At 44.3% G+C, this 71574-nt stretch overlaps 3 protein-coding genes and 1 long non-coding RNA gene across 4 annotated transcripts in view; 1 reads left to right on the top strand and 3 right to left on the bottom strand.

Moving 5' to 3' along the window:
• The window catches only part of TRIM25 (tripartite motif containing 25), an 18528-nt gene extending 7228 nt beyond the window's left edge, over positions 1–11300 (top strand). Inside the window, exons 6-9 of the mRNA XM_081850040.1 lie at positions 248–358; positions 4489–4515; positions 6286–6393; positions 7249–11300. Of these exons, the coding sequence (XP_081706166.1) occupies positions 248–358; positions 4489–4515; positions 6286–6393; positions 7249–7778 (776 nt within the window). The 3' untranslated portion in view covers positions 7779–11300. The remainder of the gene's footprint in view (positions 1–247; positions 359–4488; positions 4516–6285; positions 6394–7248) is intronic.
• Positions 11301–20612: 9312 nt separating this feature from the next.
• On the bottom strand, positions 20613–31014 carry LOC309334978 (meteorin-like protein). Its single transcript, XM_081849817.1, is given in 5 exon segments — positions 20613–21714; positions 25076–25135; positions 26392–26801; positions 29895–30059; positions 30061–31014. Coding segments are annotated over 5 exon segments (1344 nt in total). The 5' UTR covers positions 30453–31014; the 3' UTR covers positions 20613–21397.
• Positions 31015–42350: 11336 nt separating this feature from the next.
• On the bottom strand, positions 42351–45284 carry LOC309335101. Its single transcript, XR_014153342.1, has 2 exons — positions 44338–45284; positions 42351–44305 (listed from the first exon to the last, which is right to left on the bottom strand). It is a non-coding gene; the product is annotated as an uncharacterized lncRNA (long non-coding RNA).
• Positions 45285–46435: 1151 nt separating this feature from the next.
• On the bottom strand, positions 46436–70000 carry DGKE (diacylglycerol kinase epsilon). The gene is made up of 12 exons (XM_081849719.1): positions 69897–70000; positions 67531–68742; positions 60611–60770; positions 59774–59893; positions 58381–58524; positions 56539–56696; positions 54221–54272; positions 53004–53117; positions 52777–52848; positions 51669–51796; positions 51153–51264; positions 46436–50055 (listed from the first exon to the last, which is right to left on the bottom strand). Exons 2-12 carry the CDS (start codon positions 67989–67991, stop codon positions 49861–49863), a joined length of 1716 nt encoding a protein of 571 aa, XP_081705845.1. The 5' UTR covers positions 67992–68742; positions 69897–70000; the 3' UTR covers positions 46436–49860.
• Positions 70001–71574: the final 1574 nt, after the last annotated feature.

Raw genomic sequence — 71574 nt, 5'->3', positions numbered from 1 at the left:
AAGTAAAAATGCATGTGACCCCCCCTGCTGCTTGCTAAATTCTTTTTGCACTAGCAAATACGCATCTTAACTCCAGCCTTGGTTGCTAAGTGGGTGGAAGGTCCTACGATAGACGCATCGCTTCCGGTCATGAGCATGCCCATTCCTCCTTTTGCCTGGCTGTCTTTTAAGATATGCAGCAAGATTCTTGCTTGCTGCAGAAGACCAATATGGCCACCCTTCTAACTAGTGTTTTCTTTTTTCAAAGGTGCACCAAAGAGAGACGACCCCCCATCAACATCTTCACAGGAGAAGAAGACAGAAGAGGATGCTGCTGCCGCTGCTGCTGCTGCCGCTGCTGCCACTGCTGCTGCCACTAGTGAGTGTTGAGGACACAAATTATTATTGATAATTTCCAGAGTGTGTCTGTCTGTCTGTCTGTCTGTCTCTCTCTCTCTCTCTCTCTCTCTCTCTCTCCCTCTCTCCCTCTCTCGCCTCTTGTGTGAGAAAGCAGAGCTATTGAGATAAGAGGTTACAGGAAGCCAGGGGCTCCTCCCAAGTTTTCTTACGCATGCAGCCTAAGTTGCTAATCTTTGAGAAGGTGGATATTTATTGTCTTTGGGCAGACAGCTATAATTGTTGGCCTTCCCAAAGAGAAACGCTGTGGCGTAGCGGTTAGGACACTGGATTAAGGGTAAAGGTAAAGGGGACCCCTGACCATTAGGTCCAGTCGTGGCCGACTCTGGGGTTGCGGCGCTCATCTCGCTTTACTGGCCAAGGGAGCCGGCGTACAGCTTCCGGGTCATGTGGCCAGCATAACTAAGCCGCTTGTGGTGAACCAGAGCAGCACACAGAAACGACGTTTACCTTCCCGCCGGAGCGGTACCTATTTATCTACTTGCACTTCGACGTGCTTTCAAACTGCTAGGTTGACAGGAGCAGGGACCGAGCAACGGGAGCTCACCCTGTTGCAGGGATTCGAACCGCCGACCTTCTGATCGGCAAGTCCTAGGCTCTGTGGTTTAACCCACAGCGCCACCTGCGTCCCAGAGGACACTGGATTAGAAGTAGCCCAATTCAAACCCTCATTCTGCCGTGAAATTCATAGAATAACCTTGGGCAGGCTAGACGTTCTTGGCCTAACCTACTTTGAAAGGTTGTTAGGAGCATTAAATGGGAGAGATTTGTGTATGCCACCTTGAGCTCCTTGGGGGAAAGGCGGAACAATAAAAACGAATCATTCTGGAAATAATAATAATAATAATAATAATAATAATAATAATAATAATAAAAAATACCTTGCTCATGTGGCTGGGTTGTCCCAGCCACTGGGCGGCTTCCAACACATATAAAAATGCAGATTTTGGATTCTAAGGTAACAGTAAAGGGCCTGCACACTTTAAAGCCTGTTTGTTGCAAGTCTAACTCTGGAAATGTCCCTAGATTTGAAGATGCTTCTCCCTCCCTGCTCAAGCAATAAGGCTTGAGACCCTCCATGTTATTTTTAAAAAAATCTTATTTATTGCTTTTTCACCAAAAAACTTTACAAATTTTAACATAAACCATGTGCTGCTTTGCCCATTGATTTCCCATCCTCCCTTTCCACAATTTTCATATTATTTACCCTTAAATGCTGCACATTTCACCTATTGAATTCAAGACATCCATTTTAACCCACTTACCTTAATAATTCATACAGTCCTACCTTGGAAACCGAATGCCTTGGCTCCCGGTCAGGTCGGTTCCCGAACGATCGAAACCCGGAAGTGAGGGTTCTGGTTTTCGAACGATTTTTGGAAGCTGAACATCCGGCGCAGCTTCTGTGGCTTCTGATTGGCTGCAAGACACTCCTGCAGCCAATCGGAAGCCACACTTTGGTTTCCGAACGGCTCTGGAATGCATTCTGTTTGAAAACCAAGGTACCACTGTATTTCAAATCCTACTCGCGTCTGTTTTTCTCGCTGTAAAGGTAAAGGGTAAAGGGACCCCTGACCATTAGGTCCAGTCGTGATCGACTTTAGGGCGCTCATCTCGCTTTATTGGCCAAGGGAGCCGGCGTACAGCTTCCGGGTCACGTGGCCAGCATGACTAAGCCGCATGACTAAGCCCTAGGCTCTGTGGTTTAACCCACAGCGCCACCCGCATCCCTTTTCTCACTGTAGGGAACTCTTTAAATATGTCCCGAGTCCTCAAGGAAGAGACCCTCTTATGTTACTGCTCCCTCTCTTCTCCCTAGCTTCCTCTAGGCGGCGCTGTTATAAATATAAGCTCCTTGGCGCAGGCAGCATCTCTTGTGCTGTTCTGCATACCTGATGGTAAAAGGGCGTTTCGGTTGCCAAAGTCCAAAGGTGATGGTGGCTCCCTTGTTCCCTTGTGTACAGCAGGCCTTATTTGCCAGGTGATGACCTGGGCTGTGCCCTTTGTTTGACATTCGCTGCCTCCACCCATTATGTTTGCTCAGAAAAAAAGCATACCTGGTTACTGCAGTGAATAAGGCGTGAGGTTTCTGGAGATCGGTTGGCGGGCCCTTTTCCCTGCCCATTTTTCACGATGATACTGTTGAATTGCAGGCAATTTCTTCCCCAACTCTGCTTGCTTTTAAGAAGGAAGATTCTTTCCAAAATGAAGTGTGTGTCTGCTGATGTAAGCTCTGCCGCTTCTTTTCTGATTAAAAACAAGGCTATAATAACAACAATTTTTAAGTTATTACAGCGGTACCTCAGGTTAAGTACTTAATTTGTTCCGGAGGTCTGTTCTTAACCTGAAACTGTTCTTAACCTGAAGCACCACTTTACCTAATGGGGCCTCCTGCTGCTGTCGCGCCGCCGGAGCGCAATTTCTGTTCTCATCCTGAAGCAAACCCGAGGTACTATTTCTGGGTTAGTGGAGTCTGTAACCTGAAGCGTATGTAACCCGAGGTACCACTGTACTTATACCTCGCCCATCTGGCTGGGTTTCCCCAGCCACTCTGGGCGGCTTCCAACAGGAGATTAAAAATACATTAGAACATCAGTCATAAAAAAACTTCCCTAAACAGGGCTGCCTTCAGATATCTTCTAAAAATAATAATAATAATTTATTACTATATGTAATACAGTGATACCTCGGGGTACATACGCTTCCACTAACCCAGAAATAGTGCTTCAGGTTAAGAACTTTGCTTCAGGATGAGAACAGAAATTGTGGTCCGGTGGTGTGGCGGCAGCAGGAGGCCCCATTAGCTAAAGTGGTGCTTCAGGTTAAGAACAGTTTCAGGTTAAGAATGGACCTCCGGAACGAATTAAGTACTTAACCCGAGGTACCACGGTATTATTATTATTCATTTATATGCTGCCATTTGACTGGGTTGTCCCAGCCACTCTGGGCGGCTCCCGACAGAATGTTAAAACACAATAAAAATCAGACATTAAAAACTTCCCTGTGCACGAGTCCTTTGTGAGCATCAGCAATGGGTGTCATCTTACATCACCCCCATTTCCTTTTTGTTTTGCTTCCCGTGTTGTTGGCGGAACACCTGCCCTACTGACTGGCCAGTCCCCCCCCCCAACCTATTATTAGCCAAACCACCAGAATCAGGTCACAAGTTCACTAGTATTTCTTTTGAAGAATACCACCCACAAGGTAACACATGGTAGCTTATAACGAGTGTGAAGTTTGAAGAGGTTTTTCCTTTTTTTAATGTATAAAAATGGGTGATCAAAGGCAGATAAATTTAGATAACCAGGAGAGACTGAGGAAGATGGCAGAATGGAACATGGTTCAATAAAAACACGGAGGGCGCAGCTAAAAGAACAAGAAGTTTACATTTTAGAGTTGACAAGAAAACAATTAGATTTGTTTGGGGCCTGCCTTACATCTGTTGCAGAATGAGATCTCTGAGGTAGACTGGACTTCAGCTGGATAAATTCAACTCTTGAATGAAAATAAGTTTCAGTGACTCTTCCAGATGGCAAAGCTCTAGTCGCAAGGCACAGGTCTTTAGCATATGCTGAAGTTGCTTGTTTAAAAATATACCGTATTTTTCACACCATAGGGTGCACCGGACCATAGGGCGCACCCAGTTTTTAGGGGGGGAAATCAAGGAAAAAAATATTTCCCCTTCCCAGCCCCAAAGAGCAGCGTACAGGCTGCACACAACCTCTCCCTGCCAGAGGGGTTGCACGCAGCTATGGAAGAAGGCAAGGCAGCGAGCGGGATGGATCCCGCTCACTGCTTTGGCTTCTCCTTTAGCCCCGTGCAGCCTCTCCTTGCCGGGAGACGCTGTGCAGCAGGGTTAAAGAAGCCATAGCCCCGTACAGCCTCTCGCTGCCAGAGGGGCTGCGCACGGCTATGGAAGAAGCCTGCATTCGCTCCATAGGATGCACACACATTTCCCCTCAATTTTTGGAGGGGAAAAACTGCGTCCAATAGAGCAAAAAATACGGTATATTGTTTCATTACGTTCCCCAGTAACCACAACTGTTTCATTTCCTCAGTAACCACAACTGTTTCGTTTCTCCTTTTTTTCAGAGCAGAGAAGGCGACCTGCTAAACGATGTAAGTTCACTCCTGCAAAAATTGTATTGCCTTAAAATTTGAGGAATAGCCAACCTGTCTTTTGAGCCTGGTGTCACAAGAGTGCTCTTCATGCACCTACCCAGATGTGTGGGGCACCTTGGCTCACGGCCCTATCCATAAAATATCCCTGCCAACATCCCGTTTTATGTGGTTCTAAGCTAACAACGTCCTAAGCATATAACTCAGCTGGTAAAGCGGCTCATCTTCAGCATATGACAAAAAGTTGTACAATGAGGATGACGGTTGCACTTCTGTGGGGAAGGAATTCTACAGTTCGGAGGGTTGTAAGCTAATTCTACGTTCTAAACTACAGTCGTACCTTGGATCCCAAACGCCTTGGTATTAGAATGTTTTGCCCTCAAATGCCACAAACCCGGAAGTGACTGTTGCAGTTTTCGAACACTCTTTTGGAACCTGAACGTCTGATGGGTCTTCCGTGGCTTCCGATTGGCTGCAGGAACTTCCTGCAGGAACTTCCTGCAGCCAATCAGAAGCTGCGCTTTGGTTTCTGAATGTTTTGGAAGTCGAACGGACTTCCGGAACGGATTCCGTTCGACTTCCAAGGTACGACTGTATTGGTTTTAAATTATATTATTGTTTTGCTGTAAGTTGCTTGTGGTTGGTTAGGAACCTTGCAAATGAAAAAATGTTTCTAATGTTAATTCCTACTAAAGTTTCTGCAAACCAAATCACATTTCAGATGGGATCAAGCCACCAGAGGGAGTATTAGAGGCATGTAGCGGTCAGGTGAAGCAGACTTGAGAGTCTGCATGAATTCCTTGCTAGGAAAGCATCCTGGCTATGCTACCATGTGCAGTGAACGAAGTGGCCTCTTTCGGAGCCAAGATCCATTTGCTTGCATTATGTACTATCTTTCCAACCAAAAGCATTTTTGTAAAACAGAATAAAGAGATGAAGACTCGGCTTTCTTCTTCTAAAAGTTAACTGTGTTGTCTTGCCTTGGACAAGAGGGTTCAGCCTCAGGAGCATCTAGATTTCAGGAAACAGATCTACTGCAAAACTGGGGAGAGATCTTCCAGTAAATTCTGATCTTCTTTCTGCCCACCCTTCTCCTAGAAGACTCAGAGGTGTAGGGAAAATAAGGATGTTTTAAAATGCCTCTGCTGCCTTGCTTAGATCTCCAGTGGTCCCAGAGTGGGAGGGAAGGAGCTCTGAAGTGCTACTGAACACAAGGACCAGGGAATAGAAGTGTTTTAAGTGATTGAAAAAGGACCTTGGGCTTTTCCTCACCTGGGTTAAATGGTATTCAGCGGCTCCTGGCTCTTGGGATTATTATTATTATTATTATTATTATTATTATTATTATTATTATTATTATTATTTATACCCCGCCCATTTGGCTGGGTTTCCTCAGCCACTCAGCTGCTCCCAACAGAATATTAATAAAAATAAAAAAGCGCTAAAACATCAAATATTAAAAACATCCCTAAGATTATCAAAGTTTCCTGCTTTCCAGTTCAACAGCTGTCCCTGTATCAATTGTTGGAATAGCGTGCAATCTTAAACCCAGTTGTATGGCGAAAAGACCCTTCAGAATCAAGGCGACTTAACTTTTGAATGAATGTGGCTAGAATTAGGCTGTAAGATCCTGTTTGAGCAACCTGTGTGGTAGAGTTGAACAAAACCTTGCAGAAATTAAGTTGCCCTGTTTTGGTGATGGTTGTTTAAAATGTGTGTATTGTAAAAAATAATAATGATCACACGACTCCATTTACCTCCCTTCCCCAGCACAAAGTCCCAGCCAGAGAGCACGAAGTTCTAGCAGGCCTCAAGCAGGGATTCCGTCGATAACTCTGGAAAGCTTTTTAAGTAAATCCCGAGAAGAGCTTTTGGAATGTAAGTCACCTGATTCTGTGTATGCAAATTCAGTTCCCGGAATTCCATCACGCTCTCAACATTCTGTCACATTGATTTGGACTGGAAAGGTCCAGTGTATTTTTTTAAAGTATACACTATTGGCCAAAATTGTGGAAACCTTTTGGGAAAAGTGTCTTTCCGAGGTTTGATGGCTCATAACACCTGATTGGCTCTCTAAACACTCTTGCTCATTGGCTACATTCAACCTAAACAAGTTGTGCTTCCTTTTTCTGAATAAAAATAAAAATTTAAAAAAACCTGTCCAGTAGCACATTAGAGACCATCTAGGTTTCGTTCTGGGTATAAGCTTTCATATGCATGCACTCTAAAACAGAAGTCACCAGACCCTTATATATAGTGGGAGGGTGGGGTGGGGTATTTCTCAGAAGGGTAGTAGGAGATGGGTGATTGGCTCAATGGGCATGGTAAATTCCTTTTCCTGGTTATTTGGTTATAATGTTTGACAGAATTCAGATAATTGAACAAACCTTGCTGCATTACATTCTTCATTAGTTTATATTTCCATTGATGTATAATTTTATGGTATTTCTCCAAAAATAGTGGTGTTATGAGCCATGAAACCTCAGAAATTTCCCAAAAGGTTTCCACAATACTAGTGTATTAATGTATGGTAATGTAACAGTATTGGGTCCCGTCCCCGTTCTCACACACTTTGTTTCTTTTTCCTCACACTATCTTCGTATAAATGAAATTCTCTTAATAGCAAAGACTATTCTGCTCTTCTTCCCCAACCTTCCTCAATTTCCCCTCTTGCTCTGTAAAATTTCAAGTGGCCGTTCTTCTCACTTCTCCCCTGAACTTCCTTCTCCGCAGTTGCGACAAAATTCACTCTGGATTTCAACACCGCCCACAAGAAAGTGCTGCTCTCCGAGAGGAACACCAAGATATCCGTGTCGGAAACGCCTCAGAATTACGCCCACCACCCTCAGCGCTTCACCTACTGCTCCCAGGTGGTGGCCTTCCAGTGTTTCAAGCGAGGCATCCATTACTGGGAAGTGGAGCTGGAGCACAACACCTTCTGTGGGGTCGGCGTCTGCTATGGGAGCATGGCAAGGCAGGGGGCAGAGAGCCGCCTGGGGCGTAATGGCAGCTCGTGGTGCATTGAGTGGTTCAACTCCAGGATCTCGGCCTGGCACAACGACGTCGAGAAATGCCTGCCCAACACCAAGCTGAAGAAGATTGGCGTCTTGCTGAATTACGACGGCGGCTTCGTCATTTTCTTCGGCGTCGGCGAGAAACTCATCCTGCTCTACAAATTCCGGGCGCAGTTCACGGAAGCGCTCTATCCAGCGTTCTGGGTGTTCTCCAGCGGGACCACTATCTCGCTCTGCCAGCTGAAGTGAAGAACGGAACCGCCACCATTTGCTTTGCTCACATAGGGCCTGTCTGTACATTAACTCCTCTCTGTATCTCTCTGTCTGTCTCTGTCTGTCTGTCTGTCTGTCTGTCTGTCTGTCTGTCTCTCAGAATCCTTGGCTTCAAAGCAAGAGTTCACCCTTTTGAAACTTGACATTGCTTTCTGGGAATCTGAAGGCTACTAAATCAAAGCCACAATCCACTAAGAATGCTGTCTTGAAGAAGCCTCTCTGAGAGTGTCCTTAGGAAACTTTCAGAGGTGTTTTCCTGTTGCGCTTTCAGTGGACTGTATTCCTCAGGCACCCAGAACTCCTGGCACGCGTTGTACATGCAAGTCTGGGGCATGTCTGAGCAGACGCTTGCTTTGCTCTGCTTCTGCCTCGATCCCTAATACGCTGCCAGGAGTTCCGAGCACAGGATATCTAAGGTGTATCCCCACTGCTGTGTCCCTGCTGGAAGAATTCAGTTCTTGCCGTATGGGCAGTGGCACACGCCCAATCACACTGTCTCAGGCAGATCAGGCTTCAAACAGATTTCTCTTTGAAATAGTCTGTTGTGATGCTTAGGGCAGTAACTTCCGCTGGGAGTTGCGTTTTGATAAACAAGAACAGCGCAGGGCTGTGGAGGTGGTTGGGCATTCCTGTATCAGATATTGCTAATTCTGCTCTTGAAGAAGAGCAGGGGCAATAAGTTTGCTATCGCTGCATGGAGGAGGGATGCAAAACAGTCTCTTCAGACTAACTACCCATGATGTTATGAAAGGAACCCACCCACCCCCCTTCAATTGCTTGGAACGTCCATGAAGATGCAGATAAGCCCCTCTTAGCTCAATTTGTATCTTTGGAGTCATGGGAACTTAAGGAGCTGATTCTTTTGGAGGCTTTGAACCATATTCAGCATGCCAGGACAGGAAGTGCTCATGTTATGGTTGCACTTCCTGGTCAGAGACCCTTGCTGAAGGGGAACAGCTTCCTTTAGAACAACAACAAGACATCACCAGCAGCAGTCCATGCTGAACACCTTCTGTCTTGTTGACCACTTGGAATAAAGCACTTCACTTCTCACCCTGATCCTTGAAAATCTTAGCTGCTGCATTTTTTCTGATTTTTGAGGTATTGGGAAGAGGCTGTGGGTGAAATGTGAGATCTTTCAGGCTAGTCTGGTAGATGGAATCTTCTGCTCTTCACTGTTGGAGGAGATTTTGATCCCTCTTGTTGGACACATGCAGTTCTCCAAGGGCAGACTTTGATAGTGTTTTGACATAAAGATCACTAGTGTGAAGAACTAGCATGCCCAACATGGATCATGTCTCTGAGTGATCCCTCCTAGTGGGCATTTCAGACTTATTGTGTGATCTGCCAGTCAGCAAACTAGGAGGAACCTGAGGAAGCTGGAAATCTAAGATTTTCTAGTCAACATTCCTATGTCTTAGATTTCTTTATTTGATACCTGCTTTCATGCCTTTCCGACAGTTACACATCATAAGCAATTGAAGAGAAGTTTGCAACACTCTTTATTAAAGAGGAACAAGCTGGAGGCACTGCTAAGGTCTTAAGAAAATGTGTGTTTTGTACTGTTGCTAGTAGGCAACACGTTTGGCCTTTCTAGGGCCAGAACACGCATACTTTGCAAAGATGCTTTTAACCACATCTCTTGCCTTGAAGCTCTCCAGTTTAGAAGCCTCACATGCCAGGGGTCTTCTGGCAGAGGTGAAATGAAAACTGAGAAGCATCAATGCTAGGCATGAGCTGAGACCTCTGGAGAAAGCCTGAGATAAAAGCAAAGTGCTACAGCAGGTTGGCCCACATCTTTAAGAATCAAGCCATGGGTTTCTTCCCGTAGTCAAAGGATCGAGGGATAACACACTGTTGGGAAATAATTCCTTTCCAAATATTCCAAGCAGTGACATCTCTGCATCCCTACTGCTAGCTGGGCTTTTGCACCAAACGACTCTTCAGAATAGTCCAGGAATCTGAGGCACAAGTTACTGAGACCTTCTGTGGAGCTTATGAAAATGTAGTAGATCGTTGGTCCTCTTCCAAAAAACCCCAAGGAAGTTCAAGAAAGCCAGGAAAGAGTGATGAATGAGCTGAAAACAAAGTAGGGTGTGAGGCAGACAAGGGGAACACTACCGTGTTAAGCCGTAGTGTGACTTTGAAATAAAATACAGAATAAACTTGAGGTAACGGAAGAATTGCTAGGGTGGAAGAATTGCTGGAATAGAGATCTGATTATTCTTCTCCAGTCTAGCAAAACCTTGGTGTTCAGGAGCTCTGGGACCACATTTCCCCCTAATGATCCATGCCTATGTATTGTAGGATTTGAGGACATCATCTCCCTCCATAGAGAGAATTTTGGGTGTGTATCCTTTTTCTCATAAGGCCTACTAACTTCTTTTTTGGTAGAAGTGCCCTTGAGGACTACTTTCTCAAATGAGTTGGGTGTTTTACTTTAGGTATTCTTCCTACAAATGCTCGTGGGCTCTTGACACACTTTTCCATGTGTTTAAAGAACCCACAAGATATAAGGCACAGTAGAACCAGTTCCCCCTATCCAAACTTTGTGTGATTTGGGATGTTTCATACAGTGACTTGGTTGATGCCCAGCTGCCCTTCTGCTCTCATTACGATCTGTCTTCTTTGACCTTTGCTGAAGTCTTCTGATTATATTGCAGTGGGTTTTGAGATGGGAATCTCGCTACTTTTAGTCTTTTGCCTGGCACAAATATTGACCACTGGCTAAAAGTTGATCACTGTTTTTGATTGTTGAGATAAAAATGAAAGGTAATCTGTTTCTTCTTAGGTTAAGGCTTGTTTCCTAGCCTAGAATACCATGGGGATGTTATGGCAAGACAGGCAGTAGAATAATACTAATGGATCCAGTCAAGCAAAAATTAAACGTATTATGTCCTATTGGTTTTGAGTGGAAGGATGCTGAGCCTCATCTTTCAACTCTGCCTTGATAATCAGTGATACAATGTGATTTTCTGCTGTTGTTTTCCCAGCCCAGATGAAACCCTTCACCAAAAAGCAATGTTTGCCTAGCAGTGTGGCTGTGTTTACATGGATACATGGTTGGCTCAATTATAATAATCTAGTATCTAAGCTACCAATTTCTGCCCAGCTTTTCTGTGTAGTAAATGAAATGAAAGCTTCTCTTGTCTGCAACACTGCTGGGAAATAACTTCAGCATGCTTGGAAACTTGTATAGAAGCACAGAACATAAAAATAAAAATCTAGCTAATGTTTCTTCTAGTTCAGATTGTGAACCATGTTGATCTGTGGGATGGTTTTAGGAAGCAGAGGTTAAAAATGAGAGAGTGAATGTTTTTGGCATTCCTCCATTTTTTTGCCACTGGGCTGCCTTTGTGATTAGCCTGTTGCAATCTCAGACAAGACTATGTCAAATGTAATGTTGCAATGTATACAAGACTGCACAGCCTTTGTCTTGCAGTGTGCCTTGATGTTCATTAAGCGAAAATTCAATAAAGTTTGATTTTATGATCGTTACCGCCGAGTGATGATTGTTGGAAAAGACAACCTGCTGCTTCTGCCGGGGAATGAACATGGGTTTAACGTTAATCCTGAAAACTTAATTCACTTGTAGGGAATCTCAATTGAAAGCGCCAGGACCTTCGTCAAATAAATGCCAGTGAAACTTGCATAGGATTGCAGCGTCCACCTACACCATGGGTAGGCAAACTAAGGCCTGGGTGCTAGATCCAGCCCAATTGCCTTCTAAATCCGGCCCACAAACAGTCCAGCAATCAGTGTGTTTTTACATGAGTAGAATGTGTGCTTTTATTTAAAATGTATCTCTGGGTTCTTTTTTGGGCATCGGAATTCATTCATTTTTTAAAAAATAAATATAGTCCAACCCCCCACAAGGTCTGAGGGACAGTGGACCGGCCCCCTGCTGAAAATGTTTGCTGACCTCTGACCTACACTGTGAACCAGGAAGTCTTTGGTCCAGATCTCACCAGGAGATGCACCTATCTCACCCATTGGGGGCATTCTTCACTTGTGTGCTTCTTCCTTTGGTGCATGAGCTTACCCTCTCAATGTTGACAGTGCTCTAGTTATCTCCCGCTTGGACTACTGCAATGCGCTCCAGGTGGGGCTACCTTTGAAGGTGACCTGGAAACTACAATTAATCCAGAATGTGGCAGCTAGACTGGTGACTGGGAGTGGCCACTGCAACCATATACGGTAACACCAGTCCTGAAAGACCTACATTGGCTCCCAGTATGTTTCCAAGCAGAATTCAGTGTGTTGGTGCTGACCTTTAAAGCCCTAAACGGCTTTGGCCCAGTATACCTGAAGGAGCATCACCATCCCCATCATCCAGCCCGGACACTGAGGTCCAGCACCGAGGGCCTTCTGGCGGTTCTCTCCCTGCAAGAAGTGAGGTTACAGGGAACCAGGCAGAGGACCTTCTTGGTAGTGGCACCCGCCCTGTGGAACGCCCTCCCATCAGAGGTCAAGGAAATAAACCACTACCTGACTTTTAGAAGACATCTGAAGGCAGCCCTGCGTAGGGGAGTTTTTAATGTTTAATGTTTGATCGTGTTTTTAATATACGGTTGGGACTGCCCAGAGTGGCTGGGCAGGTTATACATAATAAATTATTATTATTATTATTATTATTATTATTATTATTATTAGGCATAGCCATAGATTTGCAGTGATTTCAAAACTGACCACAGTTCCTCATTGAGAGGATCTGTTTGCTGATTCAGAAATACAGTGGTACCTCGAGTTACATATGCTTCAGGTTACATACGCTTCAGGTTACAGACTCTGCTAACCCAGAAATAGTACCTTGGGTTAAGAACTTTGCTTCAGGATGAGAATAGAAATTGCGTGGCGGCTGCAGGGGCCCCCATTAGCTAAAGTTGTGCTTCAGGTTAAGAACAGTTTCAGGTTAAGAACAGACCTCCAGAACAAATTAAATACGTAACCAGAGGTACCACTTTACCTGTTTTGGACCAGAGATGCAGCCACAAGTTGGAAGCAAGCAAGTTTTTCTGTGAAACTTTACTGAATTGTTTGAACCTTGCTTTGGGGCACTTACTATTTTTTCTTTCTGAATTAAAAAATTGTTCCTCTACATTTTGAGCAGAATGTGCAACTTTTTAAGAAACCGCATAGCTCCCCACCCCGACCCACTGCTTCCACCCCCCACCCCAGCCCTCCCCTCCCCTTCTCCTCTGTCTTCAATTGAGTGACTGCTACTTCTCAAATAATCAATATGTCAGTTAAAAACATGTCACGGTGTGGTCATTGTATGGTTCCCATTCAAAGTCCATGTCATTTAGACTTTCATTGGCAGCTATTTTGTCCCATTAAAAAGTTCAAGACAGCAATTTGTGAATCCTGCTCAGCCAAGTAGAACTGTGAAAAAAGGAGTTATTTTAAAAGTCAATTAATTGTGGTCTATTGGAGCCCTCCTCATTCACTTTTTTTTCAGGCCTTGTCACGGGCGAGCATCTGTCAGGTCTGTGTTTCCCAGGCTGCTATCAGATGCCGTTACATTGTAAATAATGGGTTCATTCAGGCTCTTTATTGGACTTTGTGTGGTAGACACATTTGTATATCATTTTACGGTGTAACAATTCCATTTACATAAAATATAGGCAATTATGTGAGCAAGTCCAAAAAGCTGTGGGAGGGAGGGAGGACCCCCCATTAAAATAATAATAAGCTAATTGAAAAGAAGGAGATAATTTAGGAGAAAATGCCAGCACTTCGAATTCATGGTTCCATGATGATTCGGGAATAGAGTGTGTATGTTTAAAGATAATATCAGAAATACTCTGAATGATACCGTTTAATGCTACATATAACGCGTATTCATTGTTGGATAAATAAAACTACTCTTTTTTTCCCTTCAGTGATAATTTATTAAGTTTCAACACTTTTATCATACACAATCGAAACACAATTTCATCTTTGTCAACTTCCTTCCCTGTTTTCCATGTTGTTTCTCCCCTTTTGCTGCATCCTATCTTCTGTCTATTAAATCACAACCATGATATTATAATCTAATTACTTCTGTTGCTCATAGCTCATATCCAACCTCTTTTTCCCCTTACCTTCTGTTGAAATAGGTAGTAAAACTCCCACTAGTTTTGCATATCACAGGGCTCTGCCCATACTTTTCTTTTTAGCACCGTAGTTTGGTTAAAACGGCTGAGCTAGTGATTGCAGATGAAACTGATTTATATTTCTGCTGAGTTTCCGTTCTTCCCACCATAGATTGCTCAGTCAAATGAATAAAGCAAATACGTTTATTTCCAAGACGCCAACAGTTGGTTTGGCTCCTTTGTGTGGATCTAAAATTCTTAGATCACTTAATTTACAAGAGAATCCTTGTGTGTTTGTTTGCTATTTTTATTTCCATGTGTGTGCAGATACATAAGGGGAAACTATTAAGACCTCACTCCAGTTCAGGAAATTTTGAAGAAAGGAAAAAAGCTTTTTCTAAAAGAAGAAGCACTTTTTGTTTCTAGTCAATTTTCCTCTTGCACAGATGGTGTGCCTCTTTTTAAGGCAACGCTTGCTGTCCCTAAGCAGTTGCATGAAATATTTTTCTACACACACAAAAATCTGCCAGAATAACAAGCAGCATTTCTTGTAGTCTCTTAATTAATCAACAAACATTAATATATACTTGGCAGCCCCAAAAACTATGCAGAAGAGCTCTGATAATCCTGAAAGCTTGGCATTGTCTTTTACCAACAGATGTTGTCTTTGGGGTTTGTTGCACCCAACATGTTTGACAAAGGCTGCGGTCAGGTGGTTAATGTGGATCCTTAAGTTCACCAAGGAAAGTCAATGACTATTGAGAACTACTTAACTAGATGAGATAGTGTGGCACATTCATGTGTTTTGAATTCAGATCTCAACCCGTTGGAAGGGAGGTTGGTGGGTAGGCCTTCCTTACGTGGCAAAAGGCAGTTTTGAGCAGAATATGAGTAAAAGCTATGGTTTTCCCAGTAGTGATGTATGGAAGTGAAAGCTGGACCATAAAGAAGGCTGAATGCCAAAGAATTGATGCTGGAGGCGACTCTTGAGAGTCCCATGGACTGCAAGAAGATCAAACTTCTCCATTCTGAAGGAAATCAGCCCTGAGTGCTCACTGGAAGGACAGGTCGTGAAGCTGAGGCTCCAATACTTTGGCCACCTCATAAGAAGAGAAGACTCCCTGGAAAAGACCTTGATGCTGGGAAAGATGGACGGAACAAGGAGAAGGGGACGACAGAGGACGAGATGGTTGGATAGTGTTCTCGAAGCTACCAGCATGAGTTTGACCAAACTGCGGGAGGCAGTGGAAGACAGAAGTGCCTGGCGTGCTCTGGTCCATGGGGTCACGGAGAGTCGGACACGACTAAACGACTAAACAACAACAACAGGCAAATTTGAGGGGGGTGGGCATCGGCCGAACTCCCTTCCCAGGCCCGACCTCCATCCCTTCCAGTTGGAATTCAGGTTTCATAGTCAGTCCAGCCCACAGGCTTCTTGTATATTGCAATTACAGTCATACCTTGGGTTACAGCTGCTTCCGGTTGCATTTTTGGGGTTGCAGACTGCCAAAAGCCGGACGTACCGGAGCGGGTCACTTCCGGGTTTTGGCGGTCATACATGCGCAGGAGCGCTAAATCGCAACCTGCACGTGCGCAGACGCGGGTTGCGAACACTGCAGGTGCATCTTGCATGGATCACGTTCGCAACCCGAGCGTCCACTGTATTTATATCCCGTCTTCTGGCATACAGATCCTCCTGTACAAGCACCAATTAAAATAAATTGCAAGACCACAATGAAAACGAACTTCTGTTTTGGTGTCAAGATGCTCCACATCGTCATGGGAGACGAGATTGTGGGAAGGAGGACAATCTGGGCTGGAGCTAAGCACTCAGGGGCACTGTTGCCTGTCTTTCTCTCTTGGTATCCTCCTCGTGGGTCTGTCAGTGGTAGATGGCGATGTGGATTTTACCACTGTGTGGTAAACATGGGTCTCCATCTCGTGCGTACAGCAAGGAGGGGCGGCCACTACTTTATTTTATGCAGATGAGATGTGGCGCTGATCTAGCCTCCACACAAGGGGTAGGAAGATAATAATAATAATAATAATAATAATAATAATAATAATAATAATAATAATAATAATAATTTTTTATTTATACCCTGCCCTCCCTCGCCAGAGCCGGGCTCAGGGCGGCTAACACTGGTAAAATCACAATAAAAACATAATAGGGGAGGGGGGGAAAACCAATTTAAAATATGGGTTAAAATCCAGTTTGAAAAGCAGCCTCATTTTAATAGTAGCCCATAGTTCAAAACCATAAGGGGAGGGAAACATAAGACTCAGACTGAGTCCAAACCAAAGGCCAGGTGGAACAGCTGCATCTTGCAGGCCCTGCAGAAAGTTGTCAAGTCCCGCAGGGCCCTAGTCTCTTGTGATAGAGCGTTCTACCAAGTCGGGGCCAGTACTGAAAAGGCCCTGGCCCTAGTTGAGACCAATCTAACCTCCTTTCGACTTGGGACCTCCAAAGTGTGGCCATTTGTGGACCTTAAGGTGCTCCATGGGGCATACCAGGAGAGGCATTCCCGTAGGTAGACTCTTGTATGAAGCATTTAGGGATGCCATGGTGAAAAAAAGGTAAAGGACCCCCGGATGGTTAAGTCCAAAGGCGACTATGGGGTTGTGGCGCTTGGCTCGCTTTTCAGGCCCAGGGAACCGGCGTTTGCCCACAGACAGCTTTCTGGGTCATGTGACCAGCATAACTAAACTGCTTCTGGCCCAACGGGACACCGTGACAGAAACCAGAGCGCATGGAAAAACCGCTTACCTTCCGCTGCAGCGGTATGTATTTATCTACTGGCACTGTGCTTTCGAACTGCTAGGTTGGCAGGAGCTGGGACAGAGCAACAGGAGCTCACCCCGTTTCTGGGATTCGAACCGCTGACCTTCTGATCAGCAAGCCCAAGAGGCTCAGTGATTTAGATCACAGCGTCACCTGCATCCCTTCAGGATGCCATGAATAGCCACTGATGTCGCATGCAGCCACTTTCTTGAGTCTTTACTTTGATATGCGAGGTGCATTGTGTATTTTCTGATTCTTTTATTTATCTATAGCTCAATTCTATGCCAGCGTATGGCGCTCAGCTATAAGCAGCACTCGGGATGTTATTTTTAGCCTTTCAAGTTAAAAAACAACACAGTTGGCCCATGCTGAAAATGGATAAAGCACCCCACTGGCCTTTAAAAAAACACCCCCCCCAAAAAACACCAATTTGGGCAAAACGTTATTGGTTGGATCTAGCACTTGTAAGTCCCACATCTTGCATGTTTGGTCAGAGTTGGGAAACCTGTGACTTGCCAGATGTTAGGTCAGGAGTGATGTAAGTTTTGTTGTTGTTGTTTAGTCGTTTAGTCGTGTCCGACTCTTCGTGACCCCCTGGACCAGAGCACGCCAGGCACTCCTGTCTTCCACTGCCTCCCGCAGTTTGGTCAGACTCATGTTTGTAGCTTCGAGAACACTGTCCAACCATCTCGTCCTCTGTCGTCCCCTTCTCCTTGTGCCCTCCATCTTTCCCAACATCAGAGTCTTTTCCAGGGAGTCTTCTCTTCTCATGAGGTGGCCAAAGTATTGGAGCCTCAGCTTCACGATCTGTCCTTCCAGTGAGCGTGATGTAAGTTATAGTCCAATAAATATTGGGGGTGGGTACATTCCTCATCACATTGCAAGGTTGTGTTTCCACATACCCCATTTGCTTAATGCACAGCAGCATTAAGCTGATGTTATATCTTTTTGAATTTAGCGGTCAGGTTGCTCACTGGAGCAAGACGGTTTGAGTATATTACACCAATCCTGGTCCAACTGCACTGGCTACCAATTAGTTTCTGGGCCCAAATCAAAGTGCTGGTTTTGACCTATGAAGCCTTAAGCAGCTCAGGACCACAATACCTGAAGGACCACCTCTTTCCATATGAACCTACCCGGACCCTAAGATCACCTTCTGAGGCCCTTCTTTGTGTGCCGCCTCCTCAAGTTGTTTGGAGGGTGGCAACACGAGAACGGGGCCTTCTCTGCAGTGGCTCCCCATCTGTGGAATGCTCTCCCCAGGGAAGTTCGCCTGGCGCCTTCATTATACACCTTTAGGCGCCTGGCAAAAACATTCCTTTTTAACCAGGCCTTTGGTTGACCTGATTGACATCCTATACCCTTTTAAAATGTGGCTCTTTTCTGGGTTTTTTCTTTATTGGGTTGCTGTTTTTATTCTGATTATATATGTTGTGATCTTTTCTGTGAACTGCCCTGAGACCTCCGGGGATTGGGTAGTACTCAATAAATAATAATAATAATAACTTTTAGCTAGCAAGAGTATGCATAGTGCATATGTGTAAAAGATATCTGTAACGGCCAAGTATAACCTGGAGTTCATACCTTGGAATGTATTTTGCCGCTATCGCAATAGCATAGAAAGCCAGTGTGGTCTAGGGGCTAATGTCAGACTAGGACTCGGGAGACCAGAGTTCAAATCCACACTTGGGTGGTGGTGGTGATGATGATGGTGAATAATAATAATAATAATAATAATAATAATAATAATAATTTATACCCCGCCCATCTGGCTGGGTTTCTCCAGCCACTCTGGGAGGCTGCCAACAGATTAAAAACAGAATAAAACATCACACATTAAAAACTTCCCTAAACTTTGTGACTTTGGGCCAGCTACTGCATCTTAGTGCAACTTACCTCACAGTGTTGATGTGGGCATTAAATAAGGAGGGGGAGAACCAAATACAGCACCTTGAGCTTGGAGAAAAGGTAGGCTACAAACAGGGGTGCCAACCTGAATAAAACATTGGGGGGCCAGTAAGCCCCACCTGCATAAAATTGATCACATGATGTGGCACACACACATCATTTGAATTGCAATGCCCATCAACTTTGGATGTGGGGGTGGCCTGGCCCCTTCAAATATTTCATGGGGGGGGGCAGACACAAAGAGACCTTGATCCCTAGGAGTTGGCTCTGGTGGCTACAGATGAAATAAGGAAATAAATAGGATGGAGATGAAAATCAACTTGCATGAGTTAGATGTTGGGCTGGACAGATCTACTTTTAAATAGCGACAGTGGGTTCAGCGAAATTAAGAAATGACCGCATCTCTTCAGAAGGAAAATGTCAAATGGTGTTTTACAATATGCTGACTGCTGTACTTTTTTTTTTTCCCTAACAAAAGAGTAGCTTTAAATGGAAGGGTCTCGTTTCAGCGCAGCTTAAGTGAGACTCCTTTCACAGGAGCAGAGCAGAATAAGCTGCACGGACTTCTATTCACACAGCCTGCCGTTTATAGGGGTGGTCCCAGTCACTCAAAAGCTCATTAAAGAGTTTTCTCTCACTTGGACTTCATGATAGTGTGTCGGGGGGGGGGGAGAGTGAGTACCTTTGCAGCCTGCAACCACTGCCTGGACTAAAAGAGGCGCAGCCTCTGTCAAAAAGAGCAGGCCTGTGCAGACAGCAGATATGAGCGACTCCTGCACCTTTGATAACCTGTAAACCTGTTAGAATTCCTGCTCTATGATTGCAGTCATGGGATTTTTATTTTTCACATGACGGTATATGTTTTGACTCCACAGAGTGGGAAGTGACGGAGACAAGATGTTTGTGTTACTGTGTTCCGTGAAGTGGGACTATTGTCCTTTGTTCTTTTTCTCTTTGCTGTCTGATGCTAGAGAGAGAGGGAGCCATGTTGCAGTGCTCCGTGTGTGTTTATATGTAAATAAAGTCGATTAGCCAAAATGCAGAGTTGCTGAGGTCTGTCACGCATGATGCGCAAACTCTGCGGATCCCTCAGTGTGCCGTTGTCGGTTGGCATCGGTCGCTGTGATGTTCGGGTAGAAGAAAGCTTTTGAAGCTCCCAAACGAAAGACCAGGAGGGAGAGAACATGGCACTCGGGCATGTGTCTCTGCCAGGGTCCTACTTGAGTGTAGGCTGAGCTCCTGACAACCCACCTTGATCTCCCCAGCAAGCCAGGCAAGGCACATTACTATGTCTGGCCAAAAACCTCTGAAGAGAATGCCTGATGGGGTGTAGACAATCCCAAGGCCATTCTAGAGTATGGACTACATCCCTGAGGTTCCTTGCACCACACTGGACACAGGTGTGGCAGTGGAACATGGAACTTTTCTCAGATAGTACCAACATCTCCTTGTCTCAGTCCCCGTGGCGGTGTGCCAAGTTGGCTACTCTGCCGGGCTAAACAAAGCCTCTGTAGCTGGTTAGTGGATGTGACGTTTGCCCTCCTAGGTGTGTGACATCATACTGGGTTCATAAGGAAAGGGTTAATTAATTGTAACCAATAGGATTGTAACCATTGAATTATGGTGCTGGAGGAGACTCTTGAGAGTCCTATGGACTGCAAGCAGATCAAACCTCTCCATTCCTAAGGAAATCAGCCCTGAGTGCTCACTGGGAAGGACAGATCCTGAAGCTGAGGCTCCAATACTTTGGCCACCTCATGAGAAGAGAAGACTCCCTGGAAAAGACCCTGATGTTGGGAAAGGTGGAGGGCCCAAGGAGAAGGGGACGACAGAGGATGAGATGGTTGGACAGTGTTCTCGAAGCTACAAACATGAGTCTGACCAAACTGCGGGAGGCAGTGGAAGACGAGTGCCTGGCGTACTCTGGTCCATGGGGTCACGAAGAGTTGGACACAACTAGATGACTAAACAACAACAAAAAAATAATGGGAACCCAATGGGCAGAGTTAACTGTGTATAAGGTTTAAGCACAGAGGGTTTGGGGGGGAGTTAGAGTTAGGGTGGTTGAGAAGACAGTCTGGAGTTAGAAGAGACAGAGAAGATAAGTCTGTGGGCTGGGCTAGTCTGGTGTGAGAGAGGGAGAGAATTTGTTAAGAGGAGTCAGTCAAACAGTTGAGATAATCAGTCAGAAGGTATTAGGAAGGTATAGGCCAGTAAAGAAACTAAAGTTAAGATACTGACAGGAATTTTGTCTGAGAAACCATAAACTTGTTAATGTTTGTAAAATAAACTCTCTTTTTTGGTTCACTTTTAACAACTGACTGGACTCAGTGTTTTACCAGAGAGTAACTGGTTGGTGGCAGCGGGGAAGTGATCACAGTGGTGGCACAGGTATCAATAGACCGTTAAACATCCGAGGACCCTGTGTGATCGCCACAGTGGAGTTCAGAACACATCTGATATTGGAGACAATACAATTCCGACTCATCCTTCCTCTGTTCTTTTTTTTTATTAGCAAAGTGCTTTATATTCTTTATTGTTTGCCCTCACAACAACCCTGTGAGGTAGGCCACTACAACTTCCCCCTTTTCCCAGTCAGGAACTGGGTTGACTTAACTTGCCCACGACTGCACGACGAGTCCATTGCAGAGAAGAGACTTGTTAGCTAACCTGTTGCTATTCTCCAGCTCCCTTTCCCTTAAAAAAAAAACGCACACTTCTCTTTTGACGCTCCACCTCTGCCAAACAACACGAGTGCCATGCTTCTCCCTTATACACAAAGCTGTCCTGAAAATGGTCCTTTGGATCATCACGACAGGCATGGCGACTCCTTAGTCAAATGGAAACTCGCAGGGATTTGCCCCCCTCTCAATAGCTTTTTGATAGACGGCACCAAAGTCTTTAAATCGCGGGGCACAGCCCAGCCAAGCTTCCCCAAAGTGCTCATTGCCTGTGAAGAGGAAATCGCCGGTTCCTTTCTTCACCTTACACTGCAGCAAGGTCTTGACGGGTCCTCGCCATTCGCCGCTCACTTTATCTTGCTGAAAGATCTGGTTTTTCTGCCTGTAGACCCGCCGCGCACCGACTTCCACCTGGGACATGTGGTTCTCCGCATCGTGGGTGACGTTGTGGATCGACCCTCTCACCACTAGGTGTAAATTTTGTGTGTTTATTTATAAGGGAACTATGAATCACCCTTCCTCCAAATGGGCACAGGGCAATCCGAAACAAACATAATTTTAAAAACAGGTGAGAGCATTTTAAAACAACAAATCGTCGAAACGCTGACTCATGTAATGCTGCTAAGAATTAAATATTGCATTATCAAGCCTGGGCAAAGAAAACTGTTTCTTAGTTGACACCTGAAAACCAACAACGTGGAAGACAGGTGTAACTCTAGGGGTGAAGATTCCATCTGAGCCTGTGGGTCAAACTTGCCCCACCAGTGGGTCTAATTTGGCCCATGATTCCATTTCCCCCAAACCATGCCCATCAGCTGAAATCACTTAGCCATCCAGGGGTCCTTTACCTTTTTTTACCTTTCACTTTATACAGTAATGGTTTGGCTTCCCCCAAATAACTATGGGGTGTGTAGTTTGTTAAGGTTACTGAGAGTTTTCAGTGGACCCCCTTTCCCCTCACAGAGCTACCGTCCTTAGAGTGGCTTAACAGTGAGTCCCTCTTTCCAGAAAACTCTGTGAATTGTAGCTCAGTGAGGGTGATAGGGGTCTCCTGATGCTTTCCATGATTCTTTGGGGGAAACTGTGACGTTTCTAAAGTGGTATCACGGTGCTTTAAATGTCATGTGCGGATGTGCCCAACGTCTACTACTCTGCTTAAGCCGGTAGATCATTTCCCTCCTTCTCTTGCTCAGCTAAAGCAATGAGCCCCACTGTTTTTCAGTTGATTAAGTTACCGGCAGGGCCGGATTTAGGTCTGATGAGGCCCTACGCTACTGAAGGTAATGGGGCCCTTCATATGTCCAGCTGTCCTTTGTCAACAACAAATTGTCGCTGTTTTTTGTGTTGAATATACGCTATATGGTAATTTATGGACCTAATAGCTATCTAAAGCCATTGGCACATGTTGCCATGCAACCGGTCCATGCAGAATGTAGGCATCCTATATATAGAAATGAGCAAACCAGTGATGTTTTAGGGAGCAGGCTAGCTTGTGGGGCCCATTACTTACATCATAGGAGCCTACACAACACAAAACACTGTTGCTGTATGTAGGTTTTATTTTATTTGTTTTTTTATCTTATATTTTGAAAATGTACATCCAGTCCCCCCCCCCTTTAATATTTTTTGGATCCCCAAGAGAGTGTGACCCTAAGCTATAGCTTGTTTAGCTTTTGCGTAAATCCAGCACTGGTTACCGGGGTCTCAAGTGAGGAAGTTCCTCCTTGCTGGGCCTGCAAAACACACACACACACACACACACACACACACACACACGGACAGATGTTGTGCTGAAGGCCACATGGTGGGGGGCATTTAGACTTAAAGCAGCCACAGAGCAGACGAAAGAGCCCTTTGAACTGACACTATTTATGGCTTCACTTCCTTGTCCTGAGTTTAGCAGTTGCCACCACCAGGTTTGTGTGTGTGTGTGTGTGTGTGTGTGTGTGTGGATTAGATCAAATAACTGGTCGTGAAAGTGCAATTGACCCCCAAAGCACACTTAGCTTTATGGTTCATAAGAGCGGAGGCCCTCAGACCTCAGGAGCAACTTGGAACAGGAGGAACAAGAGCATTATAGTTTGTCAATAGACTTGACTGAAGCTGAGTGCGGGAGGTGGGGGGGGAGAGAAGGGGAACAGAACAGGGGGACATCTGTTATGCTAAAAGGCTAGTGGCTCCAGGAAATTGGATTAACTAAGGAAGTTCTCGAAATCTTCCTAAGTAAGTTCTTTGTGCCCATGACATGAGTGAGATAATTATCCCCCAAAAGGGGAAGATTTCAAATGCTGCTTTCCTTTGCAGACAAATTCCATAATTGATTAGTTGGTTTGGGGTGCCTTATTTTCGATCACAAGTAGAAATTGTTGTCTGAGAGCTATAGGTGTGGAAATGGGCTTGTGACCAAATTAGGGACGATTTATTCACCCACAGGCCTTAAAAATATAGATATTTAATGAGGAGGGGTGTTTTGTCAGGCAGAATTCAGGGCGCACTCAAGGCAGTGGCCGTCTAAATGCTATCCTGAGGACCCAGATTTCAACGTAGAACATCACCACGAATACAGTGGAGCCAGATGTATGTGACGGATCATTCTGAAGTTCGCAATCGGTCTGGGATGGCGACAAAAATAAAAGTCGCCATGGTTCAAAAAGATGCCCACCCCCCAACCCTCCCCAAATAGTGATGTGAATTGGCTTTGAGTAGACTTTTACACAATGAGCCACTTCATACGACTTGCAGCACAATATAAGTTCACTGGATCTTACTCCCAGGAAAGTGGTTACAGAAGACAGAATGGCCACCACTAGGCATGATTGGAGTGGCACAAAAGTTCTATCTGTGACGACCCATTTGTTCATGAAAATCATTGCTTGACGTTTCAGTGATGTGAACCTTAAAGACCATTAGCAGCGTGGAACCATTGTAGGGCTCTACTCAGTGGTTCATACCAGATCCTGCCAGAACTAGTTAGTCCTGCAGGAGACAAATTTTCGACAATCAAACCTCAGTTGTCGAACGTACAGTAATCCATTCTGGAAGACTGTTCGACTTCCAAAACGTTCGACAACCGATGCGCGGCTTCCGATTGATTGCAAAAGCTTCTTGAACTCAAGCAGAAGCAGCGTCGGACATTCACATTCCAAGGAAAACCAGAGCATTTACTTCCAGGTTTTTGGCTTCCAGGAACCAAAATATTCAAAAATGGAACCATTCTTTGAGAAGAGAGAGAGAGAGAGTGAGACTAGGGGAGTGTGACTCTGTTGATCTTCCTCGATTTCTCAACACTTTCAATATTTCAATACCATAGACCATGATATCCTTCTGGAGCAACTTTGTGTTTGGGATTGAGGAGACTGCATTGCAGTCATTCCCTTCCCTTCCTACTTGTGGACGACCACACACTCCAAAACTCTCTATGATCCTGCTCAGCAGTTTCATACAGATGTTAAAGAACATGGACCAACCCTCATGGGACCCCATACTAGAGAACCCATGGAGCTAAGCAGTGTTCCCCCAAGAAGTCATTATTGCGTTGTTGCAATAATGGACTGGATGAGGGCCAGGAAAACAAAGTTCAGTTCAGACAAGACTGAGATGCTGTTGCTAGGCAGTTCCTCACCAGTTAGGATACTCAGTGCTCAGAGGCACTAGGCTATGCTCCAACTTAACAGCTGATCAGCAAGAGGCCTTTCATTCAGGCTGCAGTCCTACCTGCGCACTTACCTGATGGGACACAGTGGGATTTACTTCTGACTCTAAATATGCACAGGACTGCACTGTTTGCACCTCTCCAAAACACGATGTTCTCCTGCCAAGCTCACTTACCAAAATCACTGCTGCAAATAGCCATGAGAAGTTCCATGTTGTCACAGGGGCGGCACATAGCTGGGGAAGGAAAATGCAAAGTCAATAAGGAGGGTTGCTAGAGGGCTCTTAAACGAGTCCCAAACGGTGAGCCTGGTACAACGACCTCATTGGCATCTGGATCAGGTTTTGCCTTCATTCTGAGCATCTGAGAGCATTTGTATGATTTTCTGTAACATGGGGTGGGGGAGTGGAATCTGGGGTCCTGCAGACGTTGATGGACCAGAGCTCCGTTCACCCCAGCTCTTGGCCCTGCTGCCTGCAGCCCAACAACATATGAAGAGTCACAGGTTCCTCACCTCTGACCCTGAGGGGTCTTGTGATAATCCGCTCAGGAGCATCTGTTTCCAAAGCAGTACATACCGGTAATTTCTGTCGACTGCTCAGGCCTGTAGAGGTCAGCTTCTTACCCTCCAATATTTCTCCAGTGATAATAGGGACATTTGACAAATAAATGAGCTGCGAGATCTTTTTAAGACAAGCACTCTCTGGAATTAGATATCTTGGATGGTTCACTAGGAATGTGTGCTCATAGCATTCAACATGTTTCTTCTTATATTATTTTAATTCTTTTATAGTTTAACTGGTGGGGATGCAAGAGGGGGCCTTCTTGGTGGATTGTAATTATTTGTATGTTTTAAACAGATTATATATATGTACAGTTGTACCTTGGAAGTCAAATGGAATCCATTCCGGAAGGCCGTTTGGCTTCCAAAATGTTCGGAAGCTGCAGAAGCCTCATCAGGTGTTTGGTTTCCAAAAATAGTTCACAAACGGAAACAGTCACTTCAGAACAGTCCATTCGGGAGCCAAAACGTTCGAGAACTAACTTGTTCAAAAACCAAGGTACAGAGCTTTAATACTACCAATGTTTAGCTATTTTTTAATGTTTGTTTTCCCTATATTTCCCTATGTTTTTATCTGTAAGCTGCCTTTAGGGGAAAAGGCAAAGTATAAATATATACTAATTAATAAATAATAATAATAATAGCAGAAAAATGGGTAAAAGTTTTATTTTGCTCTTCAGGGCTTCTGGTATAGCTGATTGATTGGCTGGCTTTGCTTTCATTTTATCTTTTGACCTGGTTGCAGCTGCTGATGTGAATAGCTTGCTTTTTCTTATATATATATATGTTTGATATTTTATTGATCTAATTGTTTTATGAGCAGCTTTTGGGGTAGGATGGGGTTATTTCATGTGAACTTGAAGATCCCCGTCCCCACATGAGGTTCGAACACCAAACTGGGGGAAATGAGACCCACACGTAATCGTTTACCTTCCACGAGCGCCATTTTCTGGAAGTCTGGGCCTGTGACAGTCTTGTTGCTCAGCAACTCATACTGGAAGCTGGCTGTCCTGCGGCTGATGTCCCTCTGAGGACTGGCTTGCAGGAAAAGCGCCACCCTCTGGGGCGTGCGGGTGCTGAAGCAGGAGACTTGGTGCAGGCGGGGCTCCTCAGCGTCACTCAGCAGCAGGTGGAGCTGCCCGTCCCTCTCCACGTAGATGTTGGCACCTTGGAAAGTGTTGGACGGCTTGATGCAGACGGCGGTGTGCTGAGCGCTGGACAGGTTGGGCTCCAAGATTACGCGGAGGGCTCGGGTCGGGTACATCCATTCCAGGAAGCCCTCGGTACAGCGCAGGTGGACCTGCTCCACCGCACGGGAGCGGGGCTCCCAGCTCAAGCCGCTGGAAAACAGAGGGATGGACAACTATGACAACCAAATCTCTCTGTCTGGCCCTTGGGACTCTATCCAGGCCACACCTCCTTCTATAACCAAACCCCTTGACATAGGACACACCCCTTCCCAGCTCTGCTTCACCTCCTCCATGAGTGTTTTTGTCCGGATGGAATTATTATTATTACTATTATTAAAAGGTAAAGGTAAAGGGACCCCTGACCATTGGGGAAGGCTGAAACAAACAGCAGTTCAGAAGGGATGGGAATTCTTGTTTCTCTATTATGGGGGTCTTAAAAGGTAAAGGGACCCCTGACCATTAGGTCCAGTCGTGATGGACTCTAGGGTTGCAATGCTCATCTCGTTTTATTGGCCGAGGGAGCCGGCGTACAGCTTCTGGGTCATGTGGCCAGCATGACTAAGCCGCTTCTGGCGAACCAGAGCAGCACACAGAAACGCCATTTACCTTCCCGCCAGAGCAGTACCTATTTATCTACTTGCACTTTGACGTGCTTTCAAACTGCTAGGTTGGCAGGAGCAGGGACCGAGCAATGAGAGCTCACCCCGTCGCGGGGATTCGAACCACCGACCTTCCGATAATAAGTCCTAGGCTCTTTGTTTTAACCCACAGCACCACCCGCGTCCCATATTACTATTGTTGTTGTTGTTGTTATTTGGTATACAATTATTATTATTATTATTATTATTATTATTATTATTATTATTATTATTTGTATACCACCCCTATACCTGCAGGTCTCAGTGTGGTTCACAATATAACACCACAATATAAAAACACAAAATAAAACCCCAAACTAGCCAATAAACCATCCCTCTCAAGATTGGGGCATCGGGCCAGATCTCTCAAGTGTGGCACTGAATGAATTTCCTCAACGCTGGCAGAGGAAACCACCCATTGAGGAGAAGAGAGCCTTCATCAGAGCTAACCCCACTGTTGAGATGGACATGGTACTTTGCTCTGACTGATAAACTTACACAACGCTTTAGAATGATGCGTGGAGCAACAACAACAACAACAAAAGGATCCCTTTGATGCTGATTTTGCTTCAGATATATTTCTGTTATCAACTGTTACCTAAAGGTAAAGGTAAAGGACCCCTGGACGATTAAGTCCAGTCAAGGGTGACTATGGGGTTGCGGCTCTCATTTCGCTTTCAGGCCAAGGGAGCCAGCGTTTGTCCACAGACAGCTTTCCTGGTCATGTGGCCAGCATGACTAAATTGCTTCTGGCGCAACAGGACACCGTGATGGAAACCAGAGCGCACGGAAATGCCATTTACCTTCCCGCCACAGTGGTACCTATTTATCTACTTGCACTGGTGTGCTTTCGAACTGCTAGGTTGGCAGGAGCTGGGACAGAGCAATGGGAGCTCACTCCATCGCAGGGATTTGAACCGCCGACTTTCTGATCGGCAAGCCCAAGAGGCTCAGTGGTTTAGACCACAGCACCACCGGCATCCAACTATTACCTAAAGGAACCTCATCCCCCCTCCCTGTAACTGATACATATTTTTGGCTTGGTTATTAACTTAACTCTGGGTAGCTCTGTTGGTTAGAGCATGGTGCTGATAACACCAAGGTCACAGGTTCAATTCGCATGTGGGATAGCTGCATATTCCTCCATTTCAGTGGGTTGGAAGAGATTGTTATCAGGATCCCTTCCAAGCCTACCATTCTAAGGTTCTGATTGAATGCTGCTACTATTTTCTGCCTTATACACAGAACCTGCATTTTGCTTTGCACCTAGTTACCAATACACATTATTTTGTTGTTTTTATGTGTTGTTTCATCTTATTCTTAATATAAAAAAAAACCACACACAAAAATTCATACATATAAAACTAACCATTTTGGCCTTCTGAGTGGTGTGTATGTTTCAGCTCATATGAATTTATCTCTGGACTGGAGTCACATTCACTAATAGCAATTTTGGGACAGATATTTAGGAAGTCAGTCTTTGAGCCAGAGCAGGCCAGAGGCTAAAGGGGAAATCTTCTACTCAGTCAAATATCAAATCTAACAATGTGATTTACGGATGCCAGTTCAGCTTTCAGCACCTATATGCTTCAGATTACAGAGCAGAACATGGCTGCTTTTAGGTAGCCAATTGACGCATTCTGTACGTTGTCGAGACAAACAAGTTTTAGCTTTTTTAAATAAGTAAAAATGTAATTATACAGGGATCATTTCAGAACAAGCAGTCCATATTTAAGAACTGCAGAAAGTTAAAGCTTGATGGGGAGGTGGTGCGGAGCCTTGTGTAGCGTGATTCTATACATTCAGAAATAAGCCTCATTGCATTCAGGAGAACAATATTTTATGCAGTTGGAGGAGTGTACATTGCCCCAGCCTTAAAATCCCTTTGAGTTCAGTGGGAGAGCGAAGTTGAAATTGCTTCCCTTGAACTCAATGGGACTTAAACCTATCAGACTGTTTGCCAGGACAATGTGCTTAAATCTGCCAGGTATTTAAAATTACGCTATTATGCTATGTGAATTATGCTGTTAATGTTGTGCACTCCCCTGGGATCTTCGGATATAGAAATTGAATTAATAATAATAATAATAATAATAATAATAATAATATCCAATTTCTGGGGCGGATGTTGTGCACTGCCCTGGGATCTTCGGATATAGAAATTGAATTAATAATAATAATAATAATAATAATAATATCCATTTTCTGGGGCGGATGTTGTGCACTGCCCTGGGATCTTCGGATATAGAAATTGAATTAATAATAATAATAATAATAATATCCAATTTCTGGGGCGGATGTTGTGCACTGCCCTGGGATCTTCGGATATAGAAATTGAATTAATAATAATAATAATAATAATATCCAATTTCTGGGGCGGATGTTGTGCACTGCCCTGGGATCTTCGGATACAGAAATTAAGTTAATAATAATAATAATAATAATGATAATAATAATAATAATATCCATTTCCTCGGGCAGACGTTTTGTACTGTCCTGGGATCTTCGGATATAGAAATTGAATTAATAATAATAATAATATCAATTTTCCTCTGGCGCGTAAATTCCGCGTCGCTTTGCTTCGCCCTCTCCGCCCGCGGCTTACCTGCCCTTCCAGCTGCAGTAGTCGGCGGCGCACGGCTGCAGCCACAGGCGGAACAGTAGCGGGAGCAGCATCCGCATCCGCGGCGTCCCTGCGCGCTTGCTCCGCGCCTCCCTCTCCGGGGACATCAAGAGGCGGCTTGGGGGCAGCTGGGAGCCGGGCCAGCGCGAAGGGAAGGAGAGGGGAAAAGGGTGCTTCGTTTTCCCTTCTCTCTACGCGGGAGGCAGAAGGAAAGCGGCCTCGTTGGAGAGCGCGGGATGGAGACTGGAGAGAGACAGAGGCGCGCGCTGTGCGCAACAGGACGAAGCGAATGAAACGGGAGAGTCTGCGACCCTCCCTACCCGCGTCCCATGCCTGTATTTCAACGAGGTCTAATCTGCGGTTGAGTTGACAGATGTCCCTGGTTTTCCAGAACTCCCACTTCTCCCCCCAGCATCGCCAAACACAGGGGCTGCGCTTTGTTGCAAAGAGGCGCCCCCCCCAAACCAAATTATACATACATAAGGGAGCAAGGAGCGTCCTCGCCATTATTGAATGCCCAGTTAGTGTGCGCGCGTGCATTTAGTTGTTCATGTATGGGCTGTGGGTCGGGAAGGTGGTATAGGAAAGAATAACAGCAACTTATTATCATTATTAATATTTTATTATTATTTCCATCTCATTATTACATCTCTCTCCTGCAGGCTTCACCACTAACGCTAGGATCAACAATGGGTCAATACAGACCGCATAAGAGATGATGTCGATATGGCAAAATTAACTGGGAAGCTCAGAAATCAAGAAGACAAGAACCTTAAGAAAACCACACTTGTAAAGTAATGGAGACTATGGATAATTTAGAAGGACAAGAATTTGGATATGCAGTTGTAAATATTATCATTATCATCCATGGAAAGGATGGGGGGGTGGAGGAGTAAGGAAATTCAGAGTAATATCAATATTTGCATTTGGAATTGTTTTTTGTTACATGTTTATACTTTAAAAAAAATCAAATACAAAAATTATTTTTAAAAAAACACAATACAGTGGTACCTCGGGTTACATACGCTTCAGGTTACAGACTCCACAAACCCAGAAATATTACCTCGGGTTAAGAACTTTGCTTCAGGGTGAGAACAGAAATCGCACAGCAGCGGCGCAGCGGCAGCAGGAGGCCCCATTAGCTAAAGTGGTACCTGAGGTTAAGAACAGCTTCAGGTTAAGAACAGACCTCCGGAACGAATTAAGTTCTTAACCTGAGGTACCACTGTACAGGCCACATAAGCAAAAGGCAGCAGGTTTAAACTACTTAATATGAGTAGGAAAAGAGCAGGAAAAACATTTCTGACAGTAAGAGCTGCTTGACAGTGGAACAGACTCCTGCGAGAAGTGGTGGACTCTCCTTCCTTGGAGGTTTTTAAGCAGAGGTTGGGTGGCCATCTATCACGGGTTGGACTAGGTGACTCTTGCGACCCCTTCCAACTCTACAATTCCATGATCCTAAAAAATGGCTTAAAAGGGTCAGCTCCCACTTTATAATTTTTTGTGCAACTCTAACCTCTAAGCCTTCTTCAGCAAGCACCCTTGTATAAATGCTACTGCAGTTGTCCAGATGATTGTTATACAGTGGTACCTCAGGTTACATACACTTCAGGTTACATACGCTTCAGGTTACAGACTCCGCTAACCCAGAAATAGTGCTTCAGGTTAAGAACTTTGCTTCAGGATGAGAACAGAAATCATGCTTCGGTGGTGCGGCGGCAGCAGGAGGCCCCATTAGCTAAAGTGGTGCTTCAGGTTAAGAACAGTTTCAGGTTAAGAACGGACCTCTGGAACGAATTAAGTACTTAACCCGAGGTACCACTGTAATCTGGTATGCCAGTTGCACATGTGTGTTGATGCATTTAGAAGAGGAGTTTGGATTTGATATCCCGCTTTATCACTACCCTAATGAGTCTCCAAGCGGCTAACATTCTCCTTTCCCTTCCTCCCCCAAAACAAACACTCTGTGAGGTGAGTGGGGCTGAGAGACTTCAGAGAAGTGTGACTAGCCCAAGGTCACCCAGCAGCTGCATGTGGAGGAGCGGGGAAGCGAACCCGGTTCCCCAGATTACGAGTCCACTGCTCTTAACCACTACACCACACTGGCTCTTAATACTTCACCTGCTGTTTGTACGCTTTTGCTAAGTGCGCAACGTGGACCTGAGGTTTTCTTCACAGCTGTATGGGGCTTCGGTTTTTGTTTGTATGTTATCCATTCCCCCGCATCCTGCAATAAACTCACAAGAATGCACCTTCGATTTTAAACAGCCTCTCCATTGGGTTTTGGAGTACAGTAACGGTTGAGAAAGGCTCAAAAGTAATGACAGTGCCAAAGAGGAAAACAATCTCTGTCTTACTTGGCTCTTGAGCAGTGCATTTTTAAAAAGCCAGTCACCTTTGGGGAGTGCACTGGTGTTTCTAAGCGTTGCCAGGTTGCCACCCGGGGAAGGCTCTTTTGTTATTTTTAAACCTGCTGCTGTTTATTCCTTCCTCTTTTGTCTCTGCCAGCTGTAGTGAGCAGGACTCTAATGTGCTTCACAGCAGGCAGAGAAGAGGTGAATTAAAAGGCCAAGAAGGAAAACCAGCAGGAAGCCCCAAGGCTTTTCCCATCCCCTGTTAAAGAAAAAAAAAAGGGTTGTGGGTTTTTTTTTGCCAAATTTTCAGGTTCTGTGCAGGCAACCTGACTGGTATTTCATATTCAATGTACAAACATACCTAGTAACTAAATCTGAAAAAGCGTTGCATGGAAATGCATTTCATTAAGATGATTTTTCTAACTTGCTTTTTTTTTCTTAATGGAGGAAGCCACCAGTATAATTGCCAGCTGCCGTTATAATTGAACCCCACCCCCACCGCCGATTCATTTTCTGTGAAACAAAAGTGCCTGTTTTCCTTTGGCCAAATGCTGGTGGTTATGAAATGGTTTTAATGATTTGAGTACAAGGGACTGTGAAATGGCTACTGCTGGAGAGCAATTGGACCAAGGTGAAGCAACGTGGCTTTGTGATAACCTTCTGGGAAGTTTTAAATTCTCCTTGTCTAACGTCAGGAATCTGAAGAATATCTGAAGGAGCGTCTCCACCCCCATCGTTCTACCCGGAGGTCCTGCGCCGAGGGCCTTCTGGCAGTTCCCTCACTGAGAGAAGTCAAGTTACAGGGAACCAGGCGGAGGGCCTTCTCAGTAGTGGCTCCCGCCCTGTGGAACACCCTCCCATCAGATGTCAAGGAGAAAAACAACTACCAGACTTTTAGATGACATCTGAAGGCAGGCCTGTTTAGGGAAGCTTTTAAGATTTAATGCATTATTGTATTTTAATATTGTGTTGGAAGCTGCCCAGACTGGCTGGGGAAACCCAGCCAGATGAGCAGGGTATATATGTATGTATGTATAAAAATAATAATAATATAATATAATATAATATAATATAATATAATATAATATAATATAATATAATATAATATAATATAATATAATATAATAATATAATATAATAATATCATATCCACTCAAAGTCAAGCATAGCTGCATCCCACTGATTTCAAGAGGAGTTCCCAATACCAAACCGGGAAAAAAACACTGAAGAATTGTGAACCTTTTCAGAGGCATGAAGTGATTTTTTTTTTTTTTTTTTTTTTTGTAGGGGAACAGTTATGGCTGGAGGCACCAGCTTGTGAGTGATCACGTGAGCATCTTGTGCCTCCATCCCTAAGACAGACAGAAGAAGCTTCACGGGTTTGGGGAAGGAGATGCCAGGCCTTCTGGCAAGATGCTGGAGTCCTCCTGCCTCCTCCCCAGGTGGGCTTTGGGAAGGTGGCGGAAGGGCTCTTGGATCCATCCGAGCATCGCACCTCCCTCCCTATGCTGGGCAGAAGCTTCCTGGGCTTTGGGAAGGAGCTGCCAGCGGGAAAATTTAGGAGGAGGAGGAGGAGGAGGAGGAGGAGGAGGAGTAGTTTGGCTTTGATATCCCGCTTTATCACTACCCTAAGGAGTCTCAAAGTGGCTAACAATCTCCTTTTCCTTTCCTCCTCCACAACAAACACTCTGTGAGGTGAGTGAGGCTGAGAGACTTCAGAGAAGTGTGACTAGCCCAAGGTCACCCAGCAGCTGCATGTGGAGGAGCAGGGAAGCGAACCTGGTTCACCAGATTACGGATCCACCACTCTTAACCACAACACCAGTTCCCCTGGTCCACTGACCACACACCACTGCACTTCTTGGCTTTTTAAAAAATGGGAATGCAGCTATGATGTGTTATAGCAAGTCAAACCACTGGGTCCACTTCTTTGGCGATCACTCGTAGCAGAGTAAGATTGTCTTCCATGAACACGATCTTAACAGTGAGTCCGTAAGTTACTGTGGAGGCCAATTCTGGATCCACACATCCTTCCACAGTGGGGACATAGGTTTCCAGGCAGGAGCTTATCATGGTGAGGGTTTGCAAAGCGTGCCTTCCTCTTAGCACGTTTCTCCCTTGCGTCCTGAGTTTGAGCGTCTTCAAAGTCCATGACACCTTTAGTAAAGGCTGTTCTCTAATTGGAGCTCTCACAGGCCAGTGTTTCCCAGTTGTCGGTGTTTATACTACATTTTTTTTAGATTTGCCTTGAGAGAGTCTTTAAACCTCTTTTGTTGACCACCAGCATTACGCTTTCCATTTTTAAGTTCGGAATAGAGTACAGTGGTACCTCAGGTTAAGCACTTAATTCGTTCCGGAGGTCTGTTCTTAACCTGAAACTGTTCTTAACCTGAAGCACCACTTTAGCTAATGGGGCCTCCTGCTGCTGTCGCGCCGCCGGAGCGCGATTTCTGTTCTCATCCTGAAGCAAAGTTCTTAACCCGAGGTAATATTTCTGGGTTAGTGGAGTCTGTAACCTGAAGCGTATGTAACCTGAAGCGTATGTAACCCGAGGTACCACTGTAGTTGCTTTGGAGGACGATCATCAGGCATCCACACATGACCAGCCCAAACTTAAGCCAGTATAGCCTACACCAGGCATAGGCAACCTCGCCCTCCCGATGTTTTGGGACTACAACTCCCATCATCCCTAGCTAACAGGACCAGTGGTCAGGGATGATGGGAATTATAGTCCCAAAACATCTGAAGGGCAGAGTTTGCCTGTGCCTGGTCTACACTAACAGGCAGCTGCATACCAGGGTTGCAGGCAGAAGTTTCCTCCAGTTCCACCTGGGACTGCATGCAAAGCATCTTATCAGTCACCACTAAGACCTCTGGGGAACGAGTGGTGAGGAATCTCTGCTGCTGGATCTCACTGTCGGCCTGGCTTGCACATCTGGCAGTTCGTTGCACCGTCAGGCCGATGTGCGCACCAAGTCGACCCTCTGGCTTTGAAAGCACAGCACGGTTTCAAAACCGGCAGCACCCTGTTGGTGAGCAGTGAAAAAGTCCGCCCAAATGCACAGTTACCCCAAACCCCTTCTGTTCCACAAAGCGCTCATTCTCAGCCCTTCTGGCTCCGGCTGACGGTTAATGAGGAGACCAACCTCCTTTTGTCTTTGGAAAGAAAAAAAAATATATATCTTAAAGTGATTAATAAGAGTTTCTCACTGCACTTTTAAGAGCCAACAAAACAGAATCTTGTCAGCGCAATCAAAGCAAACATTGAATGATTGATGGAAATTCAATGGCTTTAACTTTGGCTTTCAGGATTGCCTTTCAGGGGTCCCTGAACAAGAAAGCCCCGGGGGTCCCTGCGATTATCATGCTAAAAGCCTGCTCTGTGCCTGCCAATAATTAGATTTCTATATGCATTGCCTTTCCTGGGCTTCAATGTGCAACATGGGGAGCTGCTCTTTTGCGGGTCTCGAGGAGTGAGGCTCCCTTTCGGTCTCCCTTAAGCGTGGAATCGGGATTTCGCGCCCAGGCGCGGACAATGGCTCTGTGTGCTGTTGTGTGGCACATGCTCAGCTCTGTGCGCTATTGTTTTCCCCACCCCCTCTCAATAAGGCAAGGCTCACGGGCAGCAACTTTTAAGGCCATCTGTTACCTCGTTGCCAACAGAACGTTCTCACATTGTCCGCAGCTGCCCAGAGCGAGGGGAGTGGCAGCTCAGAGAGCCATGGCTCTGGACAGCTCCCCGAGAAGCGTTTTGTGCTCTGCGCAGCCAGTCACTGTGAGGAAAGAGGCTCTTTTTAAGGCCAGCCCATGCGTGGGTCAAGGTGGAGTTCCTGCGGTCCCTCCTCGCATCCTGGGCAGTTTTGTTGTTGTTGTCTAGTTGTTTAGTTGTGTCCGACTCTTCGTGACCCCATGGACCAGAGCATGCCAGGCACTCCTGTCTTCCACTGCCTCCTGCAGTTTGGTCAAACTCATGTTTGTAGCTTCGAGAGCACTGTCCAACCGTCTTGTCCACTGTCGTCCCCTTCTCCTTGTGCCCTCCATCTTTCCCAACAACAGGGTCTTTTCCAGGGAGTCTTCTCTTCTCATGAGGTGGCCAAATTATTGGAGCCTCAGCTTCACGATCTGCCCTTCCAGTGAGCACTCAGGGTTTGATTTCCTTCAGAATGGAGAGGTTTGATCTTCTTGCAGTCCATGGGACTCTCAAGAGTCTCCTCCAGCACCATAATTCAGAAGCATCAATTCTTCGGCGGTCCAGCTCTCTTTATGGTCCTGGGCAGTAGAAACAGCTATACAGTGGTACCTTGGGTTGCATACGCTTCAGGTTATAGACTCCGCTAACCCAGAAATAGTACCTTGGGTTCAGAACTTTGCTTCAGGATGAGAACAGAAATCATGTTCTGGCGGCGCATGATTCTTTCCACATGCTAGAGAATCAAACAATACTCTCTCCCATGCAAGTAGTAGATGAGATGTGTTAACTGTCATTACTGATCAAATATACAGTGGTACCTCAGGTTAAGTATTTAATTCGTTCCAGAGGTCCGTTCTTAACCTGAAACTGTTCTTAACCTGAAGCACCACTTTAGCTAATGGTGCCTCCTGCTGCTGCTGTGCCGCCAGAGCATGATTTCTGTTCTCATCCTGAAGCAAAGTTATTAACCTGAGGTAATATTTCTGGCTTAGCGGAGTCTGTAACCTGAAGCGTATGTAACCCGAGGTACCACTGTACTTAACCCAAGGTACCACTGTACACTTGTGGAGAAAAGTGCTCTAAAAATGAGACAGCATAAATCAGCCTTTGCGAGCCCAGATTTAAACTTGTAACTAGCTTTTATTAAGTTAAAACAGTAAAATCATACAAACTCATTCAAGTACATTGATCACCCAAACACATACAATATATAAAAAAAGACTAGATAACCACCACTGAATAAATCAGGCAATTTTAGTGATCTTGGCTAAGCACCCCGAAACAATCTTGGTAGTTTCTGGAGTATAATCCCTCAACAAATACTGAATTACAGACTCTTTGCAAATCGATAATCTGAGCTGTAAGGGAGTCACAAGGAGATCTCTGCAATGGGTGTTGAGAAAACGGCAATCCAAAATTATGTGATGCATTGTCTCTTGTGAGCCCTAATGTTGCTGAACAACTCCCATCATCCTCGGCCATTCGCCATGGTCAAAAACATCAGGAGGGTGCACTGTTGGGGAAGGCTGAAACAAACAGCAGTTCAGAAGGGATGGGAATTCTTGTTTCTCTATTATGGGGGTCTTAAAAGGTAAAGGGACCCCTGACCATTAGGTCCAGTCGTGACGGACTCTAGGGTTGCAATGCTCATCTCGCTTTATTGGCCGAGGGAGCCGGCGTACAGCTTCTGGGTCATGTGGCCAGCATGACTAAGCCGCTTCTGGCGAACCAGAGCAGCGCACGGAAACGCCATTTACCTTCCTGCCGGAGCAGTACCTATTTATCTACTTGCACTTTGACGTGCTTTCGAACTTCTAGGTTGGAAGGAGCAGGGACCGAGCAATGGGAGCTCACCCCGTCGCGGGGATTTGAACCGCCGACCTTCTGATCAGCAAGTCCTAGGCTCTGTGGTTTAACCCACAGCGCCACCCACGTCCCACTATGGGGGACTTAGGTTACTGTAATTTTAATATGTCGCACAAAAATAATTTTGCGATTGCCAGCCTTAGGAGGAAGGAGGGAGCTGGCATTAAGATCTTGAGCTAACAAAGGCAGCATAGTGATCTCTGAAGCTCGGTTCGAGACAATTATGCCGTCGCTCAGAGCAAAAAGTCGGCTGAATGTATCTGACCCGACCTCATTTTGGAATCAAAAGCTACATGCAAATAGTCTTTTAAAAGGTCTGATCGCAGGCACAATATCGGGAGTCGAAATGCCAAAGCTCCTCCTTTGTTCCGAATCAGTCAGGGAAGCAGAAAGGAAAGGATGTTGGGAGGATGCTGACACCATGATGAAGTGACCCCCCGGGAGGGTTCATTCAGCCCCAATGTACTCCGCACTCAAAACCAGCCCATCTGCTGCCATTAGAAGCCATTGAGGCACTTGATCTCTGAACTGCTCTTTCTACCACCAGCAAACTCACAGCCCATTCCCCCCTTCCCCAGTGGACATCCACATCCACAGCTAGTTGGGTTTGTCGGTGGGCCGTTTTCCCCAACTGCAGGTCTACTGAAAAGGGGAAATGGCGGAGCCCACTTCAAGAGGGCAGGAAGACCCCAGTGCGGGTTTATATTTTACGAACATCTGAAAACGCCACAACAACCTGAAAATGATTTATAGATGGTATTTAACTTTGTGTAGACTTGCTAACAGGGATGCGGGTGGCGCTGTGGGTTAAACCACAGAGCCTAGGACTTGCCGATCAGAAGGTCGGCGGTTCGAATCCCCACGACGGGGTGAGCTCCCGTTGCTCGGTCCCTGCTCCTGCCCACCTAGCAGTTCGAAAACACATCAAAGTGCAAGCAGACAAATAGGTACCACTCTGGCGGGAAGGTAAATGGCATTTCCGTGCACTGCTCTGGTTCGCCAGAAGCAGCTTGGTCATGCTGGCCACATGACCCGGAAGCTGTACGCCGGCTCCCTCGGCCAATAAAGTGAGATGAGTGCCGCAACCCCAGAGTCCGCCACAACTCGACCTAATGGTCAGGGGTCCTTTTACCTTTTTTTAAGACTTGCTAAAATGTTTAAGTCCGAATCAGATAAGTGATGGAGATGAAATGAGGTTGAGGGTACATTCTATCATATGTGGTAGATCTCTAGAAGGGTAAAGAGAGTATTGGGAAACAATATAAATTGAAATTTTTGAATTGAAATTTTTTTTTTTTGAAAAGTACCTTTCCAAAAAACCAGAGTCCTTTCTGTTGGGGATAATTCAAAAGGAAATTCCCAGGTGTTAAAAAATATTATTTATGTATGCTACTACCACGGCCCATGTTTTGCAAGCCCCAAAATGGAAAATGAGTGAGGTCCCAACCAAAGAAGAATGGCAACTTAAGCTGATGGAATACATGCAGCTTGCAGATTTAACATATAGAATAAGAGAAAAAGAAGAACATATCTTTAAAGAAGACTAGAAAAATTTTACTGGATATATGGGTGAAAATTGTGTTCGTTTGAAAATGCTGGCAGCACTAAGATAAATTCAACAGTGTAAATAAGTTTTGGTGGATGTAACAATGGATTACTGAATGGTTTAGTTCATGTAAAATATGCCGGGATGTATGGTATGCAAAATGAACCAGGAAAGAGAAGGGAAGTCATTGAATTAAGGCTGTTTAAATGAATATTTTGAAATGTAAATTAGAAAAGTAAATATATATATATATGAAAACACCACAACACATGAAATGCTTTTTGAACTACAGAACAATTCTCATTTCTGCATGACACTGGGGCTCCTGCTGCCCACATCCCAGCCTATTTTATGAAATCACAGCCTGCCTTTCTCAAGCTGCTGCGATTGTACCACCCTGACTTGCAAACTCCATGGCCTGGTGCAAACGTAACCAAGGCCATGGTTTAGTTTGGCTTCCGTGTGTTGAAAGATAATAAATGGGGCTGTGCACTCCTCCTCTATGCAGAGTCAATTTAAAATTGCATGGCTCCACAAATCAGCTCGGTTCACGTCTGAACCACCAAGCCATGGCTGGTCATCGTCTTTCAGTTTCGCATGGGAAAACAGCTTCAAACTATAGGCCTTTCTGTCCTAACTTGGAAGGCAAGCACAGAACCTAGTTGCTGGTAAACTAGAGTTTGCCAGAACCGGGAAAGAACAAATTGGATTGCACCCAATGGTGTTGCTCACCTGATCACAAGGTTAGCAAAAGACAGCAACAATTTCAGCAATTCCCTCTCCCACCTTGCAGCCCCCCCACCTCCCCTAAATCTGCTCCGAAGGAGGCTCCCCCAAGCAAATTTATAGGGGGCATACAGAGGACTGGACTGCAAGGGGAAGAGGGAGTCACTAAAAAAAATTCCCTATGTTTTGGGGATGCAAGTCTTACCCATCGGCACAGTGACACCACTGGATTCAGCCCACTGAAACTTGAGTTGCAAACCCACACTACATCTCCAATCCTGCAAACCATGGTTTACATTAGGACCAGAACATCATGGGTAAAACAACCCACGACTGGAAGATTCACTTATTAGCTATTGTATTAAGCATTTCAATGAGGGGCGGGGGAGTGAAGAAAATTTGCAACTCTCTGAATAATTTGTTTTAGAAAGCAAAACAAATTCCTTCCAGTAGCACCTTAAAGACCAACTAAGTCAGTTCTTGGTATGAGCTTTCGTGTGCATGCACACTTCTTCAGATACACTGAAACAGAAGTTTCCAGACCCTTCTATATAGTGAGAAGGTGGGGAGGGGTATTACTCAGAAGGGTGGTGGGAATGGGTGATTGGCAGATAGCTGTGATGAGCCTGTTGACGACTCTTAACGACTGCAATAGGTCTTACAGGAAAAAGCAAGGGGTGAAAAATGGCTTTGTCATGTATAATGAGATAAGAATCCAAGGTCTTTGTTCAGACCAGGTTTCTCCATGGTTTTAAGTTTGGTGATAAGTTGTAATTCAGCAGCTTCTCTTTCCAGTCTATTTCTGAAATTCCTTTGTAGTAAAACAGCTACTTTGAGATCTTGTATAGAATGTCCTGGGAGATTGAAGTGTTCTCCTACTGGTTTCTCTGTCTTGTGATTCCTGATGTCCGATTTATGTCCGTTTATTCTTTGGCGTAAGGTCTGGCCTGACGCCAAAGAATAAACAGGCCAGACCTTACGTCAAAGAATAAACGGACATAAATCGGACATCAGGAATCACAAGACAGAGAAACCAGTAGGAGAACACTTCAATCTCCCAGGACATTCTATACAAGATCTCAAAGTAGCTGTTTTACTACAAAGGAATTTCAGAAATAGACTGGAAAGAGAAGCTGCTGAATTACAACTTATCACCAAACTTAAAACCATGGAGAAACCTGGTCTGAACAAAGACCTTGGATTCTTATCTCATTATACATGACAAAGCCATTTTTCACCTTTTCACCCCTTGCTTTTTCCTGTAAGACCTATTGCAGTCGTTAAGAGTCGTCAACAGGCTCATCACAGCTATCTGCCAATCACCCATTCCCACCACCCTTCTGAGTAATACCCCTCCCCACCTTCTCACTATATAGAAGGGTCTGGAAACTTCTGTTTCAGTGTATCTGAAGAAGTGTGCATGCACACGAAAGCTCATACCAAGAACTGACTTAGTTGGTCTTTAAGGTGCTACTGGAAGGAATTTGTTTTGCTTTGACTATGGCAGACCAACACGGCTACCTATCTGTAACTTGTTTTAGAAAGGTAAGCTAGGCTTTTTCATGCAGAGGGACGGACTGATCCCTGATGAACCCCCCAGGGACCAAAGTTTAGAAAGGGTACATGACCATTCTCAGTTCTTAAAAAAATACATTCGGGGGGGGGGCTCTCACAACAACCTTTTGGTATCACTGATCACAGCAGGGGACCTGTGAAGGCGTCTGCATTTTGTTTTCAAAGGGCAATTTTTGCCGACAAAAAAATTTGGAGAGCTCACATGCATCATATGGGCTGCAGGTTAGTAACCCCTGCTTTAAGGACATAGGAAGCAGCATTATACAGAGTCAGGCCATATGGCCACTATTATTTCACCAGGGTTTCAGGAAGAAGTCTTTCACATTCAATTCATAGGTGCCCAAAGTTGAACTCAGGAGCAACCACAGGCAAACTACATTGTCTGCCCTAAAGCCCTTGTTTAAAGTTTATGATCTGCGTAATAAACTAGTGGCTCTTCTCTTTTCACTTGTGGCAAATTCCAGGCAGTAGGTTTACTTATTTATTGCTGCAAAAGCAAAAAAGCATCACAGCACCCCAAAAGCAACCATTTATTGTGGGACCACTTTCATAGACTACAGCCCACATAACATCAAATGTCACACGCCTCTTCTGTACCGACACAGGCCATTCATATTTTTGCTAATAGGTTGCTTGATTGGAAACCATTATTATTTGAAAAAAAAAGAGGGACACAAACATTCGGTGCCAATCTTTTATTAACAGATGATGTAAACAAAACAAAACAAATTCAGATAAGTGTCTCACCAAAGAGCAGACAATACAGATTCAGATCCACACACATTTTCTTCGGTCTAAATTCACACAAGAGGAAAACAAACAAACAAACAGACCGATTGATAGGAAACCCGGCAGCTCTCCAAAGTATGAAAACAGGGTCCCTTAAAAAAAGAGGAGACAAGAGGTTTCTTTTTAGCACATCACCTGTGCAGCATCATGGAAAGGAAGATGTACGGAGAACTCTTAAAACCGATTCTGACGGCTTGTAGGACTTGGGAGCCGTGCAGGTTAAAATTCTGTTTCATAAATCACTTCGAATATTCTGAAGGACTGCCCCACGTCATCTTAGTACTTCTCACAACACTCCTTTAATACAGAACGGTATTCTCATCCCCACCTTATATAGAAGATAAGCAGAGGGAGAAAAGATGCCACCCAGCGAGTCCTGGGTGTCTCAGCTCAGACTCTGAGGCCTAGTTCCCACCGAGAACCTAGATTCTGAGCCTAGTTCCCACCGAGAGGAGCTGTTCCTCAACACTTCAGACTGAAGGCATAAGGCTTCTTTCATGGAAAAAGATATTCGTGCACATAGAAAGGAAAGGGGTTCTAGCCTAGCCTGCTCCCAGTTATGTACAAAACTAGAATTGGTTCTCCCCCCCAATGGAAAATGATCCTTCTATGTAATCTGCCATCTGCAGTCTGAAAGACTATATGTAGCTCAGGAACATTTTGACTGCCTCACCTGTAACCTGTGAAAGCTAAGCATTAGTCACTACCCTGATTCTGGATCTCTGGGATGTGATAAAGCGGAATCTCACTTAAATGCTGAAAACCCAAGAATGCCCACATGTAGGACAGCTGCCCTAAGCCCCCGAAAAGCAGGTCAGACATTTGGAATAATTTACAACAGCTATACACTGCGGTGGCAACTCAGATGTGCTCACATGGAACAGCAGGTTTCTAAAATCAGAGTATGACCACCAGCCTGACATTAAAAACCTCTTAAGCCACCCTTGTGAAACTGGATTCCACCCAGGGGAAGGTGTGGTTGAGTTATCATTCCATCTAAGCACTGGAAGCTGTTTCAGAGCACACATTCAATGATGAACACATTCAAGTTTCAACCATGTCTTGACAGCACCCATCCAAAGGGTATGATGTGGTTAAAAACAAGACATGTCATTTTACCTTTTCACCTTTCAGCTATGAGCTATCTGAGCGTTTCAGAGACCATTGAGAAAGAGATAGAGATATAGAGAGAGAGGAAGAAAGAGAAAGAGAAAGAGACCTACAACCACAACTGACTTATTAGGGATAGTTACTCTGGCTTAGAGGGAAATCCTACACACGCTAACTCAGAATTAAGCCCCATTAAAAAGAACGGAACTTCATCCCAGGTTGCAAGACTGTACCCTACCTTAAAATTTTGGTATGTAAAAGGGTGACAGTGGTAATAGTCTTGCAGCCACAGCTATAAGCCGACTTCCCAGGTTAAGGGGCTATAATTGGAGGCTACATTCCAGCTTATTATCATTTAGAACTATAACAATATCAGACCTATTTCTACAATTTTGGTTAAAATGGAGGGGGGGGCATTCTTTTATGGAAAGTAGTCTCCAGGAGTTAGTTGTGGAGAAGAGGACATGGTGACAAGTGAGCAAATGTAAGCAAGGACGTAGACTGTATCACAGGGGAGACCTGTGGCCCTCTGAAAGCTGCTGGAATATAGCTTTCATCATCCCTGATCACTAGTCACATTGGGGGTGAAAGTCCAGCCTCACTGGTATTTGCTTTGGCCACATAGTTGCTCTTTCCTCACTAGGAGGACCCCAGACTAGGGTTTTAACACATGCCCTTGAACTTTTGAAGGCCAGAACAACAGTTCTTTGGCTCACCTCTCTCTCTCTCTCTCTCTCTCTCTCTCTCTCTCTCTCTCTCTCAAAAGACATGCCATCAGAAACATGGGGTGTATCCTGGAAAAGGCTGGTTAACTGCTCCATGCCTCTCCTACATAACCCCAGCTTGAAAGCACAATTCTGGCTATGCATAGACCATGGTGGGCAACAACCATCTCTCAGGAAGAAAATGGAGCGATCGTGAGAGCGGAGGGAACTGAATGCGCTATGCCAAGGGCACTGAGTTTTCAAAATAAGCAGTGCACGCACACAAGGCCTTGAGACACCATCCTTGCCCTATGAGCAGTCACCACTTGCATGCTCTAATTGTTTCTGTACACCTTCTATGTTTCAACTAATTAACCTGAAGACAAATTCAAAGACAATCAAGTACAGTGGTTAGGGACTTTTGGTTGACGCAAACTGACCATGCGGACAACACGCACACCTTCTGAAAGATAGCACTTTCCCCCCCTGCTCCGCGAGAATGAAAGCATTGCAAGGTAGAATAGCTCACGTTTAAAGACACCCATTTTAGAAGTGTGTGCATTTTGAAAAACAAAAAGACCTAATCTAGAATGCAAATACCTCAAGCAACATAAATCATATATATATATATATATAAATTCCTGAGAAAGATGCAGTGCTGGTACTGGAGAGCAAACGAATGAGACATCTCATTTGCAATGGGGAACGACATGGCGAGACAGTTTGCACTCGAAAGGGAGTAGAATTTTTCTAAAATTTACCTGACATAGCGTAAACGGTTAACCTTTCGGAGGAACTCTTATAAAGGGCCATGGGGCTGAAACTCCCAGCGCCCCATCTGGAATGCTTACTCCAACTTGTGTGTTGGTATCAGGCTGCTGAGAATTTTCCTGCCATCAACAGAAAGGGCAGAGGGAAGGAAATGCTTATTGTAAGGACACAAGGTAACTCGGCCTACATGCCACTTACAGAGGCGGAAGAGGGGGGCTGTGTCTGCAGCAGCGCTCACCCCGTGTCAGTGTGTAAAAACTAATGCAGCAAATCTGAATCAGAAGCAGCAGCTGCAAGGGAGCACCTTAAGTCTTCTTACCTGCAACAGGCTCCCCATTTGCATCAACACCCAAACACGCGTTCCTGTGCTCAGATATCTGCTGACTTCTCATTCTCTCAAATGAGGCGCCCTGCGCATAAGCTGCTCTCTACATGCACCACAACACTAACTTCTGAATTTGAGTGCCTTCCAGCATTCGAAATGGCTAGAAATGCGCGGCACTTTCTCACAAGTGAGCTGTGAGGCTGGCACTCTGAACTTGTGGGTTATTTGGGGAAATCTTCCCAAGTTCTGTGCAGCAGATTTACTTCTGACCAGTACGCAGAGGACTCCTGGTTTTCGCCTCCCAGCTTTTTGCCTTGAGATGTGCCAGGGAAGTCACCATCACAACCAGCCCTAATTTCACTACAAATAAGATACAACCCTTTTTTCCCCCTTGGGGCGAGGGGTGGAAAGCTATGTAAAGTACTCAGACATAAGGTGGACTTTGACTTAAAAGTTAAAAGGGGACTATTTTAGCTGATGCAGACCATGTAAGCTCAGACAACAGACAGGTCTACGTTTCTCATTGGCCTAAGTTCTCACGACGACATTAAGCAGCAGATTATAAAAGATCATATACAAATTATTCTAAAAAGAATAAACTCGAAAAGCAACTAGACATCAGTGCTTCAGTCGCTTTATTTCAGTAGCAAAGTATGTCACACAATCCAACAATTTCCATTTTTTTTTATTTAAAAAAGACTTCCTTAGAGAGTTCTAGAAAAGCAAGACCATGTGTGTCTGTTTGCTCTTCTGAGTCTTATCCAAAACCAGTTTGTAAAGTTCCACTAGCCAAGGAGCAGTAACTTTTAATTCATTTCACTCTTGCTAGTTAGAGAGGCTGAAGCTACTTAAGAATTGCCAATGGTTTTGGAGAACTTTGCTCCAGGATATTTACTATATACTCCCAATGCCATGACAGAAGCAAGGGGTGGCAATCTCCTTGGTAGCTGTTTCTGCCTTATCTCTAATCGCTCATTAGAGGAAGATTTGCATGTAACAATTTGAGAGTAGCAGCCAAGGGCTTATCCACTCATCACACCCTCCAGACAGCCACACATCCAAGTCTGTGTGATATGGGCATTCCACACAGCTTGCCACATCTACAATGCAATAACTGTTTATTCTAGGTTATAATAATTTTATTATTTGTACCCACCCATCTGACTGGGTTGTCCCAGCCACTCTGGGTGGTTAGTAGTAGCAGCAGCAGCAGCAGCAGCAGATCAGGAAGTGTTAAACAGCAACAGATTCTTACAAATCTAGTTATAATGTAAACTACTTGAGTGAGGAAACCACAGCTCATGTTAGAGCTGTAACTCAGTAGCTGAGCACCCCCTTTTGGATAACTGATCAACTGCACTGTTTGAGGGAGTTGCCAAGTCCGTTGAATTTTGTTCAAGATTCAGTAGTTTAAGTAATTAAGATATTTCCTCTCAAAGGTTGTTCCCTAGCTGATTTACAGGAACAAATATTGAAACCAAAGTGGAGCGTCACATGAACACACTAAAACCAGCTCACACACCCAACAGCCTGAGAAATCCTCTATTTGCAGTAGGCATGTCCTTGCACCTCTCACTGTTGTTTTGACGTAATGAGGAGTACAGGAATTAAGCATGGAAACAGGAGAGAGCGTGACAAATGTAAGATTTCACAAACTGGAGAAGCCTGCTTATAACTGCATCGTATAGTAGAAGGGCCCACCCCACCTGGAAGATTCCTGGTGGTCTGAGAATGCATCAACCAGAACGAGAGAGTGTTACAATCCTATCCTACAGAGCCCAACAGCTGCTCAGATTGGCCCCTTGATAGCTAGATGAATAGTACGATGGCACAGGAAGCAACTCAAAGCAGGAATGTCCTTGCAGTCCTGGCAGAATGAAGTGGTCCAGGTAACAGAAGAATAAAGGTGAAAGTGCATTGCTACCTCTCCAAGGTGCTGAACTAATAATACATTCTTCAGTAGGAAACGGTAAAGCATATTCAGCAGATTCTTTCCGGAATCCACCTGCGGAGATGCCTACTATGTAAACACTAGGGCACTCAAAATCAGAGCATAGCACTTACTTAGGAATCATTCAAATAAATAAGAACAGAAATTGAATGGTTAGGTCTCTATTAACATCCACTTAGCAGCTCGGAATCTGTTTCTTGGTCAAGTGCTTTGAGGACACAGATAATGACTTTTCATATACCTCTTTGCTGTTCTTATCAGCTAAGAAGGTACACAAGAATTTGTAACAATTTTCAGCGAGGTACAGGTGGTGATTGAAGGCCCCTTTTGTCTTTGTTGAGCAGTGATGTTCCCCATAGAACAGATTCTTGGACATGGTTATCAAGAGACTAGTGCCGACCAAGAAGTCCTACAGCAATGATACCCCGGCCATGAAGTCCTGGCAATCACTGGCGTGTATTTCTCTCAATAACACAACTTACTCGTTCAATGCATATTTGGGAACTCTCCTGTGCAACGGAAGACATACATGGATGCAAATGGACCTTCAAGCACGCTGCTAACGCTACAAATAGCTTAAGAATACAACTAGTTGACTGTCAAAATCAGTCCAGTGGAAAAAGGTTTAACACAAAAACAAACACACAACCACCCTGACTTCAACGGATAATATTTGGTCTGTCAACTTACATAGTCCGCTCCAGCCCAAGACTATTAATCTATATCACCAATATTGAAACTTGCCTGATTTCTAGACGTATTTTTCCTTTGCTCAAAATGAGCATGGGGGCACTCTTAATTTAAGCTATACAAGCTAGTGTTTCTAAAACTTGTAATTATGCTACCCAAGTGAATAACATGCATTACTAAACAGTCTCTTAAAAGTACTACCACACATACACATGGAGTTGGGAATCCTTTCTAAGGGGGAAAGAATAATTCAGTGTTAAGACCAAGGGCATAATATGCCAGGAATGTATCCCTCCACAAGCCTCACTGAAACAAGGAGGAATTTCTATCCTTGTACTACTTTGGTTTGTTTCAGTGGGATTTGTGAACAGCAAGAAAAAAACAACAACATATCTGCAACTTAAGCAGACTTGGGCGTGTGCTTCCCAGTGGCAAGAGTGATTTCCACCAATTCCTTTTTCAATTTACAGCCTCCTGAAAATCTACTTTGGAAGGTTGGGGGACACCCTGGAACAGTGAGGGGAAAATAACGGAAACTTGCCCCCTTTTTTTCCCATCAGGAGTCCCTGCTGGATTGCAGTCCCTTCTGCAAACAGAAGGCAATTTGGGATTGGACTCAAGAGATAGTGGATAATATGTTCTCATTTGAGTTCTTCTTTCAAAGTGGTCTGAACGGAATCAGTGCATCGTTCACAGGCTATTTAGGAATTCTTTGAAATTTAAAATTACAAGTACTGGGACTGTCAGTCAGGTGGCGAAGCTTTGGTTACTGAATTTTGCAAATCTGTTTCCCTGAAAACAAGACTACAGTTGCACTGGACAGTTTCATCTAGAATATTTGTTGCTATTGTCTTGTATAATTCAGGGATCTAACACATTTAATCTCTGATCAGCCAGTGAGGAAGGAAGCGTTACGTACTGGTCAAATGAATACTCTTCTTTGAAAACCAGAACCCTAAGTATCTATCAGGTCTTGACTGGTTAGGTGAGCAACATACTGTTCAGGAACTCTCTGTTCAGCACCTAAGAAGGTAATAATATTAAGTGCTGTGATATGCAATGGTTTTTAAATATCTATGAGGCCTAGCAACACTAAGTGCAAGTCAAATAACATCTGGTGCTGTGATTTTATTATTGAAAATGAAGCTAGTCATGGTCTGGTGCAGACATAGCGCTTTCTCCATCAAGAGTATCACGTGGTACATCATACTTCACTCACGTGCAAATTCCCTATTCACTTTCATTTTCAAAGCTAACCACGGGTAGTGAAAACCCTGGTGCTGATACGACTTAGCACCAGGGTTGGCTCAAAGGAAAAGGAGGAAGGAAGGGAAGGGAAGGGGGAATTCATGAGAAAAATGGGATGGAAAAGGAGAACTTGAGTCCACAGGGTTCTCAAGTGATCAGACAGGGGCCTATCAGCACTGAGCCAACATGTCCCCAAACGACATTTCTTCATGCTCTTCAAATCTACACAATTAGACATCACAGACACCAGCAGCTAGTCCACAGGACTATACACAAACTCTGAAAGAAAGCCTACAGAAGAAGGCATTCAGTCTGCAGAGCAGTCAGTGTAACCATGAAAGTTTTTCCCCCCATCCACTTCAGCTTGATACTATAAACCAGAGTAAAAGTGCTTGCTGAATTTAAGCCTGGTTCAGCTTTTATATATATCTATATCGCTATCTCACTAAAAGCATGGCTTGGTTACCCCTGTGCCAGTTGTAAGTACAGAGATTGGCATGGCGTTAAGAGGTTTACTGGAGACGGAATATCTAGTGCTAAGCTTTTCAGCCAAAGCCAAGCTGGAGTTACCATTTTTAGCATGCCAAAAACTTGGCCCAGACCTAGGTATCTTCATCTGTCTGATCCTTGGCAAGTTCTTGTTCGGATATGCTGGACACGTCGTCGTCGTCTGTCTGTTCCCCTGAGTGATAGAGCATCAGCGCGTGCGTCTTGTGCGTAATAGTGACAGTGCAAGGGCCTTGTGCCCAGGGTTCTCCGTCCACCTGCATTGGCATCTTTGAATTCTTCAAGATTAACTGGAATTGGGAAGGTAGGTAAAGAAAAAAAAGCAAAGTCAAACCACTGCAGAGATGGCAAAACCTGAAAGCCGTGTCAGGCCAGGCAACTGAACTAGGGCAGGGTGCTTAATGTCTGTAGCAGATCAGCTTATGGCATTTATTAAATGGCAAGAGAAAGTTTGGGGGCAAAAAAATAAACTTCACTGGGATTTAATGAGAAAAGAGGAGTTAAAAGGGGGGGCTTGAGGGGAGGAAGGAGGCAACTAGCTGTACAACTCAATACTGTTTAGACTGGTGGTAAAAGTTTAGACTTCCTTGGCTCAAACCAGCAGAGCTACATACAGATAATGAAAGGGGATTCCTGTTTCCTTCCTTCCCTATTTTTCCTTTCATGCTACTTGAGCTTCTTTCACAACAGCAAAACCCACAGCATTTGTTAAAGGCCCCACCCCCTGAGACAGGGCAGGCTAGAAATCCATGAGTAAAAGATATTTTGGATGTATTTTATGTTTTTAAGTTGAATTGCAACCTGCCCTAGCTTCTCCAGATGAAACGTGTGTGTCTAAAAATAGTAGATTTAATAAACAAGTAAGCAACCACCCCATTTTTCAAATCAACCCCCAAGACTGTAGATTATGCAGAGAGCATTTCCCTATGTATGGTTTGTGAGTTTCCTAGAATGTCACTTGAAACTGAACAGGTTGCTCTGAAGCCACTATTTGGGGTGTAACGCTACCAGTGCCCCAGTAAAATTAAGTGGCACTAACTCTGCTGACTGCCTGCTGCAGAAAAAAAAGTACCAGGCTGGTTAGCCAAAAGTTAACTAAACCACCAGTCAAAAGCACATGCCTAGCACTTATTTTAAAGATACAATGGAGTCACACAGCATCCTCCTGAAGGTCCTCCTCTGCTTTGGTCAGTCTGTCCACACAACAGGCTGAAGTGACTTTGGAATCCACAAGATATGTGTGGCCCTCATAACAACCTGAGGATTAGCTTCCAGATGAAGATGGAGACAAGGTACCTGCTGCTTGTACTACCAGGCTCAGTGCCAGAAGGCTGAACCAAGAGCATGGAAAGCAGCCCTGGAGGCACACCCCAAAATTATCACCTACCCTCACAGTGTGGGCCTGTCCCAGCCGAATGGGATTTGCCAGCTTCACTTGAATCTGAGCACAGTGAAAAGAGCCATTGACTCCGACAACTTCCAGCAGCCCATCATCATGCCTAAGAGAGAGAAAAGGAAAAGAGAGAGAAAAGCACAACTTTAAACACGACTCATCATAGAAGAACGCTTCAGCCAAACTGCTTCAAAATGTTTCTGCTGCTTCAGTAGTCCAGTATGCATGATGCTGCAAAACAATTCTACAAGTCCCCACACAAAACAAAATAAAAAAAATCCTTCCAGTAGCACCTTAAAGACCAACTAAGTTAGTTCTAGGTATGAGCTTTCGTGTGCATGCACACTTCTTCAGATACACTGAAACAGAAGTCACCAGACCCTTCTATATAGTGAGAAGGTGGGGAGGGGTATTACTCAGAAGGGTGGTGGGAGCAAACCCCTGGATACACGGGCCCCCAAACTTTTACCAAATGCACACAGATCATGTACAAAAAGTTTATACTCTTACCTTGCCGGAGGGTAAAGTTCATCCCCCATTCCTTCCCACAGTCTACAGCCGCCTCCCCAGTAGGCGATATTCAGAACTATGATGCCTTCCAAGCTGGGCAAATCAATTCTCTCTCCATCCAACTCTAGCTTTAAAAGAGATACAACAGATTGTTAGCAAGTTACATTGGCAAGAGAGAGACACCATCACCAACTCCTCGAAAGATTCCATCAACGGTGTCTCTGAAAATTTTTACACATCACTTCGGAAGACAGGTGAACTAAAGCCAGTCTATTGGAAGAAGCAGTGTTGAAGCGATGATTCTTCAACATCAACTTCGTTGAACTGGTCATGTTGTGCAGATGCCTGATGATCGTCTTCCAAAGCAACTATTCTACTCCAAACTTAAAAATGGAAAGTCTAATACTGGTGGTTAACAAAAGAGGTTCAAAGACTCTCTCAAGGCAAATCTTTAAAAATGTAGTATAAACACTGACAACTGGGAAACACTGGCCTGCGAACGCTCCAATTGGAGGACAGCCTTTACCAAAGGTGTCATTGGTTTTGAAGACGCTCAAACTCAGGACAAAAGGGAGAAACGTGCTAAGAGGAAGGCACGCTTGGTAAACCCTCACCGTGATCAACTCCAACCCAGAAACCTATGTCCCCACTGTGGAAGGACGTCTGGATCCAGAATTGGCCTCCACAGTCACTTACAGAGTCACTTTTAAAACCGGGTTTATGGAAGACACTCTTACTCAACTACGAGTGATTGCCAGAGAAGAAAAGAAGACATTGGCAAGATCAAATTCAAAGCTAGACTTTTGGGTATGTCAGGAAGGGACTCTAAGTGAGGCATGCTGCCATTTTACACAGAAGAGTTCTGAGGGTTTCAAGATAACCTCCTTTTTTTAGCTCAATAAAAGTGAGAAGACTATGGGGAGTGAGGCCAAGCCAAATAATCCCATTATTGGCTGAAGCCCACCACAAACCTCCAATTCCCATCTGAACTGGTCAATCATTTTTGCTCTCCAAGAGCATTTTGGATTTATTATCTCTGAGATGGTTTCTCTGCCCAGCTCTACTACAAAATGAACTAAGTATGACAAGGAGGAAACAACCATCTTACCTCAATCTTTTTGTTCAAATCCTTACACTCCTGTACTAAGCAATCTTTGGTCCCGTAGAAAAAATATACAGCCTGCAAAGAAAGAAAGACTGTTGTGAAAAAGAAAGTCTGCACACAGAGGAGCTTTTACTTTTGCTACCAAAACTTCTTTTGGAGATTTTTTAAACTAAATGTTAGGGTTCTGAAAAGGTAGGTATTAAAACAAGCTTTGGTTTTACCCGACGTACCTTGTTAATAATCCTACTGGAAAAGAGAGAGGGAGACTTCTCACGATGTGTGTGAAAGTTTAAAGCCATGAGGGCATCTGGACCCGTGGAAAAGTAGTTGTTCATTGTGAAGACCTGCAAGAAGAGGGAGAAGCATTAACAGTTTTAGCACTTGGCTTCTTCTGTATTAGGGACGCGGGTGGTGCTGTGGGTTAAACCACAGAGCCTAGGACTTGCCGATCAGAAGGTCAGCAGTTCGAATCCCCGCAACAGGGTGAGCTCCCGTTGCTCAGTCCCTGCTCCTGCCAACCTAGCAGTTTGAAAGCACGTCAAAGTGCAAGTAGATAAATAGATACCGCGCCGGCGGGAAGGTAAACAGCGTTTCCGTGTGCTGCTCTGGTTCACCAGAAGCGGCTTAGTCATGCTGGCCACATGAACCGGAAGCTGCACGCCGGCTCCCTCGGCCAATAAAGCGAGATGAGCGCTGCAACCCCAGAGTCATCCGCGACTGGACCTAATGGTCAGGGGTCCCTTTACCTTACCTTCTGTGTTGTGCAGCCTGATCTTCCTCAGAAGTAGACCCCACTCATAAAACTGTTGCTTTAACAGATTTATTTTATTTTATTTTAAAAAGTTTTCTATGTTCGTAGAAAAATTTATACAGTGGTACCTTGGATGTCAAACTTAATCCATTCCGGGAGTCCGTTTGACTCCCAGAACCATTCGAAAACCAAGGCGTGGCTTCCGATTGGCTGCAGGAGTTTACTGCACTCAATAGGAAGCCACGTCGGATGTTCAGCTTCCGAAAAACATCTGCAAACCAGAACACTCACTTCTGGGTTTGCAGTGTTCGGGAGCTGATTTTTTCGGGAGCCAAGCTGTTTGACAACCAAGGTTCCACTGTACAATGTAATTTAGGCAGCTGTTCGAATCCCTGATCCACTCACTGGAGGGTGGTAGTATATGGAGCAGAAATCTCCCTTCACACAGCCCAATGCAGTCCCACCCCTGGAGGGTATAACTAAGCTGAATCCAGAGGTCCTGAGGAACCATGATTGATTAAGCAGCAGCTTACTGGATCCTCAATTTAACTAGTCCTCTATTCTTTCCAAAATCCCAGCAACCCATAGGACCAAGATGTTTCAGTGCCAGAAGGTGTCCATTGGTGACCAAGCAGTGTTTTTTGTCCTCCCCAGGCTTAGAGCGATTAAATACATGCACACATCTCCAAATCGTACCTTAAGCTTCCTTAAGTTGTAGTATCCTTTGTTTGTTACCTGAACCTTCCACCTACAGAGGGGGGAGAAAGGCGCAGATTGTACATTTTTGTTTGCATTCCAAAGCCAAATTCTCAAAGATGTGGGAATGTTCCGGGATGCAGGGGAGGATATATTGTTTAATGATATCTTTCCTAACTTGCGTTAGCAAGTTCTATATCTTAGCAGAGTAACATTCCCCTTTAAATGCACAGTGGTTTGCTTGTTTTAGGTTCGTCTGAGCCTCCCAATATAAGATTCCTGGTAAGATCCCTTCTACTCCCTCATAAAAAGAACAGACACGACAGTCTTATTAAAGTCAATATAAAAGTAGTTTACTCACAATCATTCAGTTCACAGTTGGATCCCTGAAGGCAGACTTAGGTTACAAAACTATATACACATGTGGAACTATCCCATAAGGGTGTTAGTTCCTAAGCGACTGAGAACAGGCAGTCACTTCTGCAAACACATGGAAAAGCAAAATGGAGAAGAGAGCAAAAGAAGGAGCTGTGCCCAGGTTAGGCCCCCCCTATGCAGAGGAAGTTTGTCACAGCTCAGGAGGAAACAGAAAGTTTTCTCCTGGCTGGTACAAAGCATTCCCTAGCATGTCCACTCTAGGAATGTTGTACTTGACTGCTAAGTGTTTCACATCCCACAAAACAAGCCTCAGGCGGCATGTCAAAACGCCTAATAAAGGAACGTGCAACGTGGCAGAGATGGCAACTTGGCTCTACTTGCCTTACAGGTTGAAACTGACATTAGGAAAAAAATAAAACAACCCCTTTTGAACATTATGCTTTTAGGAATCATGACAGTTGCTGAGCAAGTCCTTCAAGATAAGGCTTCAGGACCAGAGCTGCAATCCAAACCCGACTTAATTGGAAGCAAGTCCTACTGATTTCAAGACACATGTAGGACTGTGCTGTAACTGTGTTCATCGTGCCTGCATATGAGTGGGGTTAGGCTAGCCTTTCTTCGCCGGAAACAAGGTATCCTGGAGCACAACCCTTATTCACAAAAGATTTCTATTTAAGACTTTATAGAAATGGACAACATTACCGCATCAATCCCTCAAAGGGCAAGGAAACCCCACATTTATACACAGTATGAGGGACAACATCGTTATTTTGCAGCTTTTTCTTCCCCTCCTGGAACTAACTGTGCTCAGCTATCTACATGAGAATGACCATTTTCCATTACTAGTGCAAACCTCTTGAACCATGTCCCTACAACTTTCTTTGGGGGATTTTCCAAAAAAAGCTCAAACAACTTGTTGTGTCTGGATTTTTACTTCTTGAAATATGGCAACCCTATTCTAGACTGTAACAGCCACAAAGAAACATGGGTTCTGCCTTACAACATATTGTGTGTTTTTTAAAAATTCTATTGAGTATAGGTCATCTTGAGGATTCCTGTTGTGTGGACAAGTTAATTTAGCTAAATTATAAATCTGTATGTGTGTGTATGAAGGCTGAGGTGCACATCTATTTGTAAAGAAGGCCCACTGTACGCATGGTGCTCACCACAGAGCAACTGGGCATGGTGGCGTTTCCTGTGAATGGAAGATGCATGTTGCCAAACACCAAATGACCCCTGGATGTTTCAGTCGGTTGAGCATGAGACTCTTAATCTCAGGGTTGTGGATTTTGAGCCCCAAATTAGGCAAGGTTCCTGCATTGAAGGGGCTGGACTGGACGATTAGCCTTGGGGTCCCTTTCCAACTCTACAATTCTGTGATTCCGTTTAGAGACCACTTAACATCCCAAAGCCTCGAAAGCATGTACAAGAGAACAAACTTTATATAAAGAAACAAAAACAGATCGTGTATGCCATGGGGCCCCCAGTACCTAAACCCATTGAAATCCTGCTGCAGTTTTATAAACTGGAAATGCTACGCTTGTACTTGCCTGCATTTGGATTAAAAATGAGACATTCAGTTTCTGCAAAGCCGCTTATTGAAGGACTCCCTGATCTCTAATCACCATGGGCTTTGCTTCCATGTGCAGCTGCTTCCTATGTCTAACCCTTTCCTCCTTTTAATTGGACCGCCCTCCCCACTCACCCCTGGGTTTAATCTTTTTTGGTTAAATTAAATTAATCATAACTACTCATACCACTAAAACATTTAGAACCAGATATGATTCAAGCAGGCATTGAAATAGAGCAGTAGCAATGCACAGAACTGAGGGCAGATGTCAGAACTCAACGTAACAGTTCCCCTATAGTGATATTTTAGAGAGGTTAGAGGGTGGGAGGAACAAGCAAAGATCTTAGAGATGGCTTGCTTGGAAGCTCACCTATCCAGCTTGATTCCATCAGCATCCATCACGTTGCGCAGAATCTGCTCCACAGGGACCTCTCCGGCATAGCCAGCCCCCCAGCCCAGTGTATTCGACAGATCATTTCCCGTTCCCAAAGGTAAGATCGCAACCTGTGGGATGTAGCGCTCTTGGCCCTGCCAAACAGAAGTATTGATTCAGCATCAAGGCTCTTGATTTTACACGGTTGGCAACTCTTCAAATTTAATCCCAGAATATAAAAGACTGCCTAAAAACACCATTAACTGGAAATCTGGTTCAAAAATTACTATTAAGTGTTACAGCTGGAAGGCTAAAGAAAGCATATGACAAAATTATATACTAATTGAAGGAAAGGGTATGTAACTTTCCTCTTCTCTACCTTTACATATATATTTTAGATACCAACAAATAGAGAGAGACCAGACCGGAAATAATAATAATAATAATAATAATAATAATAATAATAATAATAATGGATGGGAGCCTGAAATCAGCTGCTTGTAAGAAACCTATATAAACAGGGATTCTCAGATGGAAAAACAGGGTTCCTTGGGCTGTCTGCAACCTGCTTCCAAAGCTATGATAGTCTTTGAGGTGGGGAAAACAAGTGAAGTATTATAACCACCTTTGAGATCAGTTATATTGGAACTGATCACCCGACAGTAACGCCCAACAAAACATCCTTTCCAGTCACCAGAAAGGTAACTGTCACAAAATAAAAACAATGCGCCCCCCCCCCAAATAGCAGAACTAAAACCACACCAGCGACCAAATGTACCTAAAAGGAGGCAGTTCTTTGCTGGAAAAAATTAAGCAGTAGCAAAATTTGCAGGAATGAAGAATGAAACAGGAAAAACGACAGGGTGCCATTTGGGGAAACTGTGTGTTAGAAGCACAGAGCAAGGGTTGTGGAACAATTAAATAAATAAATAAAAATAAAAAAATTATTTATATCCCGCCCTCCCCAGCCGAAGCCGGGCTCAGGGCGGCTAACAACACTAAAATAGTGCAACATTCTAAAAACATTCTAAAAATAATGCACAACATATGGGTGGGGAGAGAGGAGGGCTGACTACTTATGGCACCTTTGCCAATGACCTATGGCAGTCTTATTTAGCAATATGAAAAGGTAGCCTTCATAGATGCTCTCCGGAATAAACACTTTTCACTTATTTTTAATGAATTCGTTTATAATTTTATGCTCTTATAAATGGCCTTTGTGCCGTTAAAGGTTTGGCGAAATCCATGGCTACACCTTGCTTAGAACATTCTCTCTCTCCCCTGCCCCCAAATAAAAGTTTTAAATGGTACTCCTGGTAAAAAGGAAAAAAGGAGGCAGATTAAAGTTATTCCGGGAGCATATAGTAAAGTGACGACATGGGTTGTTTGGCCTGCAGTACTGGGTCAGGTAGGGATGCGGGTGGCGCTGTGGGTTAAACCACAGAGCCTAGGACTTGCCAATCAGAAGGTCGGCGGTTCAAATCCCTGCGACGGGGTGAGCTCCCATTGCTCGGTCCCTGCTCCTGCCAACCTAGCAGTTCGAAAGCACGTCAAAGTGCAAGTAGATAAATAGGTACCGCTCTGGCGGGAAGGTAAACGGCGTTTCCGTGTGCAGCTCTGGGTCGCCAGAAGCGCCTTAGTCATGCTGGCCACATGACCCGGAAGCTGTACGCCGGCTCCCTCGGCCAGTAAAGCAGGATGAGCCCTTCAACCCTAGAGTCGGTCACGACTGGACCTAATGGTCAGGGGTCCCTTTACCTTTACCGGGTCAGGTGAACCTGGCACAGATGGGAGTGCGAAGAAATCAGTGGGTTGCCAAGTCACTTTGGGACACCATACCTTGATCTTCATGTCATCAATCGCATCCAAGACCCAGCCCACGGTGCCATCTCCACCACAGACAAGTACTCTAGCAGAATTGCAAGGCAACCAAGCGCAGAGCTGCAGTGCTTTTGCAGGTGTTGTTTTGGTTAGCTCAAAAATCTGGAAATTAAATAGAATTTATTTGTTTAATGGCAAGGATTTATAAACCACCAAACATACAAAATACCTTTTAAGCCTTGAAATCATATACAAAATAAGAGACAGATTTTTTTAAATTTTTATTTTGTACCTTTTAAAAAGGAGCTTATTCCTAAAATGGCAGTCAGAAATATTTTACTTCACAGGTCAAATATTGTCACTATGATAAGAAAGCAAACAGCGAAACGATGCACTGATACACTACAATCTAATTGTGCCTAAAGAGAATTTCCATCTATATAGCGACGATTTTCTGCCTTGTCTTTACAAACAAGATAAGATATTATTGAATACGTTAGGTGTGTTACGCTTTGAGGCTACTTGCGACACAGCCTGTTTGCACAGCGAATTTCAAAAGCCAGGTTCCCCTAGATTTAAAAACTCATTTGAGATTTGGGAGGAAGAGAACTAAAAAAATTAAACAGGAAACTTAAGGAACAAAAGGCTCCTGTCATAGCATCCTGTGCCACTGCCCAGTTGAGTTCAAGGCACAAAACGTCGGGAGAACGCTGCAAGTGTTTCCAAAAGCAAGTGAGTTATTTTAGTGCGGCTTTGAAACAAACAACGAAGAAAAAAAATACACAATGCAGAGAGAGGGAAAAAACCCGCACCCATTCCTCCTCCTCCTCCTCCTCCTCCTCCTCCTCCTCCTCCTCTAAAAACACACTTAACATTCCTGACCAATTTAAAACGGAGAAACAAGAAGGGCCTTTCTCCATGCCCTTTTTCCAAGTGCAGTGTAATTGTGAATTGATTTGCAAGGCTGTAGTACTACTTCAGGAAGATCAGGCTTATCAAAACACACTTTAAGCTTAGTTCTAAAACATGACAACAGGGTTTTCCTGAGCAAACAAGCAGGCTATAATTATTATAACTATGGCCTTGTCTTGCTGTTCCTTCAAGCAGCTAAGTAGTAGGGCATGTTCCCTTCCTTTTAAACTTGCCATGGGGTAGATTTAGGCTGAGACAGTAACCAGCCCAAGATGTTTCCTCAGTTCTAGTGTGACACTCTAACCACTGCACTATGCTGTCCTATGCATGTTTTGCTAAATCTTACTGTGTTCAGTGGGGCTTACTCCCTAGAAAGCATGTTTGGGATTGTACCCTGAGGGTCTTTAGCATAATGTATTTAAAATATATCACCCTCCCCCCCACTCAGCAATAAGATTCATTCAACAATAAAACAATTTCAATGAATCAGTACAATTACCTGAATTGGGTTTAGTAACATCTTAAATTGCCCAAGCAATGTTTCCCCCATATTGTTTCCACTCCGAGTATTAGCCAGAATGATTAGGGGAGTCCAGTTTTTCCCACAGGAGGCTGCTAGCTGCAGAACAGAAACAAACAAGTAAGTAGTTGCATCCTGATCTGTGTGATGAAGCAGATAAAAAGCACTCGGTTCTTTCCCTTCTTATTTCATTGTTAGGTAACTAATTGAAACTATGAAAGAGAGACTGAACACCTTAGAATAATATTTCAGAAAAAAAGCTACAGCAAAATAAACAGCTTTGCAGTTTAGACAAAACACTACTTTTTTCCCACTTCCAAACAATATTTAAGGGCTAAATCACATAAGCTAATTTGTGTATCTGTATTTTATGCAGACTTATGCAAACTTTATGCCTGTGACATCTTCAAAGGATCAACAGCTCCTACAGCATGGAAGAACTCCATGAGATTATTACCTAATCCTTCAGATGGAATGGAGCCACGAACATTGGGTTAGCATGGTTTATCTGGAATAAACAGCATACCAACCGCTCCTGCTTTGCTGCCCCCTACCACTGTATTAGCAAAATAAAATAAATCTGGAAGCCTTGGCTTTATATTATGTGCAAACCAGTGTTTGTAATTTGTTGCCCTCTATCAAACCATGGCCAGCAGCAGACAGAGAGGAACAAACAACACTCCTGGTTGGGATGTAAAGGGGAAACCATGGTTTCCTGGTTTTGCTTTTTTAATTCCCACTTGCACGATGTTCTCCTCCATCCTATGAAGGGCTATAGGTTCCCCATCTCTGATGCAGCTCTAGAGAAAGGCTTACCTTGCCATAGTCCACTCTTTTGTCTTTTCGCATCTGACTGACGTTGAATAAGTAATATGGAGGAATAATTAAGTTGCGAAATTCTCCTAGCTCACATGTCCCGTTCTTCAAAGTGCTCTGCATACATTCATCGTGTACGGTTTGCTGACACCACACACACCTGAAAAGAAAATAATAAGGTTGACTGAACTCCAGCAACTGTTTTTTGTTTGTTTGTTTTTTGCCAGGCAGCTGCTGAGAAAGACATTTTTAACAGGCTCAAGAAGAAAAGTGGGTAGGGCCACAGTTCGCACGGTGCAATCATGAAATAAGAAAATCTCTGCTGCCTCCTTATTTCTCTCAACTCACGAGTTGTTACATGGATTTTGAAGGATGAAACAAGTACAGTGGTACCCTGGTTTACAATCATAATCCGTTCCGGAGATCTGTTTGTAAAGGCGCGCTTTCACCAATGGGGCCTCCAAATTTTTTTTGTTCGTAATCCCCCCAAAATGGTTTGTAATCCAAAACGGATGCAAACCAAGACGTATGCAAGACATACCCATCTCCCACAACTCTTTTAGAAAAATGTCCTCCATATGTCTATACAATCCCTCCCTCTCTCTCTCATATATCTATATCTATAGATATAGTCATGCTGGCCACATGACCCGGAAGCTGTACGCTGGCTCCCTTGGCCAATAAAGCGAGATGAGCGCCGCAACCCCAGAGTTGGCCACGACTGGAGCTAATGGTCAGGGGTCCCTTTACCTTTACCTAGGGGGAGAGGTAGGGGATTCCCTATCATGTGAGTGGGGCTCCACTTGCATAGCATTTGCTACAACACTCAGACAATTTGCCTGTTTTATTATTTTTTGCAGCCCCTATTTTCTATTTTAAACCAAAAGCCACCTATGAGTCAAAAAAGTTGTATATAAATGCAGTAAACCATCAAGTCTAAAGGGCAAAAAGCCCCAATATAGCAGAGACCTGTTTCCCCCATCTCTGCATTATTCTCTCTGAGGTGCCCCCTCCTTAAGGATGCATGCCAGATTCAGCCAGCAAGGACATATATAAAAGCACTTGCAGCATTTTCCACCGGTTACAAAACACTCTCTCGCTGAAGACAAGCCCAAGTCAAATCCTGAGCACTGGGTGGAAGCACTACAAGATCTACGTTTTTGAGATTGTCTCGGGGTTCAGGGGAAAGTAGGGAAAGTTCAGTGCATTATTCAATTTTCTTCTATTTTTACTGGATTTTTTCCTAAAAATTGATTTTTATTACTATGTAATGAACACTATAAAAATGATCATCAAAAAACCAACAAGCAGATAACCTGTATAAATAGAAAGGCTTATAAGGTAATCTCTAGCAATAGTCAAGCTATTTTAAAAAAATCTACATACCAACTCTGTGCCTTTAAACTGGAATAACAAAATACTTACAGTGGTACCTCTGGTTACGTACTTAATTCGTTCTGGAGGTCCGTTCTTAACCTGAAACTGTTCTTAACCTGAAGCACCACTTTAGCTAATGGGGCCTCCTGCTGCTGCTGCGCCGCTGGAGCACGATTTCTGTTCTCATCTTGAAGCAAAGTTCTTAACCCAAGGTACTATTTCTGGGTTAGCGGAGTCTGTAACCTGAAGCGTATGTAACCCGAGGTACCACTGTATTGGTATAAAGGTAAAGGTAAAGGTACCCCTGCCCGTTCGGGCCAGTCTTGCCAGACTCTAGGGTTGTGCGCTCATCTCACTCTATAGGCCGGGAGCCAGCGCTGTCCGTAGACACTTCTGGGTCATGTGGCCAGCGTGACAAGCTGCATCTGGCGAGCCAGCGCAGTACACGGAACGCCGTTTACCTTCCCGCTGGTAAGCGATCCCTATTTATCTACTTGTACCCGGGGGTGCTTTCGAACTGCTAGGTTGGCAGGCGCTGGCACCGAACGATGGGAGCACACCCCGCCGCGGGAATTCGAACCGCCGACCATGCGATCGGCAAGTCCTAGGTGCTGAGGTTTTACCCACAGCGCCACCCGCGTCCCTCTGGGTTAGCGAAGTCTGTAACCTGAAGCGTATGTAACCCGAGGTACCACTGTATTGGTATAGCTACAGTAAAAAGATCCCCGTGGTGAGTGGTATCCCACTAAGTTTTACTCAGAGTAAACCTACTGGGCCAGATTCAACTAAACAGCTGTGCTTGCAAGAGCCGGTAATAGGACTCTCATGAGTGCTGAGAGGCTTCTCCCACGATTCCCTGCCTGTGCTTGAAACTCCCATTGTTCTAGGTGCATTTTGCGACAGGGAATTTCATTAGCGCAAGCGGTTTCTGAGCTCTGGGCGCAGTACTGCGCCAAAGATTTCGGATTAAAACTTCAGAGTGGAAGGAAAGGAAGATCTTTTTCTGCCTGCCCACTTCCAGCTACTCTCTGAAGACTGGAGAAGAGACTGTCTTAAGAATATGAGGGGGGTAGACAGGGGAAGGACTAAGGCCACGTAGAACATAATATTTTAGCTGCAGTTCATTCATTTTCAGCTTTGTATTCCTGTTATTAAAAAAGCACGCCTGGACATTCCACTGTTGCGCCCATAACCTAGGTTTAAAGTGCCATTTAACTCCTAGCTTTCGTATCTCAGTTTCTGACACTGTTCCCTGCCCCCCAAATCAGCTTGGGGGACAGGGGGGTTCAGGAAAACCCCCAGAACAGTGCATTGGGGTAGAGTCTTGCACTGATGGAAAAACTGTAATAGTGCAATGCTGGAATTCCACCCTCTGAAATTAATGGTCCTAACTTAGCCACGGTTATGAATTTGAATAGGTTTACTCGGAGTAAAGCTTAGTTGCATACCACCCTACATCATAACAGGTGTGATCACTTGACCAAAGTCTTTCACACCCTGACCCACCTGGAAAATGCGCACGATTCTGGGTCTGACAGCGGTGCTGCCAAACCACGTTTTGTATAAAGATGGATGGCCATAATCTCCTAAAGAACTGCCAGGACCAACAAATAATAATTTCGATGCAGATGTCCACTACGACCAGGAAGCAATGCTGGCTGTTCCCATGTTAATAAAGGCACATCTACAAATAGGATGAAAGAGACTAGCCATAAATATCCTCCCCTGTGAAGGGGGGGCACACATATTAATGTCTTGGATGTTCTTGCTGGAAAAGGTACACAACGTACTCTGGTACAAACTTATTAATATTAAACATTGTAAAATACTACATAGTAGGAATTCATTGAGGATAGGAGTGAATGAGGTCCTTAATCCACACTAAACAGACTAAGCTATTAAGAGGACATTTAACTCAAGCTTGGATAAAAGCTTGAGAGGCAGTTTGGCCCGGTAACTTAAAAACCACAAGGTGAAAAAAGCACTCAAAAATCCAAAAGAAACAATTCCTAGAATCAACTATGTTGTTCCCTCCTAGCGCCAGATCAGCAATATAAGACCCACCAGGTGAACAGGGCACCTTTATGGGCCTTACCATCTGCTGCCAGAATTTGGAAAGAGATGTATGCTTCCGTTCAAAAGAAAAGAATTTTATAGCCCTCACCGTCGCAGGGAAGTTGTGATGTCACCTTGAGAGTCCTTAGTTGGAACGGTGACCCAAAATACTTTCTGAACAAACAGAAAGGAAAAAGTGACCGAAGAACCCAAGCGCATTATGTCCAAGGCACTGAGATGCACAAATAAAAAAGGCAATTAAATGCACTGCATTTTAACGTACTATTGTTTCAGCCATTTCATTTGCCTGGAACAAATAGCCCCTGCCAGATGGCAAACTACCTGCCTCTCTCATCCTACCTCTCTCTGGCACTTACACTTCCCTGGCCAGGAAAAAAGCTTGCATTTCTCTCCGCTTCCTGATTGTTGAACTCAACTGTACCAGAAAGCAGAGATTAAAACATATGCATCTGTTATGCAATCAACACCTGGGCTTGACTCGGAGGGGGGGGGTGTGAGTGAGACTGGAGCAGAGTGGATAAAAATCAATGATTTTTTTAAAAAATAATAATAATAAATAAAAATCTGGTTTTTTAAAATTTAAATCGGATTTTTAAAATAAAATGCTTTTGGAGGAAAAATATTTCTAAAGATAGTTTTCTATTTAAGTTACATTATAGTCCAAAGGCTATTCATCAGGAAATAAGGATTTGTTTTAAGTTTTTCATGTGTACTAAAACTCAGTCTGTTGTTGTTTTTTTAAAAAATTGTTTAACCACATCAGTTAACAAACATGGATACATATTCTATAACGTTATTCTTTTAGTTAAATAAATTGTTTGAATTGTTACTAATGATTCTTTTTCTCCTTCCAATAAAGTACAGCAGAAAAGTTGTCCAATTATCTGTCTACGTATTTCTAACAGTATAACCAAATCAGTATTTTTTGATATAACTGTAAAAACTACTCTGAAAATTTATTATTCCAAAAATGAAATCTTCATCTGGTTGTAAATATTAAGATTATACCAGCAAGAATGAGTCTTTCTGTAAAAATAATGATTTAAATCACAAGTCTTACTGTCTAGTGATTTAAATCGTGATTTAAATCGATTTGATTTAAATCAAATCCACCCTGGACTGGAGGCAGGCAAGAAACTGGGGGGGGGGGTGATGAAGAAATGAGAAGAATTGTGAAGTACTTTTGCTACAACAATCATTTAAACATCTCTTTGCCACAGTTAAGAAAGCTTCATGCAGAGCAGGGAAAGGCACACGTTTGTCTATGTGCGAGGATTCTGACCCACTCACTTGCTACAGAGATGTTCATGCTGGGTTAGGGTTAGGTGGGAAGAAAAGCTAAACTTCAGAAAGAGGAGATGCGTTCAGGATGTTTGCAAAACACTGCCCTAGGTTCTATATATTCCAGATTCTGAAAGTGCACTACTCAAGCAAGATCAAGACCCTACAAAATAACTTTGAGAGTGATGCATATTATGGCCCATGACAGTGGTTTCCAAACTTTTTTCAAAGAGGGCCAGATTTGATGAAGTGAAGGGCCGACCAAAGTTGACCTTTTTTTTAAGGATTGAAGTTCTTGAGCTTTTTTATGATTTGACCCCAAAGTTGTTGACCTTTTTTAGGGTTGGAGTTGTTGAGCTTCTTTTAGGATTGAAGTTTTTTTAGCATTTTACCCCAGGAAATAAACTGCCACAGGAGCCGGATTAAACTGACCAGCGGGCCAAATTAGGTCCCCAAAATGGACTTTGGACATGCCTGGCCTATGATAACTGGACAAGAGGTGAGATTCTCACTCTTACTATTCAGAGAGCAGATTGAAAAAGCCCTGGACACTATATTTAGGACTCTGTGTGCTAATCCAATTTTAAACTAAAACAACAGTTGTATACTCTATAGAGCAAGACACAGTGGCTAAGAACCTAATGTTCCACTCATAAACCTTCACTCTGATTTTAACACACAGGTGCCAAATTATTGCACAAGAACTTGCATGTATTAATGTCCAATTAATGTATGACTCGTTACAAAGCTCTTAATGCTTTAAAATTTCAGCTACAGTTTTGCCTAGGGGCCTATTTCCAAGGCCAAGGCTCAGTTACGCAACATCACGGAATACATAAAACAGAGCCTTTGAGCATGTGCAGAGAACCATTTGCTCACCACAGATGAATATTAATCACCAGCTTGTTCCCTTGCAATTGGGATTAGGGACTAGGCTTCCACACTAGTTGGGGTGGTTTACGTCCCAGCATTTCTGCCTTTGGTTAACTTTTCACGCAGCAATCTAATCCAAAGATGCATTTCAGTTGCATCAGAAGAATCATACTTTCAGTTACACTGCCCTTGGGCACATCGGTTCTCACTCAACTCATCACTAAATGTGAGAAAACAAGAGAGGCTTTCCCACCCACTTTTGGCTTCAGAGAAGATTCCAAGGGGAGGGTTGTCAAGAAAAGCCAGAGGAAAAAGCTGTCATGTGCTTGTCACATTCCCTATAGCAAAGATGGGGAATACTTGGTCTTTCACATTGTGATGGACCACAACTCCCATAATCTCTGACAATTGGCCACGCCATCCAAACTAAGAGATAAGATGATGCTTTGTAAACACACTTGCTGTACTTATATACAACGCATAGATGACTCTAGAATTCTACTAAGTAATTACTTTGGTTTGATTTATCCGTCATCCTTATCCCACTAGGCTGGCTTGGCTGACTAAGCTAAAAGACCATAAAAAGAGTGACTAGCCAACCAATGTACACCTATAAGAAAGTATTTGCTCATCACAAGCAACCAGGGGTGTGGGGCCTTTCAAGCTTTCATTAGGCCAGCTTGTGGAATAAAGAGAATGAATACCTTCCCTTCCCTTCGTGTTTTAATATATACATTTCTATCTCTCTAACCTACTAAAATGGACTCTTGTGTACTTTTAGTATTAAATTAAATTAAATGCCTAAGCCAGTAAGAACAGGTTGTACTGCTCTCCAGGAGACGGAAGCTCTAAAGTTGAAAAGCGTTCACTAAGAACACCTCACTACTTGGCCTACTTTCTTTGTAGTCTTTGGAAATACTGTAAAACATAGCTTCATTCAGCAGGGTATGGAGATCACAGTACTCATCATCTTGTTCATGGAAAGCTAGAGGTAGCCTATGAACACAATGAGAAAATGCAGAGCACATTTCTGATGACTCACCTCCACAGGGAAGCATTCTGCCACCACCGTGTCTCATAACTGTGACCCATTTGTGGTGAAGTAGTTAAGTGTTTGACTAGGATTGGGAGACCAGGGTTAAAATCCCCACTCAGCCATGAAGCTCACCTTTGGCCCATCACCATCTCTCATCCTAACCTACTTCAAAGGGTTGTTGCAAGGATAAATTCAGAAGGGGGAGAAGAGTGTACACCACTTTATGAGTACCTGGGCTACAAATGTAATAATAAATAAATTGTACTCCCAGCATTACCTGTAATCACACAGCTTGGGCTGGGTACCGCATTGCTGTTTGCACACGACACAGTAACTGCACAGAGGGACGTTGCCACGGATCCACTGGTGTACCATAGAGGTCCTGAAGCCGCTTTCACCCCTCATTATTATTTCCTTGCAGAGGAAACGCCGGTCAGCCTTCTTCAGGCACTCTTCATCGACACACAGCCCACAGCAGTTGCAGAAAGCTCCCTGAAGGATGTGCAGAGAGCAGATGCAGCAATAGGTGGGCTGGCTGAAGAGATCTGTGTCCTGCCAATTGTGCTTGCTCTTACGCAAAATGTCCTGCATCAGTTCCTGCCTCCGAGATCGCCGAAAGCTGCACCACAAGGTGATCAGTACGGGAACCATCACCGAGCACAGAGTCCAGAAGGCTAGACTCCATTCTTGAAACAGTCTTGGAGAAAATATGGAGCTGTTCCTTTCAACCCCTTCCATCCTTAATTGATTTAGTATCAATCTCTAGGTGTCAAATTAAACCTGATACAAGGGAGCACGTTTTGATCATGTAGGTCCCAACATAGATTTGCTCGTGTTCATTTCAGCAGTTTTCCCTAATCTGCCATCATTAACCACATTGCCTGTTCCTTCCTCATTAGACCTTACTGCACAAAGCCTCACTTTTTCCTTTTATTTGTGGCTCCCCTAAAGAAAGGCTTAAACATCTGTGTCTTGAAATCAAATATCCACTTGTCTTAAAATACCTGAAAAAGCAGAAGACTTAGTTTTACGTAATTCCAATGCTACATATATTTCTCGTGCTATTAAATAGTTCACCACAACTTGTTTTTCTCCTATCAATGTACCCTTACAACATCACACCATCATGACAACAGTGACTGCGTTCTTGCTATAGCTCACCTGCCCTTTGTTATAGCAGAAACCAAACACTAAGCCGATGCACAGAAGCAAATGCCAACTCCCAAAACAGAGTCAAGCACTTTCGTCTTCCATGCTATAAACAACAGCACCTCGTTTCTCTCCTTGTTATGACTATCACTACCTTGCTTCTTGCTCTACACACATATAAGCACAAGAACAATCAATTTACCCCATAACACCCACCCACACCCAGGGGGCAACACAGGTGGTTCCCTGCCCCTTTTAATGCCAGGTTTGCGCCTCTTGGGCCAACTCTAGTCCACGAGGCAGGACAGCAGAAGGGCGCAGCAGCTCCGGATTAAGTCATCTGAAATTTAAAAAAAAAAAAACTGAGTTAGCCTGAGGGTTGAGGGGGCGGGCAGCAGATGCTTCATATTCCTGCATTGCAGGGGGCTGACTAGACAACCCTTGGGCTCATCTCTACAATTCTACGATTCCACGAAAACAGTGGCTGCTCGCTCAGTTGCGGTACCTCCTTCCACCCTTAATAATGATGATAATAATTTTATTCTTTGTACCCCCACCCATCTCACTGGGTTGCCCCAGTCACTCTGGGCGGCTTCTGACATATATAATAAAAGGAAAGGAAATGTTACACAACCTAGATTCAGGTAGGTAGCCGTTTGATGCAGTAAATAAATAAATAAATAAATAAATAAAAATTGTCCAGTAGCACCTTATACAGTGGTACCTATGATTCAGGACAGCATAGACATCTCTGCATGTGCTGATCTTTTGGAAAGCCAGTACAGTGGTACCTCGGGTTATGTACTTAATTCGTTCCGGAGGTCTGTTCTTAACCTGAAGCACCACTTTAGCTAATGGGGCGTCCCGCTGCTGCCGCGCCGCCAGAGCACGATTTCTGTTCTCATCCTGAAGCAAAGTTCTTAACCCGAGGTACTATTTCTGGGTTAGTGGAGTCTGTAACCTGAAGCCTCTGTAACCCGAGGTACCACTGTAAACCAACTAAGCTTGTCTTGGTTTGAGCTTTTGTATGCACGCACACTTCTTCAGATACCAACCTGCCAACCTTCACGTACAAAAGCGCACCTCACTCGGCTTTCGTTTCCCAGCAAATCAGGCCTATCGCTTGGCCTTTCCTTTCTATATATATATATATATATATATATATATATATACATATATTCTATATATATCTATATATCTATATCTATATATATTTTATATATATATATAGATATAGATATAGATATAGATATAGATATAAAACAGTAACGAACCGCCCCCCCCCACCTCAACACACCGTGAGGCTGTGAAATCCCTTCATAAACCTGGGGCGGCCACCTGCCCCTCCTCCAAATTCACCGCCCCTGGGCATTTCCAGGCAGAAGCAGCAGCGAACAGCCCTAGCAATTCTGCTGCTGCTGCTGCTGGTGGTGGTCCCCCGCTCAAAATCCCCTCAGCCTCTCCCCCCCCGACCCCCCCCCCCAGGTCCCTCACCGACAGCTCGACGGGACCATCTGCAGCCAGGCAGCCAGGCAAGGGATGAGCGCCGGAAGCGGAAGAGCTCTCTGAGCGGGAGAGGGGCGGGGTCAGGAGGAGGAGGAGGAGGAACGGCGGGCCAGGAAGCTGCTGATGGGGGGTTGCTAGGAAACGGCCGCCCGGCCGCCGGCCCACGTGACGAGGGGTAGCGGCCGAACGAGGGATGCTGATGAAAGGGACGGGCGAAGGGGAGGAGGAAGGGAGCTGATCACCTGCCGCCCCGCTCTGCGTCACTGACTCCCCTCCCGCCTGTGCTTTGGACTTTACTTTCTCTTCTCTTGACTATAATTTGCTTTTTGAAAACGTCAGCCTTTCCCAAAAGACACGGGTGTTCTATACCCTCCAACGTGTCTCCGATGAAAACAGGGACACCCTGTTCCACAACAACAACAACAACAAAAAGGAATAATTATGATAGTAATAATGCTTATTTTTATATCCTGCCCATCAGGCTTTCCCAATAGATGGGACCACCATGCATTTTCCTTGTACGCTGAAGACGTTGTGCCTTTTCACCCTGATCTTTGACAATAGATACATATATAGGGTTCAAGTTATTCTCTTGACCACAATTTGCTTAAAACTGCTTTATAAAGGTAAAGGGACCCCTGACCATTAGGTCCAGTCGTGAACAACTCTGAGGTTGCAGCGCTCATTTCGCTTTATTGGCCGAGGGAGCTGGCGTACAGCTTCTGGGTCATGTGGCCAGCATGACTAAGCCGCTTCTGGCAAACCAGAACAGCACATGGAAATGCCGTTTACCTTCCCGCCGGAGTGGTACCTATTTATCTACTTGCACTTTGACGTTCTTTCGAACTGCTAGGTTGGCAGGAGCAGGGACCGAGCAACGGGAGCTCACCCCATTGCGGGATTCAAACCGCCGACCTTCTGGTCGGCAAGTCCTAGGCGTCCCATAAACTGCTTTATACTGTGTTTTAAAATTGCTGTAACCCACCCTGGGGTCTTGGTAAAGAATGTGGAAGAAAATGAAATAATACCTACCCTTCAACATTTCTCCAATGAAAGTGGGGTTTCCTCATCTGTTGTTGTAGTAGTAGTAGTATTTATAACCCACCGATCTGACTGGGTAGCCCCAGCCACTTTGGATGGCTTCCAACACATATAAAAACATTAAACATTAAACATATAAACATATAAAACATTAAGCGTTAAAAAAACTCCCCTATACAGGGCTGCCGTCAGATGTCTCCTAAAGGTTGTATTTACGTATCTCTTTGGCTCAGTGGTGACACACAATTCCATATCCTTCAACATTTCTCCGATGATAATAGGTCATCCTAAAGAAAAGTGGGACATTCCAGGTTCAAATCAGAAACCAGGATGGCTTCTGTAATCTGGGACTGTCACTGGAAAATAGGGACACTTGAAGGTTCTGGTGCTCCCGACCTTGTAATTCAAACATAAAGTGAAGCTTAAAGACCAATATCAACAGTGCTATCAGGAAGGGTTTTCCCTCCCTAATTATATCACAACCACAATCCATTTGTTGCAGGATTAAAGTCTTAAAGAGTTGTACCCAATGAAGACCTACCTAAGGTAGTCCCACTGAAATTAACGGATTTCAGTTAGTCATGCATGTTAATTTAAGTGGGTTTACTGAACGGAACTAACCTCA

This window comes from Podarcis erhardii (assembly GCF_964252035.2).
Source record: "Podarcis erhardii genome assembly, chromosome: 2".
In the NCBI taxonomy this organism is placed as follows: Eukaryota; Metazoa; Chordata; class Lepidosauria; order Squamata; family Lacertidae; genus Podarcis; species Podarcis erhardii.
The sequence above is the reverse complement of the archived record's forward strand: the minus strand, read 5'-3'. Positions and strand labels throughout refer to the sequence as shown.

What these genes read in the sequence shown, in the direction of transcription:
- DGKE (XM_081849719.1), bottom strand. Translation starts at nt 67,991, where the DNA reads ATGGAAGGGGTTGAAAGGAACAGCTCCATATTTTCTCCAAGACTGTTT. An exon ending in CCAGTAGGATTATTAACAAG is followed by an intron (nt 52,849 to 53,003) that starts GTACGTCGGGTA and finishes CTTTCTTTGCAG; the next exon opens with GCTGTATATTTTTTCTACGG. An exon ending in GACAGGCCCACACTGTGAGG is followed by an intron (nt 50,056 to 51,152) that starts GTAGGTGATAAT and finishes TCCCAATTCCAG; the next exon opens with TTAATCTTGAAGAATTCAAA.